This window comes from Lacerta agilis, chromosome 18 (genome assembly GCF_009819535.1).
Source record: "Lacerta agilis isolate rLacAgi1 chromosome 18, rLacAgi1.pri, whole genome shotgun sequence".
Classification (NCBI taxonomy): Eukaryota; Metazoa; Chordata; class Lepidosauria; order Squamata; family Lacertidae; genus Lacerta; species Lacerta agilis.
Window position 1 is genome coordinate 7,862,462 of NC_046329.1, and position 53,929 is coordinate 7,916,390.

The 53,929-nt window shown below is 48.2% G+C and overlaps 1 protein-coding gene across 2 annotated transcripts; it reads left to right on the plus strand.

The window, feature by feature from the left end:
• Positions 1-1,599: 1,599 nt before the first annotated feature.
• Positions 1,600-36,520, plus strand: BSG (basigin (Ok blood group)). 2 transcript variants are annotated; one of them, XM_033136527.1, is made up of 9 exons: positions 1,600-1,776; positions 16,552-16,899; positions 20,227-20,386; positions 25,460-25,548; positions 26,944-27,080; positions 29,419-29,695; positions 33,328-33,352; positions 34,854-34,923; positions 36,355-36,520. In XM_033136527.1, exons 1-8 carry the CDS (start codon positions 1,704-1,706, stop codon positions 34,909-34,911), a joined length of 1,167 nt encoding a protein of 388 aa, XP_032992418.1. In that variant the 5' UTR covers positions 1,600-1,703; the 3' UTR covers positions 34,912-34,923; positions 36,355-36,520. The 2 variants fall into 2 exon arrangements, with proteins under 2 accessions (XP_032992418.1, XP_032992419.1); XM_033136528.1 differs by lacking the exon at positions 16,552-16,899 and having other exon boundaries at positions 1,604-1,776.
• Positions 36,521-53,929: the final 17,409 nt, after the last annotated feature.

Genomic DNA, 53,929 nt, shown 5'->3' on the forward strand with positions numbered 1-53,929 from the left:
GCATGCTCTATTCCAAATGCGGTCGCACCAAAGATTTCTACGGTGGCCTTCTTGTTATCTGCAGTTTTGTTTTCAATTCCTTTCCTAGTAATCCCTAGCATGGAATATGTCTTCCCACGGCTACTTGCAAACTGGGTCGACATTTTCAGAGGTATACACTGCACCCACAGGGTTTTGTTCCTGGTCATCCAGCACCAATTCAGACCCTGTGTGTGTAGGTTCACAAGTGTCATTCCCAGACGAGCTCGGAGAGGAATAGTGACTGACTATAACAATTCACATCACCCTGAACAAAATACAGTTCGCAGGTTGCTTGTGGAGGGGGGGGGGGGGGAGCCATGACTGTGAAACTGCTTTTAACAATCTGGTGTAGATGGGGCCTAAGATACTTTTTGAGATTTCTGGAAAGTGAGCAACGCATTTGAAAGAAGAAGAAGAGTTTGGATTTGATATCCCGCTTTTCCACTACCCTAGGGAGTCTCAAAGCAGCTAACATTTTCCTTTCCCTTCCTCCCCCACAACAAACACTCTGTGAGGTGAGGGGCTGAGAGACTTCAAAGTAGTGTGACTAGCCCAAGGTCACCCAGCAGCTGCATGTGGAGGAGTGGAGACACGAACCCGGTTCCCCAGATTACGAGTCTACTACTCTTAACCACTACACCACGCTGCCCCAAACTGGTTCTCTTCTCCAGATAGTTTGGGGCTACACAACTCCCCCATCTGGCAAGTAGTAACATCTGGATGGGCAGGCAGTTGGGAGGGGATCTGCTTTAAGAGGTGGTAGTGTCCCTTTGTCATTGGCATGCAGAGGTAGACTGCCCCTAGACATGGAGGCTTTAAAGGGCAAACTAATTTTAAAGCTCTTTTCAGGCTGATCTCCGGTCCTTTTTTATTCATCCCCCCCCCCCACTTTATTCTCTCGGGATTTTGCATTTTTATATGTATTTGGAATGCAGCACACTTATTTTTAATCGGTTTCAAAACCTTCGGTGATAAAAAGCAAACTGTACGAACACGCCTCTCTCAGCCTGTTGTCCTTCCCCGGCACCCGTTGAGGTTGGCTGTGACGTCAGACGTACGGGCGCTGGAGCGGAGACAACGGGACAACTTGGATTGCGATTGGTCCGGACACGTCCGTTTGGAGACTTCGCGTTCTCATTGGACAGTACCCGTGAGAGTAGGGCCCCGATTGGTCGAAGCTGCAGCTCCCCCTTTGCGTACGTGACAACCCGGGCGCCCCTCAGGAGAGAGAGGAGTCGCCCAATCAAGGCAGGCGGCCCCTTCCACCTCAAGGCTTGCCTCCTCTATTCCTATTGGCTGCCGCACCACTCCATCGAACCGCCCCGCCCCGCTTTGCAAACGATTCCTCTCCCTCGAGCCCCGCCTTCCCACTCATTGGCTCGTCGCGCACGTCCTTCAACCCCAACCGACGACAACCTCTCCCCCCTCGAGCCTTCCAACCGCCGCTCTCGGCTCCACCCCGCCGGCTCTTCATTGGACCTCCCTTCTTCCCCCCGCCCAATCGGCGGCCTCGCAGACCCCGCGCGCTTCATCCGGTTGGCTGCGGCCGCCGCTCTCTCCCGCCCACTCCCGCCGGCCCTCTCCTTCGAGGGCTCTCGCTCCCCTCAGGCGAGCTGAGGAGGAGACCGAGGGCATAAAGCGGGGCGGGAAGCAGCGGCGCCGCCAAGAGAAGAAAAGCGGCCATGGGCGCCTGGGTTGCTGCGGTGCTGGTGTCGGGCGCGCTGCTGTGTGCCGTCGGGGGCGCCTTCGGGGCAGGTGAGGAAGCGGGAGCGTGAGGGGGAAAGACGTCGAGGGGGAAGGGTTCTCCTCAGAGTAGACCCGCTGGCGGCGGGTGCCGTCAGTCTCGACGGCAACGGGGTCTTACTCTCGAGTAAAGCTTAGGCCTATGTGAGGGGGGGTGCAAACTCAAACCCGATTGGGGTCACGTGGGAAACACACACACACGTGTGTGTGTGTGAGGCCGCAATCCGAATCCAGCCCTCCTCAAAGTAGACCCATTGGCGCGGTTCCCATTCGACTCAGTGGGTGGGGGTTGGGGATTACAGTACTCTTTTGAGTGAAGCTCGGACTGGCCCCCACTTTCAATTTGGGGGTCACGTGCGTAACCTCCCCATCCAGCGTCTATTTCTCTGGGTGGGTGGGGGGGGGCGCCCATTCCTATTATCATTGTTATTACTATTATTTAATTACATTTCTATACCGTCCTCCACCCAAAGATCTGCCGGGCGGGGCTCGCAAGGTGACCGTGTGGGGCTCAGGTGGGGTGTTTTTTTGGGGGGGGTCCTCATCCCCAGCCCTTCTCTGAGAGAAGGGGCGACTAGGCACTAGGCCCCCTTTTAATCTCTGAGGGCGGTGGGCCTTAATTATTTTGAGGAAATTTTAGGATGGGAGGCGGGGGAGTGCTAAAGCCCAACCCCTCCCCCACCTCGCTGTTTGGAGTCAGGTGGGCGCGCGCGCGCACCCGATTTCACGTGGGCCGCGAACAGATCCAGCCTCTCCCACCCCACCAGCATTTGGAGCCGGGCAATGGAAACCAACAAAGGCCCGACTAGCTGGTTCTCCCATTTTATTTCCAGTGGGCATGGGGTGGCCTACTCCCGACTAAGAATATACCCCCCCCCCTACGCAATTTGGGGTCTTTCTCGCTTAAGCAACAAACACCCCCCCCCCTTTTCTTCCAGACGCTTAGCGCCATGTGCTTTTGCGCCTTTGTATCGGATTTCTATGTTGTGAGCCGCCCTGGGATCTATGGGCGAGGGGCAGTATACAAATGTAATAAATGATGATAAAATATTGATGATGATGATGATGATAATGTGGGGTCACATAGGCAAGACCCTGCTCATGTTTACTTTGGGGCTGTATCCAAGTGCAGTTCTCCTCAGAGTCGTTACTGGTTTGTTTTTGGTTTGTTATGTATTTCTGTATTCTCATTTTTGTATCTTTCTGCTGCGAACCACGAAGAAATTTGCGGCAAGGAGAAATAAAAAGAAAATGTTAATGCTGGAAACAAGCAAACATCTACAGAAGTTGAAAAAAAGCATTTTCCCTGTGTTTCAAGTAAATTGGGGCAACTATTTCAGCCCAACGGTTGCATTCCTTTCTAGGCAGTCTTTCAAGGGCCACACGCCAGGAGTAGGCAGGGCCAAAGGCAGAAAGTGGTTAGAACAAAGAGTATGAATTTTATGAAAAAGTCCTGTTCCTCTTCTCCCCACCACCTGTCTCACCTCTGAAAGCAGTTCAGGTCTCTGCCCTGAGCTGTCTACAACCTACATCTGGGTTACGTTATACTATGTCTTTGCACAGGCAGGATGGATTCATTGGCAACAACCCAATATTCTTAACTAGTTGACAGCATGTTACTATGATGTATGAGGTGGAGGGTAGCCTTTTATATTGCAAAGACTCATTGGAGTGGTGGCGTACAGTATTTGTGTACAGGGGTGTAATCCTTGTTTGGTGAGGGAGGGGCAGGCCAACCTGAGGCTGGGGTGCACAGGTGGCAAAGTTGATGTTGCTTTGTAGTAGTCTTCTTCTGAGCCCCACACTACTTTTTTCCATGATAGCAAATGCAGCTGTTCACTTACCTGAAACAGAGTATATGGGTGCCCTTGGGTCCTGTTGGGGTGGGACCTCAATTTTGCTTGCTCTCTCCTTCTGGAAGCCACTAGCTGTTGAGAATGCATTTCACAGCTGCATCACAGGTAATGTTTCTTGGGCCTAGATCTCACCAAAATGGCAATACCCATGTCTAGATGGGCCTTTCCGAATCTTAGGTGATTGCTACAAATGCTCTGCTCTTTCCCCCACCCCCAGTCATCTTCTGCCAGCATGCCCAGTGGTCAGGGCTCATGAGAGTTGTTGAGAGATGCAAGGTTGGGGAGGGCTGCCTTTCATGCTGCAGGCTCAAGTGATTTTACAGTAAGAAAAAATTGCAAGCTTAAAAAAAAAAAGTATTACTAAAAGCAACAGGGATGAAATGCTCCTTCCTATGAAAAGGAGGAGGCATGGAGCAGGGCAGTTGATGGCCTAGAGGCATGTTCTGTGGAGAATCCCAAGGAGCATATAGAGGCACCTGGAGCGACATTCAGCACCTGAGCCTGAGGTTCCCTATAAGTGTGGCACAAAGTTGTATTCTAGTATGCCCAAAGGGATGTATATGTTGTTTTTTTAAACTATGCCATTAATGCTCAGATGCCTCTCTTTTATCTCTCTCTCTCCACTGACTCAGTTATGGTAAAGCTGTGAACTGGCTTCAGCATTTGCAATTGGATCTCCTGTCTAACCAAACTAAGAAGAAAATGTGTATAATTCTAAACCCTTGTTACAGGTGCCTTTGGAGAGGATAAATATTTTAAAGAAAACCAAAGCTATCAGTCCGTCCATTGTTATCAGGAAAAGCCATCTCAGACTTCTTCTCTTATTCCTTGTTCCTTATGTATCACTAAGTTAGGTAGGTCCATTAATTTCAGTGGGTCTGCCCTGAGTATGGCTAACTGGGAGCCTATGCCCAGAGAGGGGGAAAACACAGGGACATCTGCAAGAGAACCAGGCATCCTTGGAGGAGCTTCCATTATCATCCCTGTATTGAGCAATGGCTGAACAATATATAATTCATTTCTTAGATGGGGCTGACGTCCCCCTTGCAGAAGAGAAATGGGAGTGGGCTTCTCTGTTGGAAGAAGGAATACAGAGTATGTGTGTGTGGAATTGCCAAATGTTCCCCCCAACTCAGTCTTCATGCAGTGCAGTAAGATGCCCATATAAGGTGACTTTTTGGTCTGCCCATCCTACTTGGCTGTTTGTAAGCGTGGGAACAGGTAGAAACAAGTAACTTCCTGGGGGTAAAAATGCACCGGGAAATTTTCTAGTGCCCCAAAGCAGGGGCTGCTCGCAGTATTATTATTACTAGTTTTAATGCTCACCAGAAGGTCCCAGGGTGGGGGCAGCAGTGTAAAACACAGCATTAAAACAACTTTAAAGCAAAGGGTGTAGGGAAGCCTGTGGCTGCCTGTCCCACAGGTGCCACATTGGCAGCCCCAGCCCTAGAGAGCAATATAATTCATTGTGTTCATTTGATGCTTATTCAGTAAAAGAAACACCATTGTATTTGCAGTTGGAATCCATTAGGAAGGAGAATTCTTTATGGCTAGAATGAAGTACTTCCCACATCACTGGGAGTAAGGCGCTTTATTTGTGGGGGCCCATTTTCTTTCAATTGCTTGCGTGGATTCTGTGTCCTATCTACAGTGGGGGATTACCAGGACATGTCAGCTGGGTTGTTGGAAGACAAGGTTCTCTTCACAAGGAGGGATGGGAGGAAATGGTTCCCATATTAAGGAGGATGGAGATGCCAAATGGGATCCTTGGCATGCCCCTCCTCATGGTCCTAAAGATTGAGATTGGATTTTATTGTGGGCTCCAGCTGTGAGGGGGATGAAAAAGCTGGGGCAAGGTAGGAAATAAGCTATATGGTACACTGACTTAAAAACCCATATCAGTTCTAAGGTTGGGTCAAGTTATGCCCAAGCATAGCTGTGTGTGGGTGTCTTAATCCTACTGGGATTGTGAAAAGGACCATTCCCAGCATCATGTCCTTTGTTCATTGGCAATAATTTTTTTGTTTCCCTATCCTCCCAAAATCTAGATCTGGAGGAAGGATTGAGAACAATATCATTTTCTTTAGTGCTTTGCAGATTAACTGGTTTCTCACCCCTGCCCTTCTTTTCTGGGGCTGTGAAATCGTTCATTGATGGAAACACCCCTTTTAAAGCTCTATAATTAAGGTTTTCTATTTTTAATGCAAACGCGCAGTTGCGCCTGTTCCTCTTTTTTCCTCTTCCCAGCTTGTTCAGGGTTTCCCCCTCTTCTTGTTTCCAAATAGTAAAATAAAACAAATTGCTAACAGCGTACGTGCTAGACAGGTTTTCATCATCTTGACCAGTTGTAAAGGGGAAACTGACCATCGGTCTTTAAAAACAAGAACAAAAATTGTTTTATCTTCTAGTGGAGGGTTGGCTCAGTCACTGGACTACATGGCCAGTGATCAGGAATTATGGGAGTATAGTTCAAGAATATCTGGAGGGCCAGAGGAGTGAAAGAATGTTTGCATCTGGGTTTTTTCTCTGGAACTGTAAATGCATCCACCACTTCATCTAAACACCTAGTCCAGGAGCAAGAAACCTTTTAGCCCGGGGCCGATTTTCCTTCTGGACAACCTTTGTGGTTAACACAGCAGCAGGCAGGATCAGAGGCAGAAGTGGGTTAAGGTTAGGCTAGTTTCTACACACACCCCTCTATCATCCATCTGGGCAGGTGAAAGGCATCAGAGTTCAAGGACCTATTCCAGCCAGCTGCAAAGCAGGGCCACGGGGGGGGGGGGGGGCGTGACCTGGGGGTGTTCCAGGGGCCAGGAAGACAAGTCTGGAGGGCCATGATCAGCCCCTGGCCTGAAGTTCCCTGCTCCTGACTTTTACCGAATGCTGCTACATGAAATCTAAACTGGCATGGTTTTTTAATTAGAAACTGCCATTTGTTTTTTACCCTGAACAAAACGTGTTCTCGTATTTCATGACGTCTTTATTTGTTTTCAGCTTCCTTTGAAGCCGTTGGGGGGGGGAGCGTACAAATACGCTGCAGCCTCCTGCAATGTTGTTTCTTCTTTTGGCCTGAAAGCAGCAGGTGGGGAAGAAGGCATTGTACTTCAAAGCTCTGCGGGAGTGGGGAAAGGGGGTGGTGGTCTAGATCTGTGTCTCCATCCTCTCCTCAGGCTGTACCATCCTTGAAGCTTCTTTTTAAAAAACGGGTTTGGGTTCATCAGCTGGCATTCAGACCACCACCCCACTGGATTTTGTTTGTATGGTCTTAATTCTGTTGCTTGTTAATTTTTATTAGGGCCTATTAAAGCTTAGCATTAATACCCAACGAAGCTCTTCAAGATTAAGTGTTTGCAAATGTAGCCTGGTATTTAATTAGCTCTCCGCTTAAAGACCTTTCCCGTGAGAGGCTTAGAACCTGCCTCACGCTGGCAAGCCGGCCTTGTTACGTCTCCTTCTCCTGGCCCCCTTAGTAATGCTGCTTTTGTTGCAAGTGGTTTCCCAGAATATCCCTGTGAGTCTGGCTGGCATTTCTAAGGAAATTCTGGGCTCTGAAGTTCACCTAGTCATCTTTCAACAACAGGGTGGTAAACAGATCAGCCATTTGTGTGGATTTAAATATCTTTGCTGCCCTGTTCCGTAGGCTTGGAAGGGCTTAGAACACTGTACATGAGGGGTGATGGGATGGATGATGACCTCTGGTTTCAGTAGCTTCTGAAAAGTGTTTGGCATATTCATGGTTGTATGAGTGGCTCTTTGCCATAGTGGCTATAGCAATCCTCTGGATTTGAAGGCAGTCTTCCTCCGAATACTTGATCCTTGGGGCACGAAGTGGGAGGGGGCACTGCTTTTTTGCCCTGAGAGCAGGCTCCCCAGAGGTATCTACGTGGTTTCTATGGGAAACAGGATTCCAGACAAGGTGGGCACAACCCACAGCATAAAATAGGCTCAAATGTATGGTCTTAGTGGGGTGAGGTTGCAGAAGGCCTTGCAAACTTAGGGCACGGGTGACTGGATTCCTTGCTTATTTTACAGAGTGGTGGAAACCACAGTCCTGCTTGGTTACAGAGCACTTAGACATAATTTGTACAACAACCCTGTAACGGAGGTAATTGTTCTTCCCATTTTGCATATGGGCAGTTGAAGCTGGATTTTTTCCCTCAGCCCAGGCATGATTTTGTCTACCCACATTCAAGGCCCAGACAAATGGGTTCCTTGAATTGCACTGCTATCTTATTCTATAGGAGCCTTCACCAAACCCTGGTGCCCTCCAAATCAGCCTCAGCCAACGTTGCAGGCTAAGACATCTTGGGGGCACCAGTTTGGTGAAGGCTGCTGAAAAACATTTTAGACTATAATCATTTAGTGGGATAACTCTTGCTGCAGATGCTGACCTTTGTGTAAAAGCCCACAGATTATTGTTTGATCAGACCAATCTTTGAGCAGATCATTAGCTTAGCTGCTCCGAGAGCGATCATGTGATGCAGCTTTACCCTTCCGGCTTTTAGTGGGGGGAAAACCTCTAGCAGGCTTGAGCTACAAAATGGGAGGCTGAGAGCAACTGTCTTGTGAAACACCAAACCCTTTAGCGGCTCTCTTCATCTGTGAAATTCCTGGTACACTTTGCTTGCTTACAAGCTGTTGTAAATGCTTCAGAGATGCCACAACTGTTGGGCTATATTGTTTCATCCACCCCAGTACCATCGAATGCATCTGGAAGCAGGGATGACTAACCTGTGATCCCCCAGTAACTGGCATTCAGAGGCACTTACTGCCTTTGACAGTGGAAGAACATGACAGATAGCCTTCTCCATGGATTTGTCTAATCCTTTTTGAAAGCTGTCCCAAGTTGGTGAGAGCCCACTCCTGCCACCCTAACCAGTCAGGAATAATGGGAGCTGGGAGTCACAACAACGTCTGGAGGGCTGCAGGGGTTCCTTATCCTGCTTTAAGCTGCAAAGCACACAAGAGAGTTTTTGTTATTAGATGCGTTTGACAGCCTGTTGTGTCCTATCTTAACTTAGAAACATCCCTTGAAGCTCAAGGAATTCTCTGTGGGAGGTGAAAGCAGCCTGGGAAACAAGGGAGTGCCCTCTCTTCTCCTGTCTAGATTTGCTTTGTAGAGGTATCAGCCAAATACATCTAAGAACATAGAAGAGCCTGATTGCTGAGTCAGGCCAAAGCACACCCATTCCAGAATCCTACCCTCACAGAGGCCAACCTTGGCAAGCCTGCAAGCTAGATCTGAGTGCAGTAGTGCTTTTCCCACTTGCAGTTTCCCGCAACTGGCTTTCCTGTAGCCATTGTGGCCAGTAGCTGTTAATAGCCTTACGCTGCATGAATCTGTGTAATCCTCTTTCTCAAGTTGGTAACCATCACTACTTGTGGGAGCGACTTCCAGAGTTTAATTGTGTGGGCACATCGGAGGGAGTTGGATGTTTATGGTTAGTTGTTTAAATGCGTCTCTTGGGGTAGGTTTGTGTGGGCTTTGCCTGGATAAGAGCTTATCTGAGCTGGTCCAGCTGCCCTACTGCTTGCTATCTAGGCACTTTCCAAGTGCAGCCATGGGATATTATGCCTTGAATTTGTCCACTCAGGTCCCTTTCAGAGAGTTTGTACTTCCAAATGCCATCTTGCACTGCTAGCAGAAAGTGCAAGTTTTTCACTTGTTTCACAATTATGCCCATATCTGGACAGATCTGTACCTTTTGCCCCTGAATCTTCATGGTCTCCTTGTAGGGCAGGTTTCGAGTGGCAAAACAACAGCTTTAAAAAAAATTAAAAAAAATTGCTGCTTACGTTTGTTGGAGAGCTGTCGTTTCAGATTTACAGCCTTGGGTTAGTTGCAACATGAAGCCCTGCCCTGTTAATGAATTCTTCCCCAAACCATCTCTTTGTATGAGGTTGGGTGTATTTAGAAATGAGTTTAAAAATCACCTGCCAGGTTTCTTCAACTTAATTTTTTTTTATGTTGTCTCAGTTCTAAAGTGCCAAAGAGTGAAATTGCCTGGCCAAGTTTAGTCAGGATGCCTCATGACCTAAAATTAGAGATGGGGAGCCTGGGGGGCCAAATGCAGCCATCCAAGCAATCATGTCTGGCCCTCAGCACTCTCCCTAGGTTGCATACTTCACCAGCCCTGATTCCCACACTCCTTGACTGCATTTGCCTGGATGGAATTGCCCTTGAACTCTGATATTGGCTCTTGCTCTCCAGAATTGGGAAAGCGAGAAAGTGTACATGTATAGAAACCAGCCTATGGTCCAAATGAGAGAATTGACACTCACTGCTCCACACTTTTTGCACTGCCCACTACTGGCATGTGGCCCTTGGAAGGTTGCGCAGAAGAGAATGCGGCCCCTAATGCTGGAAACAGTTCCCCAACCCCCTAGCCTAAAAGATGAGGTGAGCATCCAGTCCCAGGAAAATTGTGCAGAAAATTGCATGGAGGCTTAGGATGTGCTCTGCTTTGTCCAAAGAAGCCTAGTAGCTATAACGGGGAGGGGGAGTGGTCCGAAAAAAGGGAGGGTCAAAACCCATGCTTTAGATCTGTGAAAGGACCTGGCACTTGGCCATTGCCAGTGGCTGGATGGCTACATTTTGTGCCAGAGATCCCCTGCGGTTCTCCAGCTCCTCCCCTCAGCTCAGAGTGGGGAGTGTCTGTTTTCATTTGAAGGTGACTTTACTTTGTAGCAAATGAGCAGATCATGTGTTTTTCCTTGGGGCAGGGTATATAAGAGCTGGGCATAAACAGCTGAGCGGGACAGGAGGCTAGGCAGTGTCCTCTCTCTTGGGACATCATTCTGCCCCTCTTTTGATCCAGCCCGTTTCATCCATCCTCATCAAGGACTTACTTCCCTGAGAACCTGGCAAGTTTTCCCTATTCCAGTTAATGTTGGCCTGCAAGCTGTGCACCTCCACAGTCAAACAAGCTTGCTCCGACAAGCAGTAAATCCTGCGTAGGAACCAGGAGCAGGATGCCACATTTTTTATTGGTGAGGAAAATTGTGTGGTTCAGCTCCCGTAGGATAGGGTACCTGTGAATGCTCCCACTAAGGTTATAAAGGGTCATAGCTTTATATGTGTGGCAGATCAGCAGTAGAAAATCTGCTTTGCATGCAGAAGGTCCCAGGTAGAGACTCAATGTGGTTGAGACTGGCCGTCATTCTCCCTCTTTCCCTCCTTCTCACTGGAAAAGCGACTTGTTCCAATTGCATAAGGCAAAGCACGCTAGTCTTTATTGGGTTGTGCTAGTCTGACCATCATCAGCATGCCTGCCCACGTGCCTAGTCTCTCTGCACCTTTCCTTGTTGGCTAGCGATCCATTTTGGGCGTATCTTGTTTTTAATACATTTTGTAGCCCAGAGCAGCGTGCGCTATTTTAGAACCCACCTCCCATGTGAATTCTGGGGTTTACTGAGAGTAGGAGACACCAGCTGGGTTGTCTAGCCAGCCCGACCTTTGCAAGTGGGCTGGCCCTTCTAACCTTTTAACTGCTTTTATTTATCAAACACATTTCTCCGCTGCCCTTCAGCCACAAAGCTGTTCCCAGTGTGGTTTATAATAATAATAAAGCCAACTCCATAAATTTAAATAAGCTTCGTAAACCTGGAGTGACATACAGGTAGTGCTTTGAGTTTGCTGTGACCAAAGTCTCTTCAGTTTTGAAAGCTGAACACCAGTTAAGTCTTAAAACCTAGCTGGAATTGTTTGTAATGGGGTAGATCTAACGATATTCTGCTCAGAATAGACTCATTGAAAATAAAGTGCATGGCTGGTGTTTATGCATTAATTTCAAGCCTTGTCCTCTAAATTTCAGTGGGTCTACTCAGAGCGTGACTATTGTTGCTATTGTTGGATACAGCCCAATGTACTTCACAAAGTGCCCCTCCCATAAACTTTCTTGAATATATACCTTTGAATGAAGGAAGTAGGTGCTGCCCAACGTCATGTATTTGTTTCCTTAATTTCTACCCTACTTACCGGTATATATATATATATATATATACACACACACACACACACACATACACACACACACTCTCTCTCTCTCTCTCTTTTCAGTCGCTTCTCTGAAAAAGCAGTAAAAGCCATAAATTGTGTATTGTGTGAAATAGGCTCTTATTGTTCCTGCCCTGAATTTACCACCACACAACTTCCTGAGTTATCATATTATGCAAGGAACAGGAAAAAATCCCGTCATGACCATCTCTCTCTCTCTCTCTCTCCTCTGCCCCCAGAGCATGGCAGTTCCCGAGTGCCTCAGCCAGCAGTTAGTGCCTTTTCCTTTTCCTTTTTTTAAAGTGTTTTGATGGGTGAACAAGACTCAGAGCCCAATGAACTGAGTTCAGCCCTGCAGGGTTGCTTGCAGCGCTTCATTTGCTTGTTCCAGTTTGGAGGCCGGATTTAGGGCCATTTTAAAAAAATGCGTGGATTCTTGTGTGTATAATTTCCCACTAATTTTTACCACTGTGTTTTGAAAGCTCTGTGTAGGGGGAGGGGGGCTTTTCCAGGCTGGTGGCCACATTTGTCTCCCCATCCAAGGTGGGTGGGGGAAAAGCCAGAGAGATACAGCGATAGACATACATCTCTATCCTCCATCCAGGCATGTAAGAAGCATTTCCATAGGTTGCAGACAGATTCAAAAAATACACAAGGAGAGGCCTGGAGGACCAATTTCTCCTCCTCAGACCTGGACTTCCCCATTCCTGTTGTAGGCAGAGAAGCTCCTTTAGACATCTCTGGGAAGCTTGCAGGGCAGGACATGGGGTGGGGAGCCAGTGATGCTCCAGATCTTGCTGAACTCTCATTGCTCCTGACCATTGTGATGGGGTGATGGGGCTTGGAGTCGAGTGATGTCTCAAGGGCCACAGGTTCCTCGCCCCTCACATGGGTTTTTCTGGGTAGCAAGCCAGGCAACATAGCCAGCCCTGACTGTACAGGATGTGACACAACCCACCAGTTGTTCCCGTGACTAAAGCCAGTTAAAGTTCTCTTGGGTGTGATGACTCAATTTTCTTGCATATGATGTACTGGGAATAGTTTAAAGAGAGGTTATTTGGGTTGAGTGAGGACTGGCCTTACTTTGAAGTATAAAAAAGCAACCTTAGATTCCTTGGTTGAGGTCACCTAGGACATGGCCATGGTACGTTAAGCCAGAGGTGTGCAGGTTTAAACCTTTGGTACAGTAGGCTGTTTTCAATACACACACTCTCCTCCATCCAGATAAGCAGGTTCAAGGACATATTCGAGCTAGGCAAAAACAGTTAAGGAGTGTGTCAAGGAGGACCAGTGAGACCTAGGAAAAATTCCCAGGGCCAAACAGGAGCCTGGAGGCCCATATTTGACCCCTGTCTTGAGGTTTCCCAACCTTCTCCAAAGAAGCATGCTATGGATGTGCAAGCAGGGCTCCTGGTCCTGAAAGTGTTTTGTTTCTGAAGAAAGCAGACATTTAAAACCCTAGCCATGAGTAAGGTTTCCCATTTTGCAACAGTTTCCCAGCCTACTAACTGGTTGCTAAAACAATTAAAAGGCATATTGTCTGACAAGTAACTAGAGTTTATAGGAGGTGGTTGTTTTCCAGGGTGACTGTGTAATGGTTAAAATGTTGAACTAAGGCTCAGAGTTCCACAATTGAATCCCTGCACCTCCATAGTGCCTGCTTGTTGAATTTGGGCCATTCACTTGTCTCTTAAGTATAACCTTCCTTTCAGGGTTGTCGGGAGGATAAAACTGATCAGGAGAGAATCATGTGTGCCACTTGTAGCTCCTTGAAAAGGTGACAAGTAAATCTAATGAATAAATGTCCCCGACTTAATAAGATACCCCTTGACCCAAGAGGGTCTGAGCTTTAATAAGTGCAAAGGCTGTAAATTTAGTGCACACAGTGTTGGGGGTACCCCCCTTTCCTTTGCAAAGCTGTTTTTTTACAGAGCCCTCATTAACAGGGCAAATAGACTAAGTGAACTGCCTATTTTTTGTTCCTTCAGAAAAACTGTAGCTCAGTGGTGCAGCACCCGCCTTGCAAACAGTTGCTGGAAACTGCAGGAGTGGAGAGTGCTTTTATGTTCAGATCCTGCTTGTGGTGTTCCCACAAGCATCTGGTAGGCCACTGTGAGAACAGGATGCTGAACTAGATGGGCATTGGCTCTTTCTACATTATTAGGCAGAAGGTCCCAGGTTCCATCCCTGATAGCATATTCAGGTAGTATTGTCCCCTGCAGCGGCAGTTCTACTCATTCGAGACAATATTGAACTGGGTGAGCCAAAGGTCTGATTCTGTATAAGGCAGTTTTGCATGTGCCTACATGCATTCCAAATCTAGTCCTTCTTGATGCTTCAATGTTCTGTTCACTCTCTCTTCCCCTGGGTAGCCTTGGCATTGTTCTGGCTCTTAATGCTATTTGCTTTGGGCAAGGTTTATCCAGCCTTGGTTAAAGAAAAGATTCTCTGAGCTTTTATTTTTTTGCTCTGTTTTTAATTTTTGGCTTACGCTAAGATTTTGCGAGGGCATATTGTATCCGATTGCGCAGCCGAGTGAGCGAGCACACTGAGGTCTGACGCAGCACGGCAGGTTGGCTAGTAGCGCGGAGGGAGCTGGCTTGCTGCACCGGGAATCGGAACCCCACACAATGGCACCCAGTCACTATGGCCAGGCTGCATGCCAAGAGTTACCCAATTTGGGTCAACTGACCGTTGGCGGAGGAAGCAAAGGCATGCTTGTTCACCTCAGCGTGGGGCATGTGAGGACGTGCTCCCTGTTGGAGGGGTGCTCGGCTTTCTGATAATTGCATAGCAGGGCTTGTCTTTGTCCCTTGGCGTGCCTGGAAGGAACCATCTGGGTTTGCTGTGAGGGCAAACACCCTTGCGACAATTGCTAAACTGTGTGGCAGTTGACGTGCACGGTGCCTCAAATGTCCCTCACCATTAGCTTCCCTCCTAATGACTTGTCCCCCTGTTTCCCTCTTCTCTGCAGAAGGGAATGAAGACCAGTAGCTGGAACTGAAAAGCAAGTGGGAAGTCTTTCGCAAGTGAGGGCTTAAGCAACTGTCTTTTATTATTGTTAATATTATTATTATTTTAATAAAGAAAATACACCTGCCTGAGCATCCCCACCTGAACTGCTCATCTCGTTGCCCCCAAAATGGAAGGGAATAGGGCAGCCATTGCTTCCATGGGTGCTTTGCATGATTCTGAGATCAGGTGAGCATAGGACTGGAGTGAAGATGTCTAAGCTAAGGGCTTCTCTGTAAACCCTTTTGCTGTAAGTTGCCTTGCTCCATGAAAATCAGTCCAAAAATAAAATCTGCGAAGACAGCTAAGCATCCATGAGTGTGGAACGTGCTAGCTTTCTTGGCTAAATGCAAAACTTGGGCAAGTTTTGGCTACTGTTCATGGTAAAGGCTCACAAACTTGTGACCCACATGTTTAGGTGCCCTGTGGAAATCTCTGTACTTAACCCTGTACTTTTTAGTTTATCTTCTGATGATAGAGCCCAGGGTTGGGGTTATCAAAGAATCTACCAAGGCCCTAACCTGTGTGGGTGCTGTATACCACCTTTTCCCATTCTCAGCAGTCTTGCCTAGGGCCCATGTTTTTCACAATAGTGTGCCAACTTTCATGCTAGTTCTGAAGAGGAATTACTCCCCTCCTTCATCTATCACATGAGAAAGACAAGAATGTCTTGGTTGAGATAAAGCTGTCTGCGCTTTGATTATAGCTAATGTGGTGCAGTGGTTAAAGGTGATGGATTTGGACCTGAGAAACTGGCATTCAGTGTTTGAAATTCATTATTCTAGCATTTTGCGAAAGCAGTTTCTGAACTCTGGGTGCATTACTGCACCTAAGATTTCAGATTAAAACTGCAGAGTGGAATGAAAGGAGAACTTTTTTCTGCCTCCCCACTTCCAGCTACTCTCTGAAGACCGGAGAAGAGACCCTCTTAACAATATTATGGAGTTGGGAAGGAGAAGGACTAGACCGTGTAAAAAAATGAAGATGTTATTTTAGCTGCAGTTCATTCATTTTCAGCTTTGTATTCTTGTTATAAAAAAGTGCCTAGACATTCCATTGTTGCGCCCACAACCTAGGTTTAAGGTGCCATTTAGATCCTAGCTTTCATATCTCAGTTTCTAACACTACTGGCATTCAGATCTACATTCATCCATGAAGCTTGGTGACCTGGGGCCAGTCACTGCCCTACAGGGTGTGTTGCAACAATAATACGGAGAGGGGGAGAGCCATGTACCTTGAGCTCCTTGGAGGAAAGGTGGGATATAAAGAGCAAATAAATAACGAAACAGTCCAGCATTTTTCGAGTTTGGGATGGGTATAGATTGAGAGCCTCCGATTGCTGTGTTGCTGCATAAGCAAAGCATCTGGAGCTGCGATGCTGTTGGCTTGTTCACCTTCTTCTGAGCACGTCCAAAGTTCTGCATGTGGCCTTTCTGTTGAAGGCTCTGTAATTGCCTCTGAAGCTTGTCAAGCCTTCTTATAAGGACACAGTGACCCAACATACCCAGGGCTTGCCGCAGTAGTCTTGGTGGGATGAAAGTTAAACAGCAAGAAGTGTAAAACCAGTCTTGTGGTGCTTCCTGTCTAGTTTTCCACCAGTTCCTTGTAGGCCCCAAGTTCTTGTGCAGGCAAAGCTTGGGGGGGGGGGAGAATGGGAGTTACTAACTGAGACAGCAAGAGCCACTTGCCCACCCCCTGTCTTGAGGGAAGGACAAAGATTCTTCTTACTCAGTATTTTCAGCAACCTGTAATAGAAGTGGCCATTTGTGGAGTGAGTGTGCCGGTGTGAATAACCATGATGGTTCTTTCTTCTTTAATATATTTTTTTAAAGGCTGCTGATCTCTTTCTCTTCACTCTCTTTCTCTTTTGCACTAATAATACTTTGCACTAACGCCTCTCCTCCCCCCCACCCCGCCTCGCAGCTGGCTTCATAAAGTCACCGCTGTCTCAAAAGAAGCTGACGGAGGACAGTGTGGAGCTGCACTGCGAGGCTGTCGGTAGCCCCATCCCCGAGATCCAGTGGTGGTTCGAGGGGGCTGAGCCCAACGAGACAGCCGTCCAGCTGTGGGACGGGGCCTGGCAGGACCGGGTCAAAATCAACGCCACCTACAAGCAGCACTCCACCAGCGCCATCTACGTCACCAACCTCACGCTCAACGACTCGGGCACCTACGAGTGCCGGGCCAGCAACGACCCCGACCGCAACCACTTGTCGAAGAGCCCCAAAGTCAAGTGGATCCGTTCCCAGGCGAACGTGATTGTCATTGAGCGTGAGTGGCAGTTGCCCCAATCCCCCTTGGCGTTGGCATTTGCTTGGACACAGCCGTGTCTCTTAGCTTTGCCACGCCACCGCCACCCCTTTCACCCATGCCCCATGGCTTCCCAAGAACCCTGCTGCACCTTCCCGCCCTATGTAGAAATCCAAGAGACCTCCCCCCCACCCGCATCCTCCCCATCACTCCTGGCGAGTGGCCCTGCTCAAAAAGGGTTGTAACTTCCCCATCAGAACCACACCGTCCTGACCGATCCCTCTGGCTTCTGGACCCTGAATGCCAACTTTGTCCTCCTTGGTGTTCCTTTTTCCGAAATGCAAAATTGAAAGTGGCTCTGCTTTTGGCGGCCGCCAGCAAACCAACCTCTTTTCATCTTGTTTTCCTGCGTATCTCTCTTTCTGTATACACACACAGGCTTGCTTTTCACCCACCCCTGCTTTTGATATGCTTTCCAACCTTGCTAGAGGTTACTGGTTGTCGCGAGCTGGATTGAAACGGTCTTGTTTTGCTTGTGGTGTAATTGCAACCGTTTTTGAAATGGCCGTAGCACTGTCTCTGTGCAGCACTGGGGGAACGCGTCTAGTTGTTTGTGCTGTGGAACAACCAGTTTAGCTTATTTGCCTCCTCCCCCTTTCTCTCCTCCCCCTTCCCCCCACCCTATGCTGAGCTGAAAGTCCAGATTGTCCAGCGACAAGAGAAATGGCTTGTCTTTAATGGCCGAAACGCTGAGCAAGCAAATTGAATTTGACGTGCCTCTGTTTGAATTCTTTTACAAAAGGAAGTGTCCTCCCTTGCTCATTGCCCTCTTGTCAGTGGTTTTCAAATTCCGTTTGGCAGAGCATCTGCTTTGCATGCAGGAAGAAATCCTGGGTTCATTCCTCAGTGGCAGCATCTCCAGGTAGGGAATGTCCCCCTGCCTGAAACCATGGAGAACCTGAGTCAGTATAAAGCAGCTTCCTGTGTTCCTTGGAAGCTTATTGGGGGTTCCCTAATGAGAAGATAGAGGGACGTGGGTGGCGCTGTGGGTTAAACCACAGAGCCTAGGGCTTGCCAGTCAGAAGGTCGGCGGTTCGAATCCCCACGACGGGGTGAGTTCCCATTGCTCAGGCCCTGCTCCTGCCAACCTAGCAGTTCGAAAGCACGCAGTGCAAGTAGATAAATAGGTACTGCTCTGGCGGGAAGGTAAACGGCGTTTCCGTGCGCTGCTCTGGTTCTTCAGAAGTGGCTTTGTCATGCTGGCCACATGACCTGGAAGCTGTCTGCGGACAAACGCCGGCTCCCTCAGCCAGTAAAGCGAGATGAGCGCCACAACCCTAGAGTCGTCCGCGACTGGACCTAATGGTCAGGGGTCCCTTTACCCTTACCTTTAATGAGAAGATCCATAAAGACAGGTATTAAAGCTTTCTTTCCCTATGATGCGCAGGCATGGGTTTAAAGTACACACTTTAAAGTGCTGACGGTGCTACCCAGCAGAGCTGGCCAAGGGCCACTTATGAACTGTATGCAGGCATCAGGCTTGTGGGATCTGCTTTTAATTTTTATTGGCACTCCCAAGATTCACCAACCATGGGGCCATATGTTTAGGGTTGTATCCAACCCACCTAAGGGGCATACCTGACTTAGGGCCATTAATTTCAGTGGGTTCAATCAGAGTATGACAGAGTTGGATACAACACTTAAAATGTAAAAATTTTGGGGTCCAGGAATTTGTTTTTGAAATTCAGAACCAAACTGAGCTCAGAGTCCTTCCACACAGCAGTCCTTACCCTGAGTTTCCTTCCAATCAGCAGCTTGGTTTAGGGCAGGGAAGAATTCAGTTTGCAACTGGGAGTCAGGAATCGCTTTAGGTTTTATTGGTAGGTCCATATTTATCTATCTTTCTCACCCCCACAGTTGCTTCTGCGGTGGACTGGGAATTCCCTGCCAGGTGTCCAGAGCTCAGTGCAGGAAACAATTCTCCAAACGTCAAACTTTGAAAACCACTGCTGTATTGACGGCTGGAAAAATAAATAATAATGTTTCTTGGTAAATGGAAATATCCTTCTTTTCAGAGAGGCAAATCTCAAGTGTGTCTTTCAGCCCTGTAGAGTCCCCTGTCTCTGAGGAGAAAGGGCTGGGTGGGGGATTTGTCAAGCATCTGTTCGGTTATTGAGGGTGGGGGATGTCTGCAAAAATTGCCTTGAAATTGAAACTCTGCTTGGCCATGGATATGCTCCAGGGATTCGTTTTAGGTGGGGGCAAAGCAGCCTGTTTTAACTGTTAACCTCTTCAAAGGTTTGGGTCCCCGTTTCCAGGAGGTTTCATATGAAATGGCTCCTTCGCAGGCCAGTATAGGTCATGACCGTTTACTCGCTGGCTGCAGCGAATTCCCCCAGAAAAAGAGCAAATGTAAAAACTGTCACATGAGACCCATGTCCAACAGACATTGAGAACAAATGGTCCTTGGGCGCAGACCAGTTGCTGTAAGTTGTTGCCCTCCTTGCCAGCATTTCACTGCACTTCAAAAGGTACTGAGTAGGAATCTCCCGCTGGCAGTTCTGCTACTACCAAAGTTGCTGGCCTCCTCGCCCGTACCTCCAGCTTCAAGAATCTCAGCAGACTGCTGCTGTCGCTGCTACCTGGCCATTTTGTAAATTATTTTACACGTGCAGAGGGGCAATTTCACTTCATGAGAGTCGGTTGATGGAATCCAAGATGTTTGGATGTGGGTGGAGTGCGTGTACCGAATGCCTAATTCCTCTTTAATTCCATAAACCCGCAAACTTTGTACCCAGAAGAAATGATGCAAACTGGCCAGATGTGCATGTAAACCTGCTTGACTTCTCAATCTTGGCAGCAATTATTGGCATCGGACTGGACTGGAATAGCCGTGAGCACGGGAAGCTTCCTCTGCCTCCTAAGCTCTCTGGAGGCTTGTGCTGAAGCCCACTTGGGGCTCACCTCACGTTTTCACAGTCATACGACCAACAAGCACATACATGAGCCTTTAAGGTTAGGTGCTATGCAAAGCCTAGGCCCAGGCCCTTTCCCACACCATTGCCCTCAAGATGCTTTGGACTACAACTCCCATGTAAGCTGCAGCCAGCACACTGGGAGTTGTAGTCCAATGCCTCTGGAAGGCAGTTTTGGGAAGGGCAGGCCTAGAAACAAGCCATTATGTGATAACCAGGCTACTTTACCTCTGCTTACAGGTGACTGAACTCCACGCTGCAACTGTGTCCTTTCCCACCACCCCTTTCTCTTCTGAAAGCAGCCCGCCTTGGCTACGTCTTCCTAACTTTCTCTCTTACCTTCCTTCTTTCCCCCAAAATATCGACAACGCAGGGGCCAAAATCTCAGCCACTCCCGAGGTGACTGCCGGCTCGAACGTGATCATTTCCTGCAACATCACCGAACCGCCAACCGCCGTCAAAGGCCACTACTGGGAGAAGGGGGGAACGAGGCTTGATACGAATGAGACTTCACCAGAATTTACCTCATACCTGTAGGTATCTTTTAATGTATATATTTTTGCCGGGTGGGGGAGGCATTGTTTAGCATGTTCTCTTCCATGCCAACAAGCTCTCTGGGTGAGCAATTCTTTCTAAATCCAGAACAGATCAGATAAATTTATTATGAACGTAAGTAAAGCCTGGCTGAATCAGGCCAATGGCCCATCTAGTCCAGCATCCTGTTCTCACAGGAGCCAACCAGATGCCCATTATGGGAAGCCTGCAGGCAGGGCCCAAGGGCAACGTCAAACTTTTTTTAAAAAAAAAAAAAAAGAAAGGGCTTGAATGTACTGATGCTGCCAGAAGGAATTCGCTGTAGGGCAGGCTGGGAGACTGACTGGCCCAAATTCACCCAGTGAGCTTCATAACTGAGTGGGGATTCGAAACTGGGTCTTTCGGGTCATAGTCCAACCCTGAAATCAATACAGGCAACTCCCCATTTATGTGGGGGTTATGTTCCAAAGCACTGCATATTGGGAACACCATTGACAAAGCCTGCAAAGACCCTCTGGAAACCCTTGAAAAACACTTTTAAAAAACCAGCAGCACTCCTTGGATTGCACTTGCAAAGGCTTCTGGGATTGCTGGATGCTGTTTTCACACCGGTTTGCCGTTTTCACACTCTTTGGGGGCCATTTTTGCTCCTTTAAGTGCCACTTCCAGGTTTGCGGTGATATGCATGTCTTGAACGCACATACCGGTGGAGAGCTGACTCTAATGCTCCTCTAGGCAAACCAAAACTTTAGGGTCACCTCCTTGTTTTTCTTTCCCTCCAACACCATCTCATGCTCATAGGGATCTGCCAAATCAGGTCATTGGTGCACCTATCTCATTATTGTCTGTTCTGACAGCCAAAAGCTCTCCAGGATCAGTCTCTCAGCCCCACCTGGGTATGCTGTAGGGATTTGAACCCAGCACCTTCTGTGCTCTGCTTTTGCGCCACAGCCCATAAATTTAGTTGGAAGGCAAGCCTCATTGTTTTCAGTATTGCATATTCTCCGGTAAGTGCACAGGATTGTAGCTTGACCTTGACTTTGCCATGGGGGATCCCTGCTGTCCTCATCAATGCCAGACCATTGGCGCTCTGGAAGGGAACAGCTTCTTGTTTTGGTACCGTCCAATGGAGCCTCTTGGAATTCCCCCCCCCCCCCCAGTCCCTGCCTCTCCCTATCTAGCTTGAGCTGTTGGGGGTAGAAGGAATTACTTCCCTTCTGAAGCTCAATGCAAAGCGTGAGAGAGAGGCTGGGTGTTGTTCTTTTCTGCCTGAGAGCAGTAAAACACTCCCTGTGGCAAAGTCAACAAGTAGAACTGCGGATTCCCTGTTTGCCTTGCTTTATTATTGCACTTGTCCTGAAGAGCATTTGGGTCCCCTGAAGGAGGGACAGGGAACCTTTTTTTGAGCCCAAGGTTCTGAGCTGAGGTGGGGTGGGGTGAGAGTCAAAAGTGGGCAGAGTAGCACATGCATATTCCCCCTGTGTAGAGGACACTAGTTTCTATGCACACCACCTTTGTGTCCTCCATCCAGGCAAGCGAGAGTCGTACTCAGAGTTAAGGACACTTTTCCGGCCAGTCAGAAACACTTGAAGAGGGTATGAATCAGGCTGGGTGATGGGTGTAGCCTTGGGAGATTCTCTAGGGCCACATTCAGCCCCCTTTTCCTGAGCCTTAAAAGGCTTCTATCTAGTTTTGTTCTAAATGCTGTGTAACGGTTTAGCAGTATTTTGCCAGGACTGCTGGGGAAGGGAGAGTGGGACGAGACCCCATATTTGAGAAGATCATAAACTTCCTCCTCTACAGGAGAAGGCAGCACATGCTGTTCCTCGCAAGTCCTGTTCCTAACCTGCTTGTACAACTCTGCATTCTGGCTGTGCGTTGCTGGTGTTTGATAACTGGCTCGACAATGACAGGTTCCGCCAGGCAGCCTCATTGAAACAAAGGAATAAACCCATTGGGGAGAGTGTAGGAATGCTTGCTGCTGGGCCCCCTGTGGAGTCTTCATGCACTGCGCCAACTTAAAAAAAACACAACCCCAACACAATGCCTTTTCCTGGTAAACAAGATACAGAGGCCAGGAGAAAGTGACCTCAGTTATTCAGCCTCTTTGTGAGACCCACGGCAGGTAGCATTCCCTTCTATCGGCCTCCCCCTTTACAAGAAATGAGATTAAGACAAAACAGCAGGAAGAACTCTCTGACAGTAAGAGCTGTGCGACAGTGGAATGGACTCCCTCAGGAGGTTGTGGACTCTCCTTCCTTGGGGGTCTTTAAGCAGAGGTTGGATGGCCATCTATCATGGGTGCTTTAGTTGAGATTCCTGCTTTGCAGGCGGCTGGACGACCCTTTGTGCTTCCTTCCAACTCTGTGATTCTATGAGCAGCTTGACTCGGTCAAATTCTGTGCTTATATTTCAACACACCGCTTCATACGTTTTTCCTCTCATGCTGAAGGGCAGAGTGCTGAATGCTCTTTGTGCGGACTGATCTGCCGTGCAAGAGATTGTACACCTTGTATTCTGAATCTAGGGGAGAGGATCCCCGCAGAAAACTAACCTTCACTGTAGGTCCAATGTCACATTTCCTTCTGCCTTCGAAGCCTCCCCATGACAGCTCCATTGCCCTGGACGTCTGGGTTCCTGTGAACTGAAATGCCAGCCCTCGCTGCAATGGCGGTGTGGACTGTCCACCCCCATTAGTCTCCCTCTTGCCCACCCACCCTGCTGGCAGAAGTCCATCTGGCAGGAGAGGAGTCACGTCCTTTTCCACGCAGCAGCCGAGCAGACGTGCCTCTCTCCCCATAGCAACAGGGAGCTGAGTGAGGATTAAAAGTATTTATCTTTCCCCACCGCCCGCCAGCAGCCCTCTCTCATGCCCTCAATTCTCTGACTGGGCTCTCTGTCTGCATTTGTTGAAATCAAAGGGGAAGAGGAAAGAGCTCCAGACCCGCTAGAGATCTAACAAAATGGGGCCTTCCCCCTGCGTTGTCGTCATCCCCCCCCCCCCGAAGGTTCTGCCTTCCTTTCGTACAGCACAGCAACCCTCCCTCTCCAAAATAATTGATATGGTGTGTGTGTGTTTGTGTTTGGGAGGTCTGGCTAATCCATGAAATCCGGTCTGAACAAGCTTCCTAACTGGGATGCCATTCTCTCTGGGCTCAAGGTGGATAAATATTTTCTTCCCACCCCGCCAAGTGATTTCCCCTTCCTGTGTCACTGATTTTTTTTTTTTAAGCTCTTGATTTGTGTGTGGGAATCTCACTCTGGGTGGGGGAGGGGGTGGATTCTGAACGGAATTAGCCTCCTGCCCTCATCACATGGCACTCGGTTCCTCTTGTAGCCTCTTCTGGGAGATTACTCAGGAGTAAATATATTAGGCCTTTCCCCCCTTTGACCTGCCTTTTCACTTGGGGAGGTGATCACAGACGCAGGGTTTTAATTGGGCAAGATGCGATTTGCTGCCTACAGCCTGCTGCTAAATGGTTTTACATTGTGTTATAGTGTTTACAGTGTCAGACTAGGACAGGCTTCCTCAAACTCAGCCCTCCTGATGTTTTTTGGCCTACAACTCCCATGATCCCTAGCTAGCAGGACCAGTGGTCAGGGATGATGGGAATTGTAGTCTCAAAACATCTGGAGGGCTGAGTTTGAGGAAGCCTGGACTAAGACCTGGGAGACCAGAGTTCGAATCCCACCCCCCAGCCATAAAGCTCACTGGCTGACCTTGGTGGCAAGTCTCACTGCCAACCTACCTTACAGGGTAGTTGTGGGAATTATATGAGGAGGGGGGAAAGAACCCATGTACACCACCCTGAGAAAAAGGTGGGATATAAATCTTCAGTTGTGACTTGCCCATACCAAAAAATAAAAATAAAAAATGCAGGGCAATCATCATCATCATTATTACTACTATTCTACTTGTCTATTGCCTGCCCTTCACTGTATGGTCCCAGGCTGGTTGCCACATGAAGACACAAAATTTAAAATAGTTTAAAAAAACTTAAAACTGCAAAATTAAAGTGGGTCCAAGAAAATAAGTGACAAAAGCCAAAGTGAAGAGATGCATCTTCAGCATTCTACAGAAGTTATATAATGAAGGTTCCAGGTGCACCGCTGCAGAGAGGGAGTTGCACAGGTTAGGGGCAGCCACAGAGAGTGCCCTTTGCCAGGCTGCCTCTGCCAGCCACTGCCCGCCCGCCTCTGAGGGTGGAGTTTCCCACACAGTTCTCTCTCCTTCGGCCGTGTCTGCTGCTCACAGAAGACAACTTCAGCCTCCTCTTCCTCGTGGTGTCCAACCAGGTGTCTTTAGGAGCTCAAAACAGGTTGCCCTCACCTATTGACTGGCCCCAGCTACTGGTACTCAGGGATAGAAGAAGATCCTTTTAAGCACCCCAGAAGGAGCCCTGTTGGATCGGGCAAAACAGCCCCCATCCTAATTCATCATCCTGTTCTCCAACCGTGGGCTGCTGGCTGCCTTTGAGAAGCCCACCCCCCCATTGGGACATGAAAAGTCAGTAGCCCTCTGCTGCTTCTGGCAACTGGCATTCCGAGGTAAACTGCCCCTAAACCTCTGTCTGCAACTACCTTATATATCTTTAGGCACCGGCAAAAACGTTCCTCTTCAATCAGGCCTTTGGCTGATTAATATTCTGCAGTCTTTTACATGTGTTTGTGTGTGGTGGTGGTGGTGGAGGTACTGTTTTGCTGTTTCTGTTTTAACTATTTATATGTGCTTTTATGTTGTGAACCGCCCTGGGATCTTTTGATGGAGGGCAGTATATAAATCTAATTAATAAATAAAGCAAATAATCCTGGAAGTTCCTTTCAGCTGCTATAGACAATAGCAGCTAGTAGGCATTTACTTAATCTTTTTAGACACCTCACCTAACTGCCATGACCACATCTTGTGGTAGCAAACTCCATAAACGACAGAAGATAGCTCGAGGGTCACAGACGAGCCCCACATCCCACCCCAATCTTGGCCCAGAAAAATTAAGGGTGGTTGTGTTCTCATGTAGCGATAACTGGGGTGTGCTCTGCTCGTCTTTCTGCTGACATGTTTTGTTTCATTCCAGAATCCCCAAAGTGGACCACGACACCTCAGGGGAGTACCACTGCATCTTCGAAACCGTTCCCCTTTCCAAAGCAACTGTATACGTGAAAGGTGAGGTCTGCGGGGGAACCCAAACACTCATCCTGTTTCTGCCTTCTCCAGCCGCTGTTGTATCATTGCTAAACATGGGCCAAAGGATTTGGGGGGGGGGGTAACGTGGGTACTTTTGCTGGTGATTGAACTGCTCCTGGTCCTCTCAGCTTTCTGTCCATGTCAAGAAGCATACCCGCTTGCCCTTGTTCTTTGGGCACTGATGGAGGTGCCCGAGGGTTGTGTCCAACATTCGTTCTGCTCAGAGTAGACCCATTGGGATTAATGGGCATGGCTACTCTTAGGGAAAGGACACTAGCTCAGTGGCTTGCATGCCAAAGGTACCTTGTTCAATCCCCAGGGGCATTTGCAAGTAGGGCTGGGAGGGAATCCCTGCCTGAAACCCTGGAGGACCACTGCCAATCAGTGTAGACATTACTGAGCTTGGTGGACCAATGGGGTGATTCAGTATAAGGCCGTTTCCTCGGGCCTTTTCATTTCAGTGGGTCTGCTCTGAGCATGAGCTTGTTGGACGCAAGCCCTTTTTGCCTGAAGCTGTTCTACCCCGCTTGCTCCCAGAGCAACTTGCAAAGGTCAGTGGTAGTAAAGGCGGTTCTTGCCCTCAGGATTGCAGTCTTAAAGATCATAGCTCAGTGAATTGTAGAGTTGGAAGGGACCACGAGGATCATCTGGTCCAGCCCCCTGCAATGCAGGAATCTTTCACCCAGTGTGGGGCTCGAACCCACAACCCTGAGATTAAGAGTGTCACGCTCTACCGACTGGGCTATCTGGAAGCACACATGGAAAGAAAGCGTGGGTGGAAGGAGGAAAGTGGGGAAATGGTAGATTGCCTACTTTTGCACACAGAAGATCCCAGTTTCCGTCCATGACATTTAATGACTGGTGTTTCAATGTATTTTTAATCTTTTGTTGGAAGCCGCCTAGAGTGGCTGGGAAAACCCAGCCAGATGGGCGGAGTATAAATAATAAATTATTATTAATATAGTATGTGTGGCCTAGGGAGTCTACCCACCCCTCATCTGAATCCATGGCAAAGCCACTGCCAGCCCATGTAAGCAGCATTGAATCAGAGGAACCAGCAGTCAGATTGTACGATGAGGCAGATTCAGATGCCCCTGCAGTCCTACAAATGCACCTGTGAAAGTTAGCTTTTACTAGCCCATCTGCCTACATTTTCACCCATGCACGTCACTCGTGACCTCAGTAGCTTGTCAGGGGGCAGGGAGAGAGAGGAACCAGTTTGCCAAAAATCCCCTCCCTCGACGCTAACACTAATTTTTAACTCGCTTTCATAAGCAGCCAGCTATCCTTGGCCCTTGCTGCTCACCTGTTCTCCTCGGGTACCTCATTGCCAGCTGTCCTTCATCTTGCTTGCGCCTCTTCCTTCATTTGCAGTGAAGCCACACGTGTATGCCTACAAGAAGACAGAGCATGGGAACGAGGGGGACACAGGCATGCTGGTCTGCAAGAGCTCCTCATACCCTCCTGTTACCCAGTGGAATTGGTTCAAGGTGGTCGGAGATGTGTCCCAGGTGAGTCTCTTGGCCAAAGCAAACATTTCCCCATCCTCCACGCTCCACTGCTTCTGTTTTCCTCCCTTTGTAAAGTAGCTCAGTGGTTCTGTTCAGTGACGGGGAGCCGACCACCCCCGCTTTCTAATTAACATGGCGGCAAATGCAAGGCAGCCTCTGTCTGCACAGGTTTCTTTTGATGCTAAGGAAGCCTTTGATCGTGTGCAGTGGGGCTTTCTGTGACCTCCTCCCCACCATGCATAAACCATCTTCCCCACCTCATTTCTTCAAGTGTACCCAAGCAATAAGTTGTGGCCTGTGCTCAGAACTAATACAACTGAAGCCAGGAGTGAGGCAGGAGCGGCCACCATATCAGCCATGCTTTTTGATCTAGTCCCTAGCATGCTTCATTAACCAACCCACTAAAATTAAAGGGTGTTGCAGTGGCCAAACGGGAATACAAGGTGGCTCTTTTCGCAGACCCCACCCTGCTCTTTTTAAACAGACCCGCAGAACTCCAGCCCTAAATTATGATTGTCCGTTAGGCAATTTGAGCCACCTGCCCTGATATAAAATTGACCAGTAGAAGCAGTGACCAAACAGCAGGGACTAGTAGGCAGCCGCCTCACAGACTGGACCTTAAAGATTGATCTTTCATCCTTAGGTTTCCCCGTAGCTAGGCAAATTGACCAAGGCATAAAAATAAATGTGGAAGAAGCACTTGCAAAAATAAATATGGACTTGGGCAGAACTTACTGTAAATAAGCATAATTAAGTGAATGTTGTGCCCATGTGTCCTTAGGGATCTCCCACTCACAGTCACGCAAAACTACAGGTGAAACTTGAAAAAATAGAATATTGTGGAAAGGGGCATTTCATTCAGTAATTCAACTTAAAAGGTGAAACTAATATATGAGATAGACTCATGACATTGTTTTCATTAGCTACTGGAGTTTAATAGATGAGATAGACTCGTGACATGCAAAGCGAGATATGTCAAGCCTTTATTTGTTATAATTGTGATGAGTATGGCGTACAGCTGATGAGAACCCCAAATTAACAATCTCAACTTTGGGGTTTTCATCAGCTGTACGCCATAACCATCCCAATTATAACAAACAAAGGCTTGACATATCTCACTTTGCGTGTCACGAGTCTATCTCATATATTAAACTCCAGTAGCTAATGAAAACAATTGCTTACATAAATGGACTTTTCCACGATATTCTAATTTTTCGAGTTTCACCTGTACTTTCTGGCAAATCAGCCAGCTATTTTGATTTTGTTTTTCTGGGGGACTGACGTGTGCCAAACTCCAGCTCCCAGTGACCAACGGTGGCTTTAACCTCCCAAATGTAGCAAAAAACATACCAGATTGCAAAAGCTAGATGCCGGCAACAGTAAGGAGGCTAGGAAATCTGTTAATGGGCATGGATGGAATGGGATAACCCAGCCCCTCTGGAGTTGGGCAGCAGGCTGTAAGCATCCAATAAACGATCCTTCGACATTAGAAAGACAGACCACCCCAAGCACAGGAATTTGCAGCTAGCACCCCTTGAGAAAATTCTGTTAAATAACCAAATGGCAGAGATGAAAATACTGCAGCTAATTTTTTTAAAGGGCATATGATCAGAGAGAGAGGGGAACTTGGTGGAGGGGACTCAGGACCGTATGATTATAGTAATGTGAAGAACCTTATAAGCCACAGTGTGGTTGTTGTTTTTTTAAGATAAATTAGGTGATAATAAAGGAACTAACCACGACAGCAGGTCTAAGAGACACTACAACCTTCAATTATAATGCTACCTGTTCCACAATAGCTTTATTTAAGACCCCTCAAGGAACGTATTCAAAGATGCTTAAAGATTTGGGAAACCGCTGCTTAAGGAGATCGGGTATTTATTCTCTAACCAGCCCCTTGATAAAATCTACAGTCAAACAATGCACGTTTCGCATGCTTAAGTGGTTGCAAAGGTAGAACTTAATCCTTTAAGGGGAACTTTGGCAAACCTGTCCTCTCTTGATCTTCAAAGGTAAAATGTTGAAGTTTGGCAACAGATCTGCCCTTCTGGACTTGGGTATTGCTAGACATTTCAGCTTCAGCAAACATCTGTTAGAGGCAAACCCAGTCAGGACTGTTTACTATGGCGTACAGGGCCTCTCAGCCGACATATGTAGCTCTTCCACTTCCATAACTTTTGGGTTATTAGCAGCCCCTTGTTGCTTATGGCCACCACGAGACCTAGCGCAACGCTGAGTTCACCCAGGATTGTGGATTTCGAAGAAACTTGCCCCTCGATTCAAAGCACTGCCCTAGCAGACGACACCGAACCCTTTTCTTTTCCTCCTCCTCCCCCAGCCTATCGTCAACGGCTCCGAGGACCGGTTCTTCATCAAGTCTGATGGTAACAAGACAGAGCTTCGGATCCTCTCCCTGAACCTCGAGAAGGACCCAGGCGACTACATGTGCAACGGCACCAACGAGAAGGGCGAGGGGGACGCTGTGATCAGCTTACGGGTGCGCAGCCGCCTGGCAGCTCTTTGGCCGTTCCTGGGGATCGTGGCTGAAGTGCTGGTCCTCGTCACTATCATCTTCATCTACGAGAAGAGGAGGCAGCCCAACCAGGTCCCTGACGGTAAGTTGCCTGGGGAGGGGTCAGTGAGCCTGTTTTGGGGGACAGGAAACACATGGCTTCTTTCCTTTTAAGAACTGGGTTAGGGCAGGTATAAGGACCTCCTTTAAGGTTATGGTCTGGCTCTACCCCTGAATGGTTAGGTGGTTAGGTGGATCCAGAGAGGATCGCTGCCTTTTTCCAGAGAGGGCCTTTAAAAAAAACAAACACCAAAATCCAAGCCTTGTACCATCTGTCCCTGGGTTGAATAAAAACACTATAGTCTGGCAACATGAACGGTCCCCACACTCAGCATAAGCCCTTAAAGGTGTGCTCAACATTATTGACCCTCGCTCACGCACCCTTGTTTCAGAGTTAGCTTTCCTTCAGATTGACCAGCGTGAAAGGAAATGCCCAAAAGATAAAGAGTTTTTTCTTGAGCAGCATGGCATGTGGGCGTGGAGCAGTCCCGCTTTTGCAGAACGGATTCCCTGTGGCCTACCAAACCATCCTTTTCGATTCCAGTGTCCAGGCTGTGAGTGCTGTTGCTCTTACGCTGTCCAAAAACAGTAGGGGGGGCATTGGCAGGCTTTGTTGAGAGTGTGCAGGTTGGAGAAGATGCAGGGGGATGGAGAGCCGACCAAAGTGGGCCACAATCTTACTCCCCACCCCTCACCCCGTTCAGAAAGAGCTGCCTAGAGAAGGGGTGGTTCTGTGAGGGAGGAAAAAGAGTCCTGGATGGGGGACAAGAAGCTTTAATAGCCACTAGAAATTCTGCTACTTGAGGTTTCACCAATTCCCCTTTCTCTGAGGTCTCCTGAAACAGGCACAGAACTGTCCAAAACAACAGACTGGAGCCTTTAATTTTTATTGGAAGTATCCATAGTCCCTATAAAACAGCTCTGTGCATCCTATTATTGGGTGTTTCTTTCTGCAGATCTGCTGTGCTTTTCTTCACCCTTTTTTCTCCGATGCAGATATGCCCTTTTCAACTGCATTCCATCCCCCCCCCCCCAAACACACACACTCTTCCTCTGCAGTGTAGGGCTAAGAACACACTTGGCTGTTTTTTCTAAACTTATCTCTGTGTTTTGCATCTCCCCCCCCCCCTTCACTAATATATGACGTCGCTACAGGACTTCATATACAAAATCGGCCAGGCACAAGAATAGTTTTTTCCCTTGTGCCATTAAATTGTTAAATTCGTAGTTGTATAGCTTAAGGGGAGGTAAAATATGGGTGGGGTTTCTTTACTTCTTTGTATTGTGAGAGGAACAGTGTCTGTATGTTTACATTGCAATGTAGCCGAAACAAATTCCAAGTATGTTGGAAAATGTACTTGGCCAATAATAAATTATTCCTATTCCTATTCCTATTCCTATTCCTATGCAGTCGCCATCTTCAGGGATTTAGACTCCTGAAAGCTCTACTTTGAAATATCTGCCATGCAGAGGAGGCCCACTGGACTCCATGTCTCACCAGTCCCAGTATGGCCGGTAGCAAAGGGTAATGGGAGTTGTAGTGCAGTACCAGCACCCAGGGGGCCACAAGCTCGCCACCCACACTTTACAGTGTGGATTTATGTAATGAATCTCTTGCTCCTAAATGCTGTGTTGAGAACAAAAAACAAAAAGCTTCTTAGGGCTACGTTCAGCCACAAAGTTCACCAGGTGACATTGGGCCAATTGTCTGATCATAGAGCGGATAAGACAGTACAAACCCCCAATGGGGTAAAGGAGGTTTGTGTGTTCAGAAAACCAAAACCTTATCTCTGTGGTGTGGTGTGTCCTTGCTGGCATTATCTTTGCACTCTTCCTTCCTCTTCTTCGGCTGCATGTTATCTGCTTGTGGTAAGTGAAAGAGCCAGCGCCAAGCATCGCCCGCTTCCCCATGTTTTGGTGACGGTCTTACCTGCTGTGTGTGCGAGAGAAGACATCTAGCAGCCCTATGCTAATTTCCAGTGGCAGGATTTAAAACTCAAGAGCAGTGGAAGAAGCCGTGTCCCTCCCAGATGTTTCTGGACTCCACAACTCTTTAACTCGCATGATCAACCCTTAACTTGAGGACTGCTGAGAATCCAGTTATATTGGGAGGGTGACAGGGTCCCTGCCTCTATTGTGAAAAATAGGGAGAAGTCTTGGCTCTGATAGGCATGGAGCGCTTCTCTGCCCATCAGATGGTGGCAGATTGCAGCAGGGTGTCCACCTGAAAGGGTCTGTGTGTGCTCCCGCAACGCCACCAGCAGCCATTTCCCTCTAGCTCATAGTCCTGTTTCTTTGTGCTGTTGTGGTGGTTCAGTCCAGAAATGTGGAGACCCTTTTTGTTGTGCTTCAACCTTCAAACAGCCTCTTTGCTTGCTTGCTTGGATGTGCTTTCCTGGTGTGGAGTCGGCAGTCTGCCACACCAGCAGAGTTGGGGAGCCTGGGAACTTAAGATTTCCCAGGTCTCCCTTTCTCTCTAAACCTTACAAAGCCCAGAATGGCCAGCCCTTGTTATATCAGCAGTAAAATGGAGGTGAACTTGAGAGAGGGTTTTTTGTCCTAAGAGGATGGAGGGAGATACCCACGTATGCACAGAATTTTGCATTTTAAACACACATGCTCCTTTGAGGATAGAGTGCAGAGGTGCAAGCCTATTAGAATGGGGAACCTAATATGAACAAAATCTTGGTTTGGCTGAATTTTTTACATACAGGAATGGTCTGTGCAGCTTGCCCCAGGCCCTTCTGCCTCCAAGCCATGTTGGCTGAAAGAGGCAGAGAATATTCCTGATAGTATCATTTTATAGCCTTGGCGGCACCCACTTGAATGCACTTGAATGCAGATCAGCAGCACTACCACCATGTGCAAATACATAAAAGATGAAGAAATGGGTCCCTACATGCACATTTGGGTTAAAGGCTGACAAGCCTCTGCTTAAAGACCTCCAAAAAAGGAGACTCCACCACACTCTTTGGCAGCAAATTCCACTGTTGAACAGCTCTTACTGTCAGGAAATTTTTCCTAATGTTTAGGTGGAATCTTCTTTCTTGTAGTTTGAATCCATGGCTCCCTACACCAAGGTTGCAGTTGCTAAAACCTAATGCCTAGTTGCCATTTGGGGTGGGGGCAAGGCAGCTCTAAAGTCTTTTTTCAAAGGATGGCCTGGCTATGCTTGATTCTCAGTTAAACATCTAGCTAGTCCAGGTGACAAGCTTGAGCTAAGTTAAGAGCTTTGAGAACTTAGAAGAAAAGTCCCTTGATCCAGGAATATTCTGTTGGGAGTCGGGGTATAAATAAATTTATTATTATTATTATTATTATTATTATTATTATTATTATTATTACTACTACTACTACTGCTGCTGCTGCTGCTCAGGCTGCACAAAAAAGAAATTAGGTTCCAGAAATCCATTCTGATTGTGTATTAGTGTGTGAAAACATGCCCAGATCCCCATATGGTAGAGGTGTCAGGTGGCATCCTGGTCTTCAGGTATCTTCCCTTGGCCGCAAGTGGCCAATAGCCAGGTGCAAAATGCGTGTGGCTAATTTCAAAATGTAGGTGTCTTTAGGAAGGCAGGGGTGGCGGGTTGGGAATGCGTATGCCAATCATCCAGAACTGGCTTTCTAATCTTGTTTTCCCCTCTTTCCCGCCGCCTTGCTTCCATCTCCCCGAAGATGACGATGGAGGGTCTGCACCACTGTGAGTATCAAGGCACAAACACATGCCCCTTCCTTCTGCCCAACCCCCCCCCCCCCACTCTCTCTCTCATTGGTGGGAAATGGCATTGAAGGGGGCTGCATCTCTTTAACCATTTGAGCAAGCCTGCAGCCTCTTGGAGGGGCTGCATAGTTCCTGGCAAAGCACACAGTTCTATTGGTTGGTTCTTCTCTCTCTCCATTTTTATTTCTAAACTGCTTAGTGGCATTGGAAAAAGCGGGGGGGGGGGGGGGAAGCTGTACTAAACAGCTTTATCTCTCCAAAGATCATATAGCAAGGCTGGAAGTGTCAACTATATGCTTGGCGTGAAAGCTGATAGCTGGGATGGCGAGTCTAGGGCAGATTTTGGGGAGAGAAGAGCCTATCCCTTCATGGGCTGCTGCCAGGTTTAATCGGCGTTCTCTATTTGGAGTCAGACCCACTAGTCTTTCAAGCCCACATACAGTATTTGTTTCCTAAGAGGCTGGGAGCCTCTGCCTAGCTCAGTTGCTTAGAGCATGAGTAGGCAAACTAGGGGCCGGATCCGGCCCACGAACGGTCCGGGTATCAGTGTGTTTTACATGAGTAGAATGTGTCATTTTATTTAAAATGCATCTCTGGGTTATTTGTGGGGCATAGGAATTTGTTCATATTTCCCCCCTCAAAATATGGTCCGGCCCACCACAAGATCAGAGGGACAGTGGACTGGCCCCCTGCTGAAAAAGTTTGCTGACCCCTGGCTTAGAGCAGTATTTTTCAACCTTTTTTGGGCAAGGGCACACTTGTTTTATGAAAAAAATCACGAGGCACACCACCATTAGAAAATGTTAAAAAAATTTAACTCTGTGCCTATATTGACTATATATAAAGTAATTCTCTTGAATAGGAATCAAATAAACACAATTTTTCCCACGGCACACCAGGCAACATCTCGCGGCACACTAGTGTGCCGCGGAACAGTGGTTGAAAAACACTGGCTTAGAGCATGGTGCCAGTAACGCCAAGGTTGCAGCTTTGATCCCCATATGGGACAGCCGCACATTCCTGCATTGCAGGGGGTGGGACGAGATGCTCCTTAGGGCCCCTTCCAACTCTGCATTTCTGTGATTCCATGCCCATCCTGGAAATGTAACCATGCATTGTATGAAAAGGACTGCCTTTCGTGGCAGACCTTGGTGACTCAAATTTTGGGGGTGCCCTATGCAACACCAGAATCTGCCCTTCCCCACCTCTCATGGTTGCGGTGCCCGATGCGGCGCCCCAGAAGCTCGGCACCTGATGTGACTGCAGCGGTTGTGCTCCCCTTGTCTGAATCGTCCAACTAAGCTAGGCCTAAGTTCTAGTATTATTGCAGGAAAGAATTTGGGTGCCTTATATTAATTTGGGTAGGAGGGGGCACTTGGATTTTCCGGCCTTGATGCCTTTTTGTGGCCCACCACCAAGTTTCGTTGATTTCCTCTGGGTCTCACATGTGCTGATTCTTTTCTGTCCCTTTCCCCTACAGGAAGAGCAATGCCTCAAATTATAAGGACAAGAATGTGCGCCAGAGGAACGCAAATTAAGCAGACGGCAAGGTGGGGGTGCAATCTGGGTGCCTGGAAGTGGCAGGGTTGGGGGGCAAGAACTTCCAGAAAGGTACCTACCTTTCCTAGAGATAAAAGCTCTTGCTTGCTTGCTTGCTCTCTCTGGTTCTGGCTTAGGAAATGGCTCTTGAAGCCAGGGGCCTTCATGGTGGTAATCTGTGGGGGAACTGGGTTTGAATCTCCACCTGGACATCACATGCACACACACACCTCATAGGGTATTCTTGGGCCTGTCACACCAGGCAGGGGTGTTGTGAGGGGCAGAGCAAGATTACTCCCCACATATGTCACCCCGAGAAGGGCCCAAGGTAGAAAGGCGGTTGATCAGTTCCATGGGTTAATAATTGTTTGGAGCAAGAGGGAAGGTGATCTAACACTTTATATATTGTCAGTGGTATTCCCAGTGCTCCCCCCCCCAATCCTGCCTATGATGTCATTCCCAATTTACAGATGGGGAAACTTGCGTGTTGAGCTCTGTCGGCAGGGGTGGGGAGGTATTATACAGCCGTACCTTGGAAGTCGAACAGAATTCGTTCTGGAAGTCCGTTCGACTTCCAAAACATTCGGAAACCAAAGCGCGGCTTCTGATTGGCTGCAGGAAGCTCTGGCAGCCAATCAGAAAGCCCGTCGGACATTCAGATTCCAAAGAATGTTCACAAACTGGAACACTTATTTCTGGGTTTGTGGTTTTCGGGAGCCAAAACATCCCAAGTACAAAGGCGTTTGGGATCCAAGGTAAGACTGTAATAACCTAGGAGCAGGACATTTTTAGTTAAATTGCCTTATCCTTGAACCTTTAAACCCAGGGGTGTGGGATACTTGTAACACCTAAATACCAGGAACTGAACTGGTATCTAAACCAGATGTCTTCTGACCACAGCAGCTCCCCCTTGTCCTTTCCATGTAAATCTGAGCAGTGATTCGGTGCAGACATAACCACAGGTTGTACTAACCCCAGTTAAAATCTCAACATGTGCTGTGGAACCATAGCTCTGTCTGCTGAGCTAGGAAGCTCCCGCTCTCTTGAGGGGGGGTTGTATTTCAGGGGAGACCCCGGCAGGACCAGCCAGTAGTCACCTTGCAAATGGAGAATTTTAAGGGTTGGTTTTGCTCAGCGTAACCTTGGCTTGCAAGCCGAGTTTCAAACCACGGTTGCCGATCCTAAATGGAGTGGATCCTTAACCGCAGTTTCGCTTTTCTGACCTAACGCTCAACCATGGGTTATTTAAATAGCTGTTCTTTAAACTCATAATTTTATTCTTTTTGTAAACTGCTTTGGGTTTGTTTTTACAATCAAGCGGCGTACAAATTTCATGAAATTTTCCTTAAAACCGTATTAAGCTATGCCTGTAGCATGCTGAAGAGTCATACACAGTGACGAACTAAGCCTAATTCTACGTCTTCTCTCTCTCTCTCTTTCAGGTGACATGTCAGCTGAGCTGAGCGCTTAGGGTGTTCCTTCCAATCGTCCCATGCCATAGCACCAAGAATATCATAGCGCCCCCTCGCAAAGATCAATTCACTACACGTTTTAAGAGAAACTTAAAATCGTAGAGTAAAATCTTCCTCTTCTTTTTTTTTTTTTAAAACCAGTCCCTTTTTTTAACCTATACATTAGCACATCCCATTTTTAATTTTTATTTCTTTACTGTAGTTCTCACAATTTGAGCCCGGGGGGGGGGGGGACAGGAGGCGTTTTTTGGGAAGGGAAGTTTGAAGGGTGACCCAAGATCTGTCTGCCTTCCCTGCTGCCCCATGTTGGAGGCTTATTTCCCTGGCAGCAAAGCACACGGGAAGCTGATCAAAGCCAGCCCACGCTTCACGATACAGCAAGAGCAGGGCATCTCTCTCTCTCTCTTCTACCCCACCTAAAATGACCCTCAGCTTTGGGGAGGACACCACACCAGACAACCAGCTGCTGGTTTGGCCAGTATAAGACGGAGAACGCAAAAAGGCAAAAGGTTTTGTCTCCTTTTCCACCTCAGCGGCTTCTGTTAGGTCAGAAAATAGCCAGCGCGAGCCCCACTGCCTTTTCTAAGACCCGTAGGGAAGTCTCCCAAGAAACACGCAACTGCTGAAGCCACGCGTGGTCTCCTGTAGCTTCTCTTCCCTGCCCCACACGGCCACCAGCAATGGGTACCACTGCCACAATGATCCTTGTGCTTTTTTCCAGCACCGTGGCTCCTCTAAACCACATCCTTTTTTTCTTTAGGCCCCCTTTCTGGGCCCTTGTAGCTTTCTCTGCAGTGACCCGTTTCAACACTACAAAACAAAACAAAAAAACAGAAACAAATACTGTGTGCCATGACTGATTTCTTAAAAAAAAAATATGGGGGTGAAGCAATCTCGTGTTCTGTCAAAGCTTGGAGTGGCAGCTGAGGGCATGTCACTGCTTGGAAGTATTGTTTCCAGCTGTTTGGGGCTCTGTCCTCTTAAGCTGTTGCTTGTGGGACTTGGGGGGGGGCTAAGAGGGCTATTTGCTGGGTCTGCACCCCCCCTGCCACAACCTCACAGAGCTGCTCCGTTCCCCCAAGTCTGCAACCCTGCAGCGTCTTGAGAAGAGATTCACTCTGTCCTCTCACCCATCCCCTTCCGGTTGCTGGAAATAGCTCACCTGTTTTAAGAGCAAGCTGATTTTCCTCCAAATAAAGCAGATTTACTTTTTCCTCCACCGCCCACCCCCTGCCGTCCCTCTGTGGAGTTGCACATTTCTCTGGGTCACAAATGTCGTTTCTCTGATTCTCTGCTGTCTTAATACCACCAATACCGCTCTCTGATCTGTCTTGCACGGTATTAATCTATGCTGACTGACTGGCAGCGACTTGTCAGCATTTGGGTTCTTGGCACCTTCCTATAAAAACACCGTAAGAGCCTAGTCCTCATGGTGCTGGGGGGAAAGGAGATGATTTAAATTGGAAGCTGCCCTAGCCTAGGCTAAGGTTACCAGATGTCCCCGTTTTCCAGGGACAGTACCCGGATTTACAAATCAGTCCGCATGCAAAATCCATTGAAGTTGAAAAGTGTCACCCGGATTCATTGGGGAAAAAATCTGGTAACCTTACCCTAGGCTGAGGCAGCCCATTGGCCTGTCTAGCTCTGTTGCCTGTTCTGATTTTTGGGGGGGGGGTGTCTCCCAGCCTTTCGGGAGAGAATCCCAGGAACTGTGCCTGAATGCAAGGCAGACGAAAGGGGTAAAAGCGGCGTGGACCCTGCCTCTCCAACTATGGAATGAAATTTGTAGCCAAAGGGCACACCAGGTGAGGGTTTATCCTGAGTGGATGATGAGGATGGGGAAGAGAGAAAGGGGGGGCAATGATGAAGGTGCCTAGCTAGGGCAGAGGAAACTACCTATGAAAAATTGGCATGCCTTCAGGTAGCAGTAGGGGACACTGACCCTAAAGGAGCTTGAGGAAGAGGGAGCTTTTAAAATGAGGACTAGAACCCTGGCATCGGATGTGAGGCTTAAATCATTCAGAAGGAAAAACCCTCCTAAGGGAAGCAGGGTGTGAGAGAAAAGTACAGGAGGGGGAAGTAAGAGGAACTGTTTACTGTCTCACGAATGCAGCAGACAAAACAGGTGGAGATCTCGAGTGTTGAGAACTAGGTAATACTTGGGCTGCCGTACCACAGAGGCAGACTGGAAGTGGGCCATGCAGAGGATTTTAGTCCTGGTTTTTTTTGGGGGGGGGGCCTCCCCCAGAAAGGAAGCTTCAAAACAATAAACCAAGGAACATTTCCAGGACCCATTACCCTGATCACAAAGCCAAAGGTGGTGTTTGCCTTTAAAATGCACAGCAAGAGAGAGTTGGGACTGCCTGCGGGCGCAGAGCTGCATGACCTTTAAAGCCTTTCCTCTGGCACAAGATTTTGACAATAACCTTATCTCCCTTTCCGATCGTCCCTCCCAAGACGCATGATGCAAGCTGCCTGTTTACGAGCTCTCCTTGTTCGCCAGATAGGACAGCGTCCAGCTCTGTCCCCGATGAACTTTGCATGCTCTCTGTGTATATAAACCATGGCTTTTGTAGAAAGCCACCTGTTGGTTTTGAATTTGGACAGCTCCAGCCCATGAATGAAGGCAGGTTGTGGGGAGCATTTATCCTGTGCAGGGGCGCATTCCCTTCTGCACAAAGGTAAAGGGGCCCCTGACCATTGGGTCCAGTCGTGGATGACTGGGGTTGCAGCGCTCATCTCGCTTTACTGGCCGAGGGAGCCGGTGTACAGTTTCTGAGTCATGTGGCCAGCATGACTAAGCCGCTTCTGGCAAACTAGAGCAGTACACGGAAACGCCGTTTACCTTCCTGCTGGAGCAGTACCTATTTATCTACTTGCACTTTTTGGTGAGCTTTCAAGCTACTAGCTCACCCAGTTGCAGGGATTCAAACCGCCAACCTTCTGATCAGCAAGCCCTAGGCTCTGGTTTAACCCACAGCACCACCCGCGTCAGAGGCACATGCAAATGTGCATTAGCAATAACCCATCCCTTTCTTCCAGTGGACAGAAACAATCTGCAATGGGGCAGGGCAAACTGCCTGCCAAAACATTGGGAAGTCGAGGTTTCCCTTTTTTAAGGGTACAGTCACTGAGGGTTGATGGGAAGGGAGCCTGGGACCATAGCCTAATTTCATCTGTGAGAAAAGGAGGCATCTGAAGGGAAAAAAATCTTAAATTGATCTACCTAACTTGCTTCATGCCCTGCTAGGGATGAAACAAACAAATACAAGACTCCAGGTAGAAGTCTTGCATAACAGAGATTTCCCTGCTCCTTGCACTGCAAGCAGAAATGAAAACTAGAAATTTTGCTTCCTTTTAAAAAATATATATAAAAAAGCATAGGATTTGGAATCCTAGGGCGGGCATAGCGTGCTTTCAGTTTCCCCATTACCACTTTTGTTTTAAATATAAAGGACCCCTGGACGGTTAAGTCCAGTCAAAGGCAACTATGGGGTTGCGGCGCTCATCTCGCTTTCGGGCCAAGGGAGCCGGCGTTGGTCCGCAGACAGCTTTCCGGGTCACGTGGCCAGCAGGACTAAACCGCATCTGCCGCAACGGGACACCTTGGCGGAAACCAGAGCACACGGAAACGCCGTTTGCCTCCCCGCTGCAGCAGTACCCATTTATCTACTTGCACTGGTGTGCTTTCGAGCTGCTAGGTTTTAAATACAAGCTTGTGACAATACACATTTGTCTAAAACGACAGTGTGTCTCGATTACTCCAGTATGAACAAGCTGTATCCTGCCAATGCACTCTGGGAGATTAAAAAGTGGGAAACAATGGCTGCCCTATTAAAAGGGGTGGGTAGCTAGAACAAATGGATTACTTTTCTTTTTCTTGTGTATAGTTTTGTTTTTCCCCCTTTTAATTTCACATCGATGTATTACAGTATATTAGCTTGTATTGCAACCTTAACAGAACTGAGAAGGTCGGGCGGTTAAGCACACAGGGATGCACATTCTGTCATAGAGTAGAAATTCTAGAGCTTCATTGCGAGTTGGGCTTAACAGGCACAAACATTTCTGGTTCAGCACTTGGAACACAGTGCAATAAAGTTCCTACTGTATAAAGTCTCAAAAAGACAATTTGCGTTGCTGCAGGAGACTGTCCAGGGGTCCTTTACCTATTGGCACATTTCAGTCTTTTAAATGTTTCCAGTTACTTTCCTTTATCTACTTCCATGGATCATTTTAACCTTTCTTGCAGAAAATAAGAGGTGTTTTTACTTCCCAAGCAGTGTGCAAATTTTGTCAAAATAAAATAACTACCGGCATTTTATGCTGAGAGACGCCACACGAGGGAGCTCTTTCCCTGCCGCAGCCTGTTCCTAACTTGTCGCAAAGCATTTTAACCCCTTGCAGCCGTGTGTGTCTTTTTAAACTTACTGTTTTATTGGGTCTTCATAGAAGGAAGCATATAAAAGAAATCCAAGTGGCGGAGAAGGGGACCATTTTCAGCCGGGGGGCCACATTCTCTTCGGCGCAACCTTCTGGGAGCCGCGTGCCAGAGGTGGGCAGGGAAACAGTTTTACGTCCTCCCCACCCCAGGAAACAAAAAGCATTAAGAAAGCCAGGAAAAGTTTTTTTAAAAAAATTATCAAGGAGGGAGAGCAGCCTCAGGGAGGATTCTGGGGGCCAGGTACGGAGAATTAGAGGGCCACATTTGGCCTGAGTGCCTCCACCCTCGCATTTTACAATTTTTCACTGCGAAAACTCTCTTTGCCAGTCGCTCCACTTGGTCCGAGGATTTCGTTTCATCACCTCTTTTTCTCAAGTCAAAACAAAATAAGAAATAATAATAAAAATTCCTTCCATTAGCACCTTAGAGACCAACTAAGTTTGTTCTTGGTGTGAGCTTTCGTGTGCATGCACGCTTCTTCAGATTTTCTCAAGAGGAGCGCAAGGCGGTGTGTGCATGGCGAGCGCACCACCACCGCCCCAATATAATTCCTACAACAACCCTGTTGGTTGGGACGGAGGAAGCCAGCAAAGAGAGCTTCACGGCCAACTGGAGGGGGGGGACGAGGCTGGATTTGAACCCTGATCTGGGCCAGGTCTTGGGAGCGGACCACCGCACCAGCCAAGCAAACGGGAAGGGGTGCCCCATCGAAAGGAGGGCTGGCTCTGTCAAGCCGGCCAGAGGCGCCCCCCGAAGATGAGGGCCCAGAGGCCTTGCCAGCTGCTCGCCTTTGCTGCAGCCTTTCTGCCAGAGACGTCAGCCATGACTCACAGCAATGCAGGGCCTACACGAGCAGCTGTTGACTCATTCCTGGGGTGGGTGGGTGCCCAAGCACATGGCTGCGCATACAGGGAAGAGGTTCAAAGCCTCTCTGTTGCCGCAAGCAAAGCACGGCACTGCTGCTGCCCACCCCTTCGCCTTTCCTAGAGTTGGAGGTGGGGTCCCTGAGGGTCATCTAGTCCAACCCTGCCCGCGACGCCCAACTTTTATCAAAATTCAAAAAGGCCAGACAACAGCCAGTTTTAAAAACCCCGACACGCACATTTCTGGGCACTCTGGCGGTCAAGGCAAGCAAGCTTCTCTATCCGACCCCCCCCCCCAGAAGCCTCGCCCCCCTACCCAGCCCTGCCTTGCACCCTCCCCTGTGGCTCCTGGAAAGTTGTCCAGACAGGAATGCAGCCCTCATGGCCCACACACACACACACACACAAAGGTTCTCAAGCTCTGAAACAGAACCATGCTCAATAAAGCTGCTGCCAGCCCGAGCTGGTGACATTGGCTTCAGTGGGGTGGGAAAGTCAAAACCCGGCGGATAATTAAAACAGCGTCTGTGTTTCTCCATTAACCAGAGCAAGCGCTTCTTGGTAGCCCTGCATCCTCCCCCTTGGCCCTGAAAGAAGCAGAGAAACCCAGTTTATTTAATTTAATAGCTGCCTGACTGTGTGTCAGACCCCAGGCAGGGAGTAGATTCTGCTCGTTAGCAGCAATTAGCGAGCTTCTGCCCATACATGACTTCTAACGATCCCCAAAGAAACAACAGGCCTCGTCTATTTATAGACAATATCCTTCCCCCACCTATTTATTTCTTCTCTTTGCTCCCCCCCTCCCGCCCCCCAGCAGGCAACCTCTCAATTCCAGCTTCCTCAGGAGGGGGTGTGCTAAACAGAACACAAAATCTTAGCTCCCGGGCTCGGCTCTCGGATTCATCATTTGTCGATTTGGAAGAGACCCCCCAGGAGTCATCTAGCCCAACCCAAAGCCGTGCAGGCATCGCAGCTGAATAATTTGTGCAAGTACAGTGGTACCACAAATGGGACGCGGGTGGCGCTGTGGGTTAAACCACAGAGCCTAGGGCTTGCCGATCAGAAGGTCGGCGGTTCAAATCCCCACGGCGGGGTGAGCTCCCGTTGCTCGGTCCCAGCTCCTGCCCACCTAGCAGTTTGAAAGCACATCAAAGTGCAAGTAGATAAATAGGTACCGCTCCGGTGGGAAGGTAAACGATGTTTCCGTGTGCTGCTCTGGTTTGCCAGAAGCGGCTTAGTCGTGTTGGCCACATGACCCAGAAGCTGTACGCCGGCTCCCTCGGCCAGTAAAGCGAGATGAGCGCCGCAACCCCAGAGTCGTCCGCGACTGGACCTAATGGTCAGGGAACACCCTCCCACCAGATGTCAAAGAGAAAAACAACTACCAGACTTTTAGAAGACATCTGAAAGCAGCCCTGTTTAGGGAAGCTTTTAATCCTAGAATCCTAGAGTTGGAAGAGACCCCAAGGGCCATCCAGTCCAACCCCCTGCCAAGCAGGAAACACCATCAAAGCATTCCTGACAGATGGCTGTCAAGCCTCTGCTTAAAGACCTCCAAAGAAGGAGACTCCACCACACTCCTTGGCAGCAAATCTCACTGTCCAACAGCTCTTACTGTCAGGAAGTTCTTCCTAATGTTTAGGTGGAATCTTCTTTAGGTTCAAATCCCCACTCAGTCACTGAAAGGGATTTTTGGTGTGTGTGTGTGTGTGTGTGTGTGTGTGTGTGTGTGTGTGTTTGGGGGGGGGGGCTGCCACCATCTCTCTCAGCCCTGACCCACCTCACAGGGTTGTTGCGAGGACAAAATTCAGTGTCGGAGAGCCGCCACTTCGAGCTGCTTGGGGGAACAGAGGCGGAGTTTAAATTCGAGAAATAATCGGAACGAGACCGTTGTTTGGCGAGAGAAGCAAAGCGATGCAAATCCTAATCGTATAGGCAGCCAATTCTCCTCCAAATCTGGATTGGCCCAGTCCAGAAATTTGACACAACCGGCCCCCTCCACCAGAGGAAGACCCCGTTCCCATCTCCCCACCCCTCCTCACCATCGTTTACACTTCGTGCCCAACCATATATTGAGAAGTTTCAATAAAAGCGAATTGGGAAGAGAAAAACAACGCCTGGGGGGCTGGAAAGGAGCACTTTGGTTCTGCCATGTTTTTATTACACAGGATGGGTCCGGATGAAACAGGTAGACTTTTTTGTTTTGTTTTGTCCACGGGACAGAAAGCAGCCAGTTCTGAATTAGCATTGAAAAATAAAAGAGAGAAATCCCACTGCCTCCACCAATCAGACATTTGGTCAGCAAAGCCATAAATCAGTTTAAAACCAGTTGTACATTCAACATCAAAAGGCGCGTGGTTTCGGCGAGAGGCGCAATTGCGGGAAAGGGGGTTGAGATGCACCCAGCCTGCCCCCCCAAAGCAAACTCTCTCCTCGCGAAAAAGGACACTGGCTCGCCGGAAAGTGGAAGGCGAGCGACCGGTTCGCTTGCAGTGCTGTCAAGTATCCCGTTTTCCCCGGGATTCTCCCTTATTTCAAGCAGTTTCCCGCTGCTCTCCCTTATTTTTTCATTTCCCTTAAATTTCCCGTTTTTAATGGAAGCAGCTCCTCCCCTGCTGGCCAGGGACTGGGTGGGAAGACCTCGCCTACCTGGAGAGAAAAGCCTCAGCCCTCAAAGCAAGTGGGAGCCGTTTCCCGTGCTTACAGGGGGGTGTATTCCCCCCCCTGCATCGGCCCCTATCCGTTGCCGCCGAGCCCCTCAGCCGGCCAGTAGGGTTAGCTGGCGGGCGGAGCCTGGCTGCCTTTGAGCAGCTGCTGCTTCCTGTCCTGTTTTGATGGGATCAGACAAGAAGACGATGGGGCTCCATCGCGCGGAGCACATGGCTGCCCTCCTCTTGGCTCCGCTCCGAGCCCGAGCCCGCTTGGAGTTTACATTGCTGCTCCGCCCACTTTTGCTTCTGGCTCCGCCCACCACTGACATGTGACTGTCCCCGGGATAGGTGAGACTGCTGATCCCTTATTTTCAAAACCGAAACTTGACAGCTATGCACCGAGGATACTTGTCAAGTCTCCGCAGGCCGAAAAGGCCGAGGCCGTGGACAGGATGGGGAACGCATTCGTGGGAAAGCGGAGGTGACCCCGGGTTCGAAAACTGAGGTTTTCGGAACGAAGGTGTTGCGGGGAGGGGGGAGAGCGGAAAGCCATCTCCCCGCCGCGAGGTTCTCAAAGGCCAGTCAGTCCTTGGATAAATTCAATCCTAATCATGGGTTACTCGGAAGGAAGACCCGCAGAGTTTCAAGGGGGCCTTCCACCTTTGCAGGGGGGATGGACGACTTAGGTCTGCTAACTGCCTTGCCAAAACAAACACACATGCACACGCTCAGTTGCATTTTAAGAAACTTCCTTATATTCACCCCTTTAGGGGGAAAAACGGGGGGGGGGCTCATTCTCAACTGTAACTGACTTGCGGAACAGCATTTGCCCACCATCCTCCGATTGCAAGCTCCTTGAGGGCAGAGACCCGTCTAGGTTTCCTGCGTAAGTAAGGTGCCGTGTACAACACAACAGTGTGGATAAAGTCTCCTAAAACCGAGGGATCCAGGTTCTCCGTATTTTCCAATACCAGGTTAAAACGCTGCCTTTTGGAGAAGATATTGAGGGTGCCTTTTAGATTCCCCCCCCCCCGCTCTTTCTCTCTCTCCCCTCCCCCCAAAAATCCAGGTCTCTGAAAATCAACAACGGCAAGCTGAAAGCGCATATTATCTGCCAACATTTACAGTACGGCTCTAATTTCAAAGCGACGGTTTGAAGCAGAGAAGCTGCAAGGGAGAGGCAGAGTTGACCCTGTCCGCCATCCCATATTTTCTCTGTCCTATGCTGCTTTTCACTCAGGGCAGTTTCCGGAGGTAGATCCACGTTAACACACCGTTCCCGCACATTAACTTTTATTTCCTCCGTTCTGTTGGCGATCATGTATCAAGGCTGGCACAGAACTCGAACCCGGGGCGCAGAGACTGCCGAAGGCTTCGCCATGGGGATGATATACCCCTTGGAGCCAGGATAGCCTACTCTGGCTAGCAGCAGCTCAGAAGGTCTCGCCAACTGATCATTTTAATCTGGAAGTGCCAGGGAACAAACCAGGGACTTTCTGCTGTGACCACTGGGCCACACTCCCCCTCATCCCCAGTCAAGCCAGCAGCTTCCCGGGGCACACAGATTACCCATGGGCGTAGCCAGGGGGCAGGGAGGGCAGCTGCTCCCCCCCCCCAATCATGTAAATAAATAAAAATACTTAACTGACCAATTGCGTCACAAATAACTCACTTCTCCCCCCCCCGCCCCTAAAATAAATCCTGGCTACGCCCATGAGATGACCTGTAACCTCCCACCCACAAATCCCAGGTTGTGGGGAGGTCAATCTATGTAGGAAAGACAGAAAATGGAAAAAATTCCTTCCAGTAGCACCTTAGAGACCAACTAAGTTTGTTCTTGGTATGAGCTTTCGTGTGCATCTGAAGAAGTGTGCATGCACACGAAAGCTCATACCAAGAACAAACTTAGTTGGTCTCTAAGGTGCTACTGGAAGGAAATTTTTTAATTTTTTTAATTTTGTTTTGACTATGGCAGACCAACACGGCTGTGTTTTTTTTATAGCTGTGTAGATGCAGCCCTTGAAACGCACAAGGAAGTGTTCAAAATTTTGTGCACACATCCCTAGAAACATACCTTTCCTCTCCCCCCCCCCGCAAAATTATAAATTGATCACGGACACACCCCAATGACCATCTGATGGCCCAACGCAATCGTCACAAATCCAGGCACCACCAGGTGATCTCTGGTAGCCAGGATTCACCATGGCGGGAATCGTTTCTCACTGAAATCAAGTTTCTAGTCCTCAAGAGGGAGGAGGCAGCCCCCAGCGAAATTCTCATAGAATCCTAGAGTTGGAAGAGACCCCAAGAGCCATCCAGTCCAACCCCCTGCCAAGCAGGAAACACCATCAAAGCATTCCTGACAGATGGCTGTCAAGCCTCCGCTTCAAGACCTCCAAAGAAGGAGACTCCACCACACTCCTTGGCAGCAAATCCCACTGTCCAACAGCTCTCACTGTCAGGAAGTTCTTCCTAATGTTTAGGTGGAATCTTCTTTCTTGTAGTTTGAATCCATTGCCCCGTGTCCGCTTCTCTGGAGCAGCAGAAAACAACCTTTCACCCTCCTCTAGATGACATCCTTTGATATATTTGAACATGGCTATCATATCGCCCCTTAACCTTCTCTTCTCCAGGCTAAACAGACCCAGCTCCCTAAGCCGTTCCTCCTAAGGCATCGTTTCCAGGCCTTTGACCATTTTGGTTGCCCTCCTCTGGACACGTTCCAGCTTGTCCGTATCCTTCTTGAACTGTGGTGCCCAGAACTGGACACAGTATTCCAGGTGAGGTCTGACCAGAGCGGAATACAGTGGTACTATTACTTCCCTTGATCTAGATGCTATACTCCTATTGATGCAGCCCAGAATTGCATTGGCTTTTTTAGCTGCTGCATCACACTGTTGACTCATGTCAAGTTTGTGGTCTACCAAGACTCCTAGATCCTTTTCACATGTACTGCTCTCAGGCCAGACTGAGGTTGACTGAAGAGGTCCCAGAGGGTACCAGAATCTACAGGGCTGAGCTGCCATCTTGTTAGAGGGAGATCAAATGAGGATGATGGGCCAAGACTTCCCCAACCTGGTGCCCTCCAGATGTTAAAAAAAACACAGCTGGGGATCGAACTTGGGACATTCTGCATGCAATGCAGATGCTCTAAGACAGGGGTGCCCAAGCTTTTCCCAAAGAGGGCCAGACTGGATGAAGTGAACATGCGTGAGGGCCGACCAAAGGGGCCGGTTTTAAATCAACCGCCGGGCCGGATTAGGCCCCCGAAACGGACTTTGGACATGCCTGCTCTAAGCACTAAGCGATGGTGCCTCCTCGCGGCTGTCGCTCCACCAGGAATTCAAACATGCACGCACACACACAATTCCAAAGACAACAGGTTCACATACAGACATACACACACAAACAAACACCTCTCACAAGAGGCTGGGAGAGGGAGAGGCACAAAACTCGAGGCTGGGTTGTTACGACACACGAGAGCAAGCAGGCAGGCCTGGCTAGCCGTGGAAGGCGGCAGGCAGCCTTGTGAGTCTGTTTCGGAGACCCGGTATCCTCCCCCCACCCTACTTCAGGCAGGAAGGAGGGATGGGATGGGAGAGGGTGCCATTGCACCTCCTAACCCCATGCAAAAATCTATGCAATCCTGAATTCATGCCCAAATCCCTAACGCATGCATGCGCCGCATCTTTTTGCAACCTTCTGGTTGATTGGTTGGTTGGTTGACTCAGCTCTTGCATAGCCCACTATTCGTTAAAAACCGAACCCACAGCAGGGTATATCATAAGAATGTCTATAATGTAACGCAGTGCCGGATTTACATATAAGCTAAACAAGCTATAGCTTAGGGCCCCACTCTCTTGGAGGCCCCCAAAAAAATTTAAAGGAAAAAAAAACGATGTACATTTCCAAAATATAAGATAAAAAAAACAAATAAAATAAAACCTACATACAGCGACGGTGTTTTGTGTTGTGTAGGCTTCTGTGATGTAAGTCATGGGCCCCGCCTGCTATCCTGCTCCCTAAAATATCACTGCTTTGCTCCTTTCTATATATAGGGTGCCTACATTCTGCAGAAGGGACGCGGGTGGCGCTGTGGTCCAAACCCCCACAATGACGGGGTGAGCTCCCGTTGCTCGGTCCCTGCTCCTGCCAACCTAGCAGTTCGAAAGCACGTCAAAGTGCAAGTAGATAAATAGGTACCTATCCGACGGGAAGGTAAACGGCGTTTCCGTGCGCCGCTCTGGTTCGCCAGAAGCAGCTTAGTCATGCTAGCCACATGACCCGGAAGCTGTACGCCGGCTCCCTCGGCCAATAAAGCGAGATGAGCGCCGCAACCCCAGAGTCGTCCGCGACTGGACCTAACGGTCAGGGGTCCCTTTACCTTTACATTCTGCATGCACTGTTTGCACAGCAACATGTGCAAATGGCTTGAGATACCTACGAGGTCCATAAATGACCATAAAGCATATATTCAACACAAAAAACAGCGGCAATTTGTTGTTGGCAAAGGACAGCTGGACATACACCTTCAGCATCTGAGGGCCTCATCACACCTAAATCTGGCTCTGATGTAACAAAAACAAAGCTATGCGGGGGAGGTCAAATCCCACCAAGAATAAATCAAACTTCTATCACAGTCCGGGGGGTGGAAATAAAAATGTGTTTCACGCCTCCATAAAATGACTTTGCACGTTACCGAAAAACCCATCAAGGAAGGTATAGATTGAGACTTCCACAAAACCAGGATATCCTTTCCGGCTAGAAACTCCTCGCTGGGCTGCAACCTGACATTAGCCTTACTCAAGAGAAGATCCGCCGAAACAAAAGGCACACACACACAACTAATGCGTTGCTTTCTTTACAATTCTGCCGCATTGCGACCCGCTGGTTGCAATGGGCCTACTCACGAGTCCATTGTCTCTCGAGAAAGGGCCGGCTGGTTTCATTTGCCGGCATCAAAACAGTTTAAGGAGAAGCCAGCCTGAAAACAAAAATAAAAAATAAAAAAAATCCTTCCAGTAGCACCTTAGAGACCAACTAAGTTTGTTCTTGGTATGAGCTTTCGTGTATCTGAAGAAGTGTGCATGCACACAAAAGCTCATACCTAGAACAAATTCAGTTGGTCTCTAAGGTGCTACTGGAAGGAATTTTTTTATTTTTAATTTTGTTTTGACTATGGCAGACCAACATGGCTACCTACCTGCAGCCCGAAAACAGTAACCCATTTTCACAAGCTGGCAAAGGAGATATTAAGATTCAATTGCCAAAAGTTTCTCACTGACCTGTTCCTTCCCCAGGTGGAAATCCTTCATTTAGAGGCTACAGGTGCAGAGGTCAGTTTTATTAAGGAGCAGGGAAGAACTCCTGCTTCTTGAAGCACCTCAAGAACAAGGCTGCCAAATCCCTTCAGGTGATATATATATATATATATATATATATATATATATATATATATATATATATATATAATCAGCCTGCTGTTGGACTCCCTTCATCCCTGACCATTGGTCATATAAAACTGATTTTGATTTTTTTAAAAAATTCAAATTTACATTCCCATCATTAAATATCCACCACTGCAGTCATACATTCATCGACTTCCCTCCTTTATTTCCCTTCCACGGTTCTTTAAATTTCCCCATAATTTCTGCACATTCTAAGAGCAGAACAAACGAGCAAACAAACAGAAATAATTTGATTCCGTTTCCCCTTCCACCCGCCAATCATTTGTGTGTTATACTGCTGACTTTACCTTAATCTGGGTAGCGTTTTCACTTGCCGGAGTCCCAACATTTCGAAGGCAACAGCCGGTTCCCCCAGCCTTATTCACCAACTTCCTTGTAATTTAGCCACCACCTGTCTGCACTGCACTTTTTAAAGCGGTATCATACTGCTTTAAGAGGGCAATGGCTTCCCCCAAAGGATTCTGGGAACTGTAGTTTGTTAAGGATGTTAAGGATGCTGAGATTTTTTAGGCTTATCCCTTCACAGAACTACAATCTGTAGAGTGGTTTAAGCATAAACTTCTCTTCCCAGAGAACTCCGCCAACTGTAGCTCTGCAAGAGGAATATAGCATAGTCTCTAAAGGCTTTCAGCTCCCATAGACAAAACTACAGTTCCCATGATTCTTTGGGTTAATGTTGTTTTATCAGGTGTTTCAGAGTTTTGAGGGGTTTTTTAAAATTGTAAATCCCTTTTCTTTCTGTTTAATAGCAAGTGGTCTATGATAGTAAACGGGGCAGGAACCCATTTGCAAGTGCAAAGTTACGTCTGGGTTACAACCGACGAAGGGTACTCATGTTATTTTTTATTTTTATTGTCGGAAAGGGGAATCATTAAGCAAATTGGCACTCATCAAAAAAACCCTTGCCAGTCTGCTGCCAATCATCCAGAGACCAATGATAGGGCAAAATGTTTCTTGTAATGTCAAATATAATATACGGCAAACTTTCATAATGTCAAATAATAAGCAACGAAGACAACATTCCGGGTAAGTGCACTGTTTCGGTATGTCTTCTTCAGTTCATAACTATAAAAGAATAGCAAAACAAAATATATACATATAAACAATTATATCATATAAGGGATAATGCTCAAACTTCTTGCGTGGAGTAGTGGTCATGGTCTCCACGCAAGAAGTTTGTTTACTAAGGTATGATTTTTTTATTTCCCTTTATATGTAATTTTTCTTTGACTTTATTTTTTTCTGGACTCTTGTTGATGCTGAGCATTATCCCTTATATAATGGTTTATATGTATATATTTTGTTTTGCTATTCTTTATAGTTATGAACTGAAGAAGACATACCGAAACACGTGTACTTACCCGGAATGCTGTCTTCGTTGCTTATTTGACATTATAAAAGTTTGCCGTATATTATTTGACATTACAAAAAACATTTTGCCCTATCATTGGTCTACGTGTTGCCTTTTTCCATATTCTGCTTGAGACTTGCAACACAGGGGAACCTTTTTTTTGCATTCATCCAGAGACCGGCCATCAATCATATAACACCGGTCCTGAAAGACCTACATTGGCTCCCGGGACATTTCCGAGCATAATTCAAAGTGTTGGTGCTGACCTTTAAAACTCTAAACGGCCCGGTATACCTGAAGAAGCGTCTCCACCCCTATCGTCCAGCCTAGACACAGAGATCCAGCTCCAAGGGTGTTCTGGCGGTTCCCTCCCTGCGAGAAGCGAGGTTGCAGGGAACCAGGCAGAGGGCCTTCTCGTTGGTGGCGCCCTCCCTGTGGAACGCCCTCCCGTCAGATGTCAAGGAGATAAACAACTACTTGACTTTTAGAAGACATCTGAAGGCAGCCCTGTTTAGGGAAGTTTTTAATGTTTTATCGTGTTTTTAATATTCTGTTGGGAGCCGCCCAGAGTGGCTGGGGAAAACCCAGCCAGATGGGCGGGCTGATCGCCGAAGAATTGCTTTTGAATTATGGTGCTGGAGGAGACTCTTGAGAGTCCCATGGACTGCAAGAAGATCAAACCTATCCATTCTTAAAGAAATCAGCCCTGAGTGCTCACTAGAAGGACAGATCCTGAAGTTGAGGCTCCAGTACTTTGGCCACATCATGAGAAGAGAAGACTCCCTAGAAAAGAAAAGACCCTGATGTTGGGAAGGATGGAGGGCACAAGGAGAAGGGGACGACAGAGGATGAGATGGTTGGACAGTGTTCTCCAAGCTACTAACATAAGTTTGGCCAAACTGCGAGAGGCAGTGGAGGATAGGGATGCCTGGCGTGCTCTGGTCCATGGGGTCACGAAGAGTCGGACACGACTGAACAACAACAACAATTAATATTATTAATACTGCTCCACAGTCCCTGATCCAGAGATGCCGAGCATGGACTGCCAGCCATTATCTTTGCACAAATCCTCTCGTTCTCCAACTATGCAGAACAAGGACTGGCGACGTTTCCCCGGAAGTCTGCCTGCCGAAGAGATTCCCCGAGAGTGAAACACAGCAGTTTCCCTACTGCCCCCCCCCCAAAAGGATTTTCTGATCTCCATCTGTGTCCCGTTTGGCTTGATATATTTATTGCCATTTTTTTTAAAGGAGAGGAAGCACAGATGCCCGTGGGTGCATTTGAAAGTAACATATTGCACTTGGAGAAAGGAAAGAAAATACTTTACAGCTTGCTTTTTTAAAAAGAAGAAGAAGAAGAAGAGGAGGAGGAGTTTGGATTTGATATCCCGCTTTATCACTACCCGAAGGAGTCTCAAAGCGGCTCACATTCTCCTTTCCCTTCCTCCCCCACAACAAACCCTCTGTGAGGTGAGTGGGGCTGAGGGACTTCAGAGAAGTGTGACTAGCCCAAGGTCACCCAGCAGCTGCATGTGGAGGAGCGGGGAAGCGAACCCGGTTCACCAGATTATGAGTCCACCACTCTTAACCACTACACCACACTGGCTCTCAAAGAAAGAAAATAAGTAATGGATGGAGGTAAGTGATGGCAGAAGGAAGGAAGGAAGGAAGGAAGGAAGGAAGGAAGGAAGGAAGGAAGGAAGGAAGGAAGGAAATAAGTGATGGAAGGAGGCAAGTGATGGCAAAAGTAAGTAAATAAGTGATGAATGGAAGGAGGGAAGTGATGGCAGAAGAAAGAAAGAAAAGAAGAAGAAGAGTTTGGATTTGATATCCCGCTTTATCACTACCCGAAGGAGTCTCAAAGCGGCTAACATTCTCCTTTTCCATTCCTCCCCCACAACAAACACCCTGTGAGGCGAGTGGGGCTGAGAGACTCCAGAGAAGTGTGACTAGCCCAAGGTCACCCAGCAGCTGCATGTGGAGGAGTGGAGACGCAAACCCGGTTCACCAGATAACGAGTCTACCGCTCTTAACCACTACACCACACTGGCTCTCCCAGAGTAGGGATGGGAATACAGGCATCACTCTTTGGAAGATGCCAACTTATTTCCGCTGGAGAATTCATTCCTCCACCCACAGAGCAGCTAGTCATCAGCAGCCAGGGAGGCACTGAACATATTGGCAGATTTTCAAACCCTGCCATGCCTTCTGCTTATAGAAAGAAGTCCGGTTTTTAAAAGATATAGATGGGTTGCATAAGGGACGCGGGTGGCGCTGTGGGTTAAACCACAGAGCCTAGGGCTTGCCGATCGGAAGGTCGGCGGTTCGAATCCCCGCAATGACGGGGCGAGCTCCCGTTGCTCGGTCCCAGCTCCTGCCCACCTAGCAGTTCGAAAGCACGTCAAAGTGCAAGTAGATAAATAGGTACCGCTCCGGCGGGAAGGTAAACGGTGTTTCCGTGCGCTGCTCTGGTTCACCAGAAGCGGCTTAGTCATGCCGGCCACATGACCCAGAAGCCGTACGCCGGCTCCCTCAGCCAGTAAAGCAAGATTAACGCCGCAATCCCAGAGTCATCTGCGACTGGACCTAACGGTCAGGGGTCCCTTTACCTTCACCTAGATGGAGCTGGTCTGTGATCGTTTTAATAAATTTATTATTATTATTACCATTACCTAGATGGGTTGCATTCGATAAAGTCCTACTCAGAGCAGACCCACTCAGATGAATGGGCCTGCGTGTCACATTTATTTCCATGCTCCAAGAAGGACAAAT

Bases quoted from the DNA above. Each gene is read 5' to 3' on its own strand.
- BSG (XM_033136527.1), top strand. From the start codon at position 1,704: ATGGGCGCCTGGGTTGCTGCGGTGCTGGTGTCGGGCGCGCTGCTGTGT. The intron at 1,777-16,551 runs GTGAGGAAGCGG...CCCGCCTCGCAG, and splicing joins CGGGGGCGCCTTCGGGGCAG to CTGGCTTCATAAAGTCACCG. The intron at 25,549-26,943 runs GTGAGGTCTGCG...CTTCATTTGCAG, and splicing joins AGCAACTGTATACGTGAAAG to TGAAGCCACACGTGTATGCC.